This window comes from Tetranychus urticae, chromosome 1 (genome assembly GCF_039701765.1).
Source record: "Tetranychus urticae isolate SD_2017Ah chromosome 1, NJAU_TeUrti_SD_1.0, whole genome shotgun sequence".
In the NCBI taxonomy this organism is placed as follows: Eukaryota; Metazoa; Arthropoda; class Arachnida; order Trombidiformes; family Tetranychidae; genus Tetranychus; species Tetranychus urticae.
The window spans coordinates 19,307,054-19,379,142 of record NC_142958.1 but is presented as its reverse complement, the minus strand read 5'-3'; the positions used below and the strand labels follow the sequence as shown (position 1 = coordinate 19,379,142).

Sequence of the window (72,089 nt, the reverse complement as noted above, 5' to 3'; positions counted from 1 at the left end):
AATTGCACTGCTGCAAATCCATGAGCTTAAAACAATGCAAAATGTAAATGTTAAAAGAGTGATGGTTCAAGGCAAAGCAGGTAGTGGCAAAAGTTATCTCATAAATGCTATTACTCAGAAATTTCGAGAAGAACTTGGTTTTGAAGCTGTTGAATTGCTTGCTCCGACAGGTGCAGCAGCTATAAATATATGCGGTCGGACTATTCATTCACTGTTGTGTTTATCACCAAAAGGATCTAAAAAGCTGCAGAATGAAACTTTGAGAAAGTTCCAACTCAAAATGAGCAAAGTAAAAGTTATCATAATCGACGAAATGTCAATGATCGGTTTAAGATTTCTTACTCAAATTTCCATGCGATTGCAAGAAGCTTCAGGGAATTCGGATGAACCATTTGGAAACTTTATCATTTATTTCTTTGGAGACATGCGGCAGTTACCCCCAGTTCGTAACAACGCTATGTATAGCAACGCACTTGATCCCCAATCCAACAAAGGCAAGCTCCTTCTTACTACTATCCAAGTATTCATTGCACTCACTACAAATCATCGACAATCGGGAGAACAGCAGCAGCAGTTTCGAGATATACTAGATGCAATAGCTTGTGGTAATTTGTCTGAATCGCAATTCCAGCTTCTCAACACTCGTAGAATGGGTATTCTTTCTTCTCATGAGAAGAAAAGCTTTGAGAATGCATTAAGATTGTTGCCTACTAATAAATTGACCAACGACTTTAATGATGAACACCTTCGACAATGTGGTTATCCTGTTGCAGATATCCCGTCCGAAAACAGCAGCAATGCAGCCAGAAGACAAGGTTCAGACAAAGCACAGTCATTAGAACCGATTCTCAAACTCGCAAGAGGTTGTCGAGTTATGCTACGTTACAATCTTTGGACTGAAGCTGGTCTCGTCAATGGTGCGTTGGGTACATTGACATCTATTTTATATGAATCTGGTCAACGGCCCCCAACAATGCCCGTTGCTCTTCTTATTCAATTTGACAACTACAGAGGACCGTGTTACTCGGAAAATTCAATCCCAATAGTTCCAATTATGCGGCATTGGAAGTCAGACGGAAACGATTGCTGGCGAAAACAGTTCCCAATAAATGTGGCGCATGCAGTTACTATCCATAAATCACAAGGATTAACATTGGATAAAGCTGTGATCAACATCGGTGAAACAGAAAAGGCACTGGGCGCGTCATACGTTGCTTTTAGTCGCGTTCGTACGCTAGATAGCTTGATCATTGATCAAGTGATTGAATTAGACAGATTAAATAAAATTTGTAATAGCCCTCAATTTCCTTTGAGAAATACGTTTTTAGAAAAATTTTCTTAATATTTTTTCATCTATGTATCTCTATCACTCTCTGAATCTCCTTTATTGCTTTAAACTGTTGTTTTGGTAATTGCTCACTTGTAATCGAACTTTATCAAATATAAAAATTAAAAACATTTTGATCATAATGTTTTCATTGTATTCATTCAAAAACTCATTCTCGTTAATCGAACTTCATCTTTCTATGAATTTCAAAACATTTTGTAATCATTATTTTTTGTTTTTTTTTGTTTTTCTAGGTGCTCTACGTGGTTGACACCTCCACGTGGTGTAGAGTGGGTATTTCATGCTGTGATAGCGTGAAATAGCTGAGATCAACCAAAATCTTACTTCTTTGATTCAAAATTAATCGTCTATTTATTTTTCATAACAAACGCTCCGATTACGCCGATCGATCGTCTGACCTAGTTTATTTTATATGTCAATGTTTTTGTTTTTTTAATATAAGTTCGGTCTAATTATTAATTTCGTGAACTTACCGACTCAGTACTAAACTAAAGCGTAAATCATGCCAACTAAAGATTAGCAATAGTCTAATTGATCACATCATCTTATCTTTAGATAGAATGATTCATGCTTGCAAATTTGCTTTCAAGTTAAGAGTTGGAATTTTGTGATTTGTAGAGGCATAAAAATATGTTTATAAGTGCATAAGATCTGAAACTCCTTTGATGAAGATAAAAATATCAGGTTAACCTCAAAGAATGGACACTTCTTTCATTGTATTGCAAGCTTTTTTGATTTTTGCATTTTGTCTCAAAAATTTTAATCTCAATATCTCGAGAATGAATTATGAAAATGCGGGATACGGAAATAACTAATAACTTCCATGCAAAGGTTGAAATTGAACTTATTCGTTAAGAAAGTACGAGAAAACCTGAAAGCCTCACTGGCATCGACAACATACTTTATTGATTACCTCAGTGCTACAAGACCAAAATTTTGATTGTCTGAATCACCATCGATATTGTCCTCTTGGCTCAAAGTTAAACAATTTAAAAATCTAAGAATAAGGCTTAGTGAATTTATGCTGTTAGAGCTTAATTATCCCTCCGATATTACTATCTGAATTGTGCTGTTAAACTCTGAGTTTATTTTGGTTATAATTTGGATTTTATTACTAAGCTTTATTACTTGTGCCAAGGTAGCTGTTTTACGCTATTACCTGTCCAGCCAAGTTAGTCTAAGACAACTCTGTGTGCACAACATTTTGGCCAATTGTGGTTACTAATTCTGGTAATCTTGGTTGACCTAAAAGTTAATTCTGACAATAGTCTAAGACTAACCAGTTGAGTTTTCTGGTGATCCTCAAAGAACCTGAAGTATTCAGGATTTGGAAATCTGAATAAATCTTCTGAGTTGGTTAATTAAGGTTAATTGTGAAATTTAATAAAGTTTATTTAATTCAGTTTAAAACTATTAACTCTTTCTTTCAGTTGAATTTCTTGTTTTACCTGAAAATTTTACCTACGTAGTATCTTACTTTAAGTATGTATCATTCTTGCATTTCAGCTAGAAAATATTTACTTTAATGTTTAAACATTAAATGATAAGTTCCTATTTGAAGACTTCTCAATTGTCAACCACAAGATGAACGAAAAAACGTCCCAACAGAAAACGAGAGGCATTTCAATGAAATTGAAATAAAATTTGTATTGCACACGTTACTTTTGTGAAAAATAGAAATAGAAATGAATATAAACGATTGGTTATTTGATTTTGAATGCACTAGATGATAAAATTCTTATTGACTTTTGATCAGTGAAAATTATAAATACAAGTTTGACTTTAAGCAAAGTCATTTAATACTCTATTAATTTAGTTGAATCACCTTTAAATTCAGTAAACAATGAGTAAAATAGTAAATAAAAAATTAAACATTGTAATTTACTTTTTATTTGTTCATTTTTACAGAAATACTATAAATACTCAGAAATTTAGCTTTCACTCATCATATTCAAACTCAAGTCAACTGAATCAGTTATTTTCAAATTATTTTCTAACAGTTTCAACCAATCAAATAAAAATGAATTCCCCTATTGTTAAATTAATTTTCACAATTCTTATTCTCTCAATTTTAGCATCCACTTCATTTGCGGCATCGAATGACGGTCCAGTTGATACTGTTGAAAATTCCTTCGCAGGACTTACTAGCTAAAATAACCAATATTTAACATTGTAAAAGATTTCAGACCATGAATAAATAATATTTTATTTTATATGTCAATGTTTTTGTTTTTTTAATATAAGTTCGGTCTAATTATTAATTTCGTGAACTTACCGACTCAGTACTAAACTAAAGCGTAAATCATGCCAACTAAAGATTAGCAATAGTCTAATTGATCACATCATCTTATCTTTAGATAGAATGATTCATGCTTGCAAATTTGCTTTCAAGTTAAGAGTTGGAATTTTGTGATTTGTAGAGGCATAAAAATATGTTTATAAGTGCATAAGATCTGAAACTCCTTTGATGAAGATAAAAATATCAGGTTAACCTCAAAGAATGGACACTTCTTTCATTGTATTGCAAGCTTTTTTGATTTTTGCATTTTGTCTCAAAAATTTTAATCTCAATATCTCGAGAATGAATTATGAAAATGCGGGATACGGAAATAACTAATAACTTCCATGCAAAGGTTGAAATTGAACTTATTCGTTAAGAAAGTACGAGAAAACCTGAAAGCCTCACTGGCATCGACAACATACTTTATTGATTACCTCAGTGCTACAAGACCAAAATTTTGATTGTCTGAATCACCATCGATATTGTCCTCTTGGCTCAAAGTTAAACAATTTAAAAATCTAAGAATAAGGCTTAGTGAATTTATGCTGTTAGAGCTTAATTATCCCTCCGATATTACTATCTGAATTGTGCTGTTAAACTCTGAGTTTATTTTGGTTATAATTTGGATTTTATTACTAAGCTTTATTACTTGTGCCAAGGTAGCTGTTTTACGCTATTACCTGTCCAGCCAAGTTAGTCTAAGACAACTCTGTGTGCACAACATTTTGGCCAATTGTGGTTACTAATTCTGGTAATCTTGGTTGACCTAAAAGTTAATTCTGACAATAGTCTAAGACTAACCAGTTGAGTTTTCTGGTGATCCTCAAAGAACCTGAAGTATTCAGGATTTGGAAATCTGAATAAATCTTCTGAGTTGGTTAATTAAGGTTAATTGTGAAATTTAATAAAGTTTATTTAATTCAGTTTAAAACTATTAACTCTTTCTTTCAGTTGAATTTCTTGTTTTACCTGAAAATTTTACCTACGTAGTATCTTACTTTAAGTATGTATCATTCTTGCATTTCAGCTAGAAAATATTTACTTTAATGTTTAAACATTAAATGATAAGTTCCTATTTGAAGACTTCTCAATTGTCAACCACAAGATGAACGAAAAAACGTCCCAACAGAAAACGAGAGGCATTTCAATGAAATTGAAATAAAATTTGTATTGCACACGTTACTTTTGTGAAAAATAGAAATAGAAATGAATATAAACGATTGGTTATTTGATTTTGAATGCACTAGATGATAAAATTCTTATTGACTTTTGATCAGTGAAAATTATAAATACAAGTTTGACTTTAAGCAAAGTCATTTAATACTCTATTAATTTAGTTGAATCACCTTTAAATTCAGTAAACAATGAGTAAAATAGTAAATAAAAAATTAAACATTGTAATTTACTTTTTATTTGTTCATTTTTACAGAAATACTATAAATACTCAGAAATTTAGCTTTCACTCATCATATTCAAACTCAAGTCAACTGAATCAGTTATTTTCAAATTATTTTCTAACAGTTTCAACCAATCAAATAAAAATGAATTCCCCTATTGTTAAATTAATTTTCACAATTCTTATTCTCTCAATTTTAGCATCCACTTCATTTGCGGCATCGAATGACGGTCCAGTTGATACTGTTGAAAATTCCTTCGCAGGACTTACTAGCTAAAATAACCAATATTTAACATTGTAAAAGATTTCAGACCATGAATAAATAATATTTTATTTTATATGTCAATGTTTTTGTTTTTTTAATATAAGTTCGGTCTAATTATTAATTTCGTGAACTTACCGACTCAGTACTAAACTAAAGCGTAAATCATGCCAACTAAAGATTAGCAATAGTCTAATTGATCACATCATCTTATCTTTAGATAGAATGATTCATGCTTGCAAATTTGCTTTCAAGTTAAGAGTTGGAATTTTGTGATTTGTAGAGGCATAAAAATATGTTTATAAGTGCATAAGATCTGAAACTCCTTTGATGAAGATAAAAATATCAGGTTAACCTCAAAGAATGGACACTTCTTTCATTGTATTGCAAGCTTTTTTGATTTTTGCATTTTGTCTCAAAAATTTTAATCTCAATATCTCGAGAATGAATTATGAAAATGCGGGATACGGAAATAACTAATAACTTCCATGCAAAGGTTGAAATTGAACTTATTCGTTAAGAAAGTACGAGAAAACCTGAAAGCCTCACTGGCATCGACAACATACTTTATTGATTACCTCAGTGCTACAAGACCAAAATTTTGATTGTCTGAATCACCATCGATATTGTCCTCTTGGCTCAAAGTTAAACAATTTAAAAATCTAAGAATAAGGCTTAGTGAATTTATGCTGTTAGAGCTTAATTATCCCTCCGATATTACTATCTGAATTGTGCTGTTAAACTCTGAGTTTATTTTGGTTATAATTTGGATTTTATTACTAAGCTTTATTACTTGTGCCAAGGTAGCTGTTTTACGCTATTACCTGTCCAGCCAAGTTAGTCTAAGACAACTCTGTGTGCACAACATTTTGGCCAATTGTGGTTACTAATTCTGGTAATCTTGGTTGACCTAAAAGTTAATTCTGACAATAGTCTAAGACTAACCAGTTAAGTTTTCTGGTGATCCTCAAAGAACCTGAAGTATTCAGGATTTGGAAATCTGAATAAATCTTCTGAGTTGGTTAATTATCGGAGCGTAGCAAAGCGAAGCGAAGATTTTAACTCAGATATGCCTTTTTGAAAATCCACTTTTTGTTTTACTGTGTACAAGATATCTCATGAACGAAAATTCACCGAGACTTCATATTGCATTATAAGATCGAAAATATTGAGACGGTGAAACGATCAAATTTTCGAGGTCATCGAAGGTCATTTTTCGGGATTTTGACCTTTGACCTTTAGAGGTCATTTGAAGGTCATTTGATATTTTTCAATGCATATTCATAAATATAGTTCAACTTCATAATACTGTCTCATGCTGTTGCGAATTTATGCCTTAAAACGATGATAAATGCAATATACCAATTGAATAGTTATTTTCAAGATTTACCAACATTTGTATTACGCGCACAATAATTTCACATTTGCGCAGTTGCAAATGTCTAGGATCCAAAAAGTAAGCAAATTCTTCATTACTTACAATTTTTCATATGCTTACAATTTCCTCATAGGTTCCCATGTTAACCGAAAAATTGAACGTTTTCACTTATAACTTTTTTTCTATTTGTTGTTTAAAGATAGTGATAACACCATCAAATTTATCGTATTTAAGCGGTTCTGTTGGTATATAAAACATATCCAAAAGGTAAGTCTTAATGAAAATTTTCATGTGTTACCAATTTCCCCATAGGGTCCCATGTTAACCGAAAAATTGAACGTTTTCACTTATAACTTTTTTTCTATTTGTTGTTTAAAGATAGTGATAACACCATCAAATTTATCGTATTTAAGCGGTTCTGTTGGTATATAAAACATATCCAAAAGGTAAGTCTTAATGAAAATTTTCATGTGTTACCAATTTCCTCATAGGGTCCCATGTTAACAGAAAAATTGAACGTTTTCACTTATAACTTTTTTTCTATTTGTTGTTTAAAGATAGTGATAACACCATCAAATTTATCGTATTTAAGCGGTTCTGTTGGTATATAAAACATATCCAAAAGGTAAGTCTTAATGAAAATTTTCATGTGTTACCAATTTCCCCATAGGGTCCCATGTTAACCGAAAAATTGAACGTTTTCATTTAACTTTTTTATATTTAATATATATATCCTTGCAAGTTGTTTTGTAAAGTGTAAAATACCATGTTTTTGGTATGGCACGCATCAAAAGCAACTTACATTCAAAAAATACAGTTGTTCATTGAAGATCATGAAAGGCATCTCAATCAAATTGATCAAGATTATTATGAATCTGAGTTCGTCTTCTCTTACACTAATTATTTTGTGATACTCTTCATAATCTTTAATGAACAACTGTATTTTTGAATGTAAGTTGCTTTTGATGCGCAAAGATACCAAAAACATGGTACAACTTTATTTTCTATGGTGTGTAATTATATGTTATTACTATACAAATCAGTTGCAACATGCATTTGCTACTAATGCTATTTCCTTTACAGATGGGATGGCGGTTGTTGAACCAGGGACAAGGCGAGCCTATGTCGTTCCCTGGAGTATGAGTATGTATGAGCATTTCAGGTTACGGCCTGCCAGAATCCGGATTGAGCTAGCTCTCCGACATAAAGTAGAGAAAGGTGTATGGTGTAGGGGAACCTAACGTCAATTTTAGAAAAAGCAGAGGAATAGTTAGTTATTGACGTTAGCTTAAGCTTTATGAAAGTGTATGAGTTGTAGTGCGATTGCACTAGGGAGAATTGAACAAAATCCCTGGTCTTCCACAGTATGTTTTGGTTGCAGTTCTGTGTAAATTCTAAATTTTATATTATTTTGGTAAAACTAACATGCATTATTCATTTTTTAGGTTTATCTACTGTGATAAGTAGAATATTAGTTCTTTCTTTCGACTCTTCATGTGACTATTCTATTAACTTTCCATTCTTTCTTTTTGTCATTTCAGAAAAATCAAATTAGGAGACAATGCGTGTCAAAAGTCAGACTCAAAGACAACGTGCAACGAAAAATAAGTTAGCTATGAGAAAAGCTCGTGCGAACCCGATCTCAAGCAGCCAAACAGCTGGACCTTCTACTGCAGGGCCATTGATAATCGGTAATAGTGCTTCATCGAGAGATTCATCACCTGAGACTTTCAACATTCCAAGAGTTAGTTATGGGGACTATCATCAACCTCTTTTCCTCATTAATTATGATTCAACTGACTCGAACTCATCTACTGTGGTCCAAGATGAATTACCGCCAAATGCAGAGATTGAACATTCTTCTTCTGATGAAACAATTATTTATAAACCACCAACAATAATTAATTGGCGTTATTTGGTCAACTATACATCTGGACGTTTCGTTTATCCCGACATACCATATCATATATCTTCAGCTAATCAAAGTTATCCACCAACATGGCTGAAAAGAGCTTTGAAGTTTGATCGTATCATCGAGAAAATTGATTGGAATTTTTGTGAGCATTGTAAAAGAAGGTTTTTGAATTTAACAATCACTGGTGTTAATGTTCGTGGAGGTAATTCGCAAAATTGGTGCAACAAGTGTATCAAAAACCCTGGTCTTTATACGGATGATAATTACATGGACCCAAGAGAGCAGCCTGAGGTACTAAAAAATTTAACTATGGTTGAACAGATGTTGATTGCAAAAGTGCATCCTGTTGTGCGTCTCTATAAAATCAAAGGTCAACAATTTGGCTACAGTGGTCATGTTGTTAATTTTGAACAAGACATAACTAATCTTCATACGAAACTTCCAGTGAACCCAAGGGACCTTCGTGGCATCATTATTGTGAATCGAGATACACCTGATGGAATAGCTTCATTTCAAGTTCGTTCATCAAAAGTTAGAGAAGCTCTTTGTTGGCTAAAGAGAAATCATATGTATTATCATGACATTGAGATAGATGATGAGCAACTTTCTCAGCTTCCGGAAAATGGCAATATAGCCGCATTTTTACCGAATTTAAATCGAAATTCTCAGCAGGATGAGTCACAATCAGATGAAATTCAATTGCTACAAGAATCGAATTTCCCTCACATACCACAAATGGATCAAGAAAGTAAAGTTAAAGCTGCAACTGATAGTGTTGATTGGCCTCATATTCGTCCGGACCCAATAAGTGAGTTCAGAACAGAGGGATACATTACACAAGCTTTCCCGACTTTATTCCCATATGGCAGAGCAGATTTCAAGCAGTGCAGAAATGTCAAGTCGCTGAGTTTCGTTGACTATTTCAAGTTTCTAATGCAATACAAAGACGGCAGGTTCGCCAAAGATTCGAGGTTTAGGTTTTTCGCTTTCAACTCCATTATGAGATGGCAAGCTATAAATCAAGGTAATCTCTACGTTAAAAAAAATAAATTTGGTGACTTGGATGCTGGAGCTGTTTTAGACAAGGTTAAAGAAGATTCACACCTCGCAGATTCAATTATGTTCTATGCTGGCAAACTGCGATCTTCTAAAAGTTATTGGTTTCAAAGATCTGGTGAACTTCATGACATGGTAGAACAACTATCTACTCCACATATCTTTTTTACTCTATCTGCAGCAGATTATCATTGGCCTGATTTATACAAAATCCTAGATCCTACAAATAACATTGACACATCTATTGAAGCAAATCGTCGGAAACTAATGCATGATAACCCACTAATCACAGCTTGGTTTTTTCAGAAGAGAGCTGAAACTTTTATTCGTGAAGTATTGTTACCCTGTTACAACGTGGAGGATTATTGGTATAGATATGAGTGGCAATGGCGAGGGAGTCCTCACATTCATGGAGTTTTATGGCTTAAGGATGGTCCGAAGTTAGAAAAGCTGTATGATGTTACTGATGAACAACTTTCCTACTTGACAAATTTTTGCGCAAGGTTGTCAAGAGCATGGAATCCTGATATATCACATGCCCCGAGCGAAATACATCCATCTAGAAAACGATTTTCAGAAGTATTGGAAGATCCAGATGATCTTACTACAATTCTAAATCGCTTACAGCGACATACTCGTCACGGTACTCATTGTTTGCGCAAAAAAAGAGGAACCAACGTTGAAGCATGCCGATTCGGGTTTCCACATGAGTTATCTGATGTGGATGTGATCGCTAAAGATAAAAACTGGAAATTCGAGCCAAAAAGAAATGATGAAAACATGGCCAAGTACAATCCATTTATTACTCAAACGTGGCGCGGAAATACTGATTTTACTCCTATACTTTCCAAAGAAGCTGTTCTGTTGTATATTGTAAAGTATGCGGCGAAAGCCGAAACTGAATCAAGTGATTATAGAGAATTATTGAAACATATGGCTGAAAGTAGTGATCCTAACTCTCCAGCCGCAACACTTGTAAGAAAACTCTTGGTTAGTTCTACTGCTGAACGTGACTTTTCCGCACAAGAAATATCACATCTTATGATGGGTTGGCCGTTATTTCACTCTTCAAGATCTTTTGTTACGTTGGTTATAAAAGATGACAACTGGAGGAAGCTCGATCGCTCGACGGATTGTGAAGATTCTGCTATTATTGAACGTTATAAAAAGAGAAACAGTGAACTTGAAAATATAACTCTTTTCGAATATGCTAGAGATTACCGATATTCACAAAAAAGAATATTGCGACGCCGTGTGCCTGCTATAGTAAGATATTATCCTAAATTCAAGCTCACAGACAATCTTGTAGAAAATGAAAAATTCTTCAAATTGAAGGCTGTTCTTCATACACCTTGGCGACGAAGTATGGATGAAATAATCGCACCTTTTTTATCAACAAACTTCCCGTGGTCGAGAGCTTATAGCAATGTCCGCGATGCAATAGGGGAGCCGAGATTTGAATTAGACGTAGAAGACTCTTTCGAAGATGATCCTGAACTTGATGAGTTTCATTTACACCTTGAACCAGGAATGGCAATTTCAAGAGCTGTTCCGCAAAATAGTGAAACACAGAATCTCGGTAGAAGAGAAATAGATGTCGCACATGAATGGGAAGCTGATTCAGTATCTGAAGAAGAAAGGAAAGCTCTAACAGATTGGATGACACTACAAAAACAAAGCTTCAATGTTGCAACAAATTCAACTGGTCGTGTAAGATACTCCCTTTCTGATGATCAACAGAGAGTCATGGACATCGCCATGCTACAGATAATTCTTCTTATGCAATCAAAAGACCCAGATATAAAAAGAGTCATGGTACAAGGTAAAGCGGGAAGTAGTAAAAGTTATTTAATAAGCGCTATCACACAAGAATTCAGAGAAAATTTTGGTCCTGACTCTGTTATGCTTTTGGCCCCAACTGGTGCTGCTGCTATCAATATTTCTGGTAAAACAGTGCATTCTGGGCTTATGATGTCTCCACACGATTTCAAGCCTCTCACTGATGAAAAATTAAGAAATTTTCAGTTGAAAATGTCTATGGTAAAATTGATTATTGTAGATGAAATGTCTATGATAGGACTCCGTATGTTGTCCCAGATTTCAAGAAGACTTCAAGAAGCTGCAGGTAACGCTGATGAAACGTTTGGAGGTTATTTAATTTTTTTCTTCGGTGATATTCAACAACTGCCACCTGTCAAAAATAATGCTATTTATAGTAATTCGAATTCACCAAATGCAAATATGGGAAGAATTATCTTAGAAAGTTTCCAAAGATTTTTCATGTTAACATCAAACCATAGACAGGCTGGTCAAGAACAAGCGCAGTTCAGAAAAATATTAGATGGAATTGCTGATGGATATCTGACTGACCAACAGTTCGAAGTACTTAATTCGAGACGTAGCGGTATACTAGCGAGACGAGAACTTGAAAAGTTTCACAATGCGATACGATTATTACCTAAGAATAAAATGGCTGATGAATACAATGAAAATCTTCTACGAAGTAGTGGCCATCCAGTTGCACTCATCCCTGCAGTTAACAGTAGCAAGTTAGCATCGAAACAAAAATCAGACAAAGCACAAGCGTTAGAACAAAGCTTGAAATTGACTAAAGGCTGTCGTGTCATGTTACGAAGTAATCTATGGACGGAAGTTGGGCTTGTTAATGGCGCTCTTGGTACATTGCGGGCAATTGTTTACGAGCATAATAAACGACCTCCAAGTGTTCCAGTCGCATTGATGATTGAATTTGACAATTATAAGGGTCCAACATATGCTGACCATACTATTCCAATAACACCAATAACAAGACACTGGAAAACAGAAGGAAAACCGCAATGGCGCAGACAGTTTCCTATAAATGTCGCACACGCAATCACCATTCACAAATCACAAGGATTAACACTTCCTCAAGCAGTTGTTAATATTGGTGATTCAGAATCCGATTTAGGTTCATCATACGTTGCCTTCAGCAGAGTAAAAAATCTTCAAAGTTTAATAATTGATCAAGTTATTTCTAAAGATAGGATAAATAATCTGTCTGCAAACCCTCAACTTGCACAAAGAAAAATCTTTTTGCGTAGATTTTTGTAACTTATAACTACAATTCCATAATTATCTTATTTATAATTAAAATATTGAGCTTAAAAAGTATTTATTCTTTGTTTTCTATTCATTGTAATTTTTCATATAGGTGCTTTACTCGGTTTGAACCTTCTCTCGGTGTAAGGAAAATTTTTAGTGATTGAAATTTTCATCGGGGAAAATAGCAAAAATTGATAAAGATATATTAGATTGATATTATTTGCATAGATCAACAAACTCGCTAACGCTCCGATTTTGGCGAGCGATCGTCTGACCTAGTTAAGGTTAATTGTGAAATTTAATAAAGTTTATTTAATTCAGTTTAAAACTATTAACTCTTTCTTTCAGTTGAATTTCTTGTTTTACCTGAAAATTTTACCTACGTAGTATCTTACTTTAAGTATGTATCATTCTTGCATTTCAGCTAGAAAATATTTACTTTAATGTTTAAACATTAAATGATAAGTTCCTATTTGAAGACTTCTCAATTGTCAACCACAAGATGAACGAAAAAACGTCCCAACAGAAAACGAGAGGCATTTCAATGAAATTGAAATAAAATTTGTATTGCACACGTTACTTTTGTGAAAAATAGAAATAGAAATGAATATAAACGATTGGTTATTTGATTTTGAATGCACTAGATGATAAAATTCTTATTGACTTTTGATCAGTGAAAATTATAAATACAAGTTTGACTTTAAGCAAAGTCATTTAATACTCTATTAATTTAGTTGAATCACCTTTAAATTCAGTAAACAATGAGTAAAATAGTAAATAAAAAATTAAACATTGTAATTTACTTTTTATTTGTTCATTTTTACAGAAATACTATAAATACTCAGAAATTTAGCTTTCACTCATCATATTCAAACTCAAGTCAACTGAATCAGTTATTTTCAAATTATTTTCTAACAGTTTCAACCAATCAAATAAAAATGAATTCCCCTATTGTTAAATTAATTTTCACAATTCTTATTCTCTCAATTTTAGCATCCACTTCATTTGCGGCATCGAATGACGGTCCAGTTGATACTGTTGAAAATTCCTTCGCAGGACTTACTAGCTAAAATAACCAATATTTGACATTGTAAAAGATTTCAGACCATGAATAAATAATATTTTATTTTATATGTCAATGTTTTTGTTTTTTTAATATAAGTTCGGTCTAATTATTAATTTCGTGAACTTACCGACTCAGTACTAAACTAAAGCGTAAATCATGCCAACTAAAGATTAGCAATAGTCTAATTGATCACATCATCTTATCTTTAGATAGAATGATTCATGCTTGCAAATTTGCTTTCAAGTTAAGAGTTGGAATTTTGTGATTTGTAGAGGCATAAAAATATGTTTATAAGTGCATAAGATCTGAAACTCCTTTGATGAAGATAAAAATATCAGGTTAACCTCAAAGAATGGACACTTCTTTCATTGTATTGCAAGCTTTTTTGATTTTTGCATTTTGTCTCAAAAATTTTAATCTCAATATCTCGAGAATGAATTATGAAAATGCGGGATACGGAAATAACTAATAACTTCCATGCAAAGGTTGAAATTGAACTTATTCGTTAAGAAAGTACGAGAAAACCTGAAAGCCTCACTGGCATCGACAACATACTTTATTGATTACCTCAGTGCTACAAGACCAAAATTTTGATTGTCTGAATCACCATCGATATTGTCCTCTTGGCTCAAAGTTAAACAATTTAAAAATCTAAGAATAAGGCTTAGTGAATTTATGCTGTTAGAGCTTAATTATCCCTCCGATATTACTATCTGAATTGTGCTGTTAAACTCTGAGTTTATTTTGGTTATAATTTGGATTTTATTACTAAGCTTTATTACTTGTGCCAAGGTAGCTGTTTTACGCTATTACCTGTCCAGCCAAGTTAGTCTAAGACAACTCTGTGTGCACAACATTTTGGCCAATTGTGGTTACTAATTCTGGTAATCTTGGTTGACCTAAAAGTTAATTCTGACAATAGTCTAAGACTAACCAGTTGAGTTTTCTGGTGATCCTCAAAGAACCTGAAGTATTCAGGATTTGGAAATCTGAATAAATCTTCTGAGTTGGTTAATTAAGGTTAATTGTGAAATTTAATAAAGTTTATTTAATTCAGTTTAAAACTATTAACTCTTTCTTTCAGTTGAATTTCTTGTTTTACCTGAAAATTTTACCTACGTAGTATCTTACTTTAAGTATGTATCATTCTTGCATTTCAGCTAGAAAATATTTACTTTAATGTTTAAACATTAAATGATAAGTTCCTATTTGAAGACTTCTCAATTGTCAACCACAAGATGAACGAAAAAACGTCCCAACAGAAAACGAGAGGCATTTCAATGAAATTGAAATAAAATTTGTATTGCACACGTTACTTTTGTGAAAAATAGAAATAGAAATGAATATAAACGATTGGTTATTTGATTTTGAATGCACTAGATGATAAAATTCTTATTGACTTTTGATCAGTGAAAATTATAAATACAAGTTTGACTTTAAGCAAAGTCATTTAATACTCTATTAATTTAGTTGAATCACCTTTAAATTCAGTAAACAATGAGTAAAATAGTAAATAAAAAATTAAACATTGTAATTTACTTTTTATTTGTTCATTTTTACAGAAATACTATAAATACTCAGAAATTTAGCTTTCACTCATCATATTCAAACTCAAGTCAACTGAATCAGTTATTTTCAAATTATTTTCTAACAGTTTCAACCAATCAAATAAAAATGAATTCCCCTATTGTTAAATTAATTTTCACAATTCTTATTCTCTCAATTTTAGCATCCACTTCATTTGCGGCATCGAATGACGGTCCAGTTGATACTGTTGAAAATTCCTTCGCAGGACTTACTAGCTAAAATAACCAATATTTAACATTGTAAAAGATTTCAGACCATGAATAAATAATATTTTATTTTATATGTCAATGTTTTTGTTTTTTTAATATAAGTTCGGTCTAATTATTAATTTCGTGAACTTACCGACTCAGTACTAAACTAAAGCGTAAATCATGCCAACTAAAGATTAGCAATAGTCTAATTGATCACATCATCTTATCTTTAGATAGAATGATTCATGCTTGCAAATTTGCTTTCAAGTTAAGAGTTGGAATTTTGTGATTTGTAGAGGCATAAAAATATGTTTATAAGTGCATAAGATCTGAAACTCCTTTGATGAAGATAAAAATATCAGGTTAACCTCAAAGAATGGACACTTCTTTCATTGTATTGCAAGCTTTTTTGATTTTTGCATTTTGTCTCAAAAATTTTAATCTCAATATCTCGAGAATGAATTATGAAAATGCGGGATACGGAAATAACTAATAACTTCCATGCAAAGGTTGAAATTGAACTTATTCGCTATAAAGGGTGAAATTGGGTGTTTTAGTTAGTTAGAGTAGGTCAAAAGTAAATGATTAAAGAAAAAGTTAAGTTATTAGGTCTAGTGGTTGAGGTACAGTGGGCACTTTGCCAAGGACTTTTGAGGGTTCATAGTTCATGGAGAAACTGAGGTTTTTTTATTAACTCTGAGTCGCACCGGTAGAAAAAATAATATCACCAGATTTGTCTAAACGAGAGGAAGCTAATGATGTGTATAGATATCGAGACATATCAGAGGTTCTCCAGTCAGTAGCTATGATGACTTATCAAATGACTTATCAGGTCAAAACTAATTATAAATCATTAAGTTCATGATAATAAACTATTGTAGGTAAATGGATTTAACGTTTTATTTAGATGTTTAATATGGGTAAAACATTACAATTGGTTGAAACAAAGAATCGCACTCATAGGTTACATAAATCAATGCAGTTAAATGTTGGAATTAGAATCTCATATGTAAAGTCACAAATCCAAATATAAAGTTTAATTATAAAGTTACGGTTTAAGCAACACTATAATTTCAATTAGAGATGAGTGCCAGGTCGTCTAACACAGGTTATAACTGATTCACAACTTAGTGCAAAAAACGGTAAACGTTGGTTTTTGTCTATAATACCGTGATACATTTAGAGATGAAATTAAACTGGTATCTCAGGTTCACTTTTGATAGTTCATGGCTAAACATGAGATTCAAATCAGATCTTTAAGTTACACATCAGAATAGTGGCACATTTACTACTCAAAATCAGATCTTAAGTTCCTTTATCGGTTCCAAGTTACGGTTAGAGATGGGACGCTGAAATCACAGTTTTATAAGTACAGTTGAGTTTCACTTATAACATATCAGAGTTCAAATTTTAATAATCGTAAGTCACCATCTCCTTGTGTAATTACTCTTTTTCCTCTTAATATGTTAAGGACGGTTGAACGGACTTGATGAAAAGGTAGACCTGTTGCTAAATCGATAGGTTGCAGTCCTGTGATTTTGGTATTTGAATAAAACGAATTTTCGGACTTAACTTCGGCATAATAAATTGTTTGAATTCTAATTATATTTCCGAACCATCCAGATATGTGAATATTACCAACACCTCCACTTCCATTTCCTTCCATATCTAATGATAAAGTAGGCAAAGGTGGAGAACCAATTGGCTCTAATTTCTCCAGAATTCTCGGGTCATATTTTCCAGGGATTTTATACCAAATGTTTCCGGTAAACTCTTTTCTAATTTTCCGTCTTAATTGTCTTCTTTCCTCCCTACGTTTGTTGAAAGGTTTAACCACAGGCTGAATTTGAAGAGTGATTTGTCCTATTCTCTTAATTAACTCAGGGCAATTTTTTCTAAAGTGAGTGTTACTGGAACAAAATGAACAATTTTTACATTCAATTTTTATGTATAGATAAGATGTTCAAACGAAAGGAAGCTAATGATATGTATAGATATCGAGACATATCAGAGGTTCTTCAGTCAGTAGCTATGATGACTTATCAAATGACTTATCAGGTCAAAACTAATTATAAATCATTAAGTTCATGATAATAAACTATGACTGAATTAAGTGTTAAATATTAGGCAGAGTCATTATTGGTTTGAAGCTGGAAGGTGGCACAAGAAAAAGTCAAAATTGGAAATGAATTTAGATTAAAGGTGAATCATGACTAATAAGTCACATTGAACATTTAAATTGATGGAAAGGTTAGTTTAATTTATAATAAATCAAGTGATGTTTATATTTTCAACCAACAAGATCATTCAGACCTGCGATCATAAAAAAGTTCAGTCAATTTTACTCAATAGTTTAGTCCGTACACCAAAAGTAGACCGGTTCCAAACTTTTGAGCTGCAGTGCATGTCACCTTATTTAACACTTAAAAAATGACGGATTGTAGTGGAAATAATTTAAATCCTGAAACTCTTAACTCGAAAGTTGCATTTTCCGTCCATATTCCTTTCATAATCATCTATAATGCTGCTAGATGGAGCTATTATGATTTTCTCTGCTCGTCTTTGTAAAAAATGGAGGGTCTATGGTAATCAGAATTTATAACTTTTGCAGTTTGATGGAAAGGTAAAAATAAATCTCATATTTTAATATGCTTATTTAGCTTCAATATGTTGAAGGAATGCTCATGTTTGAAAGTAATTATTGTGTATTATTTTTCGAATTGATTTTTGATTTCACATGAAAAAATAATCTATCAATCGTCTGATTCAAGCATAGATCAGTCACTATTTGTACAATCAATTTGAATGTTTAGATAATTTTTTCTAACTTGCTGTAACCCTTAATATTTACAACTTGCTGCACATTGTACATTACATTGTATTATATCATCTTGATAAGAGCCTAATCTAAAATAGAAAAAAGTTTACACACCTAAATATCATGAGCATTAAATAACATTGAATAACCTTAATTTGTTGAGAAAAAAGAGAATACAAAATGGATTCAAGAATGATGATGATCCTGAAGATAATGATAATGATGATGATGCACGTTGCATTTTGTTTGACATAATATGCATACAAAAATTTAAGTCGAGGTAATATAATGAAGTAAGTTTGAGTGAATGAACAGTGTTTAATGGTTCAAAAAGAACAGGTTAACTAAAAGAAAATGGTTGTAAGGTGAAAAAATACTGAATAATGATGATGATGATGATGAAGAGAAGGAGGAAAAATAGAAATGAACAGTTGAATATTATATTATTGTTGCTATAATTTTACTTTTGCATATCTTTTGTGTGAACTTATTCTGAACCAATCTGTAAAAGCAGCGATATAAAGGTGAAATCCAGACAAGTAATTGAGAGCGAAAAGAGAGGAAAAAAGAAAGAGCAAATGATGAAGAGAGATAATGCAGAATGATGAACGAGGAAAGCAAAGCAAAATGAATAGTGAAAAATGAAGGTTATCAATAGGATTCTGATTTGTTGTTGAATAAAACATGGCATTGAGCTTGTTGAAAAGAGTCAGAGAGATGAGCATGATGATGATGATGATGTTTGATGATAATGATGATGATGGAGAAAAGTGATATTTTTTTTTCTCTCTTTTTTCTCACTCAAATGTTGCAGTTGTTTATACAAGAATAAACTGCAACTGTGAAACTAGTGAATAAATAAGTGTCCAAAGTGAGGAAAGGTTGCAAGTCTAACAGTAAACTGAGCAACAACAAGAAGAGTATTAATGATTACCTTCATCTTTACGTAATTCATTTACGAGTTTCGTTTTTTTCGCTCGTTTTTTTGAGTCCGACAGTCGATTTGAAGATGACCACAGTAAATAGCGAGAAGAGAGAAAAGGAAAGTTTTCATTCATCATCTGGCCACTCATCATGCATCATTCCCTTTCATTTAAACATTACATTTCACTGTAAACTAATTCAATAAAAACTCCATCTCTTGACTCCAAGTTTCCACTCCCACCTCACCCACCATTACCACTCAAAGTGTGCACAAGATGGGAATAAAGCAAGAGTCAAAGAGCAACAAAAAGAAGCACAAATGATGATCAAGATGATGGTATATAAAAAAACAAGTTATTATCATTGTCTTGTATTCAATGAAATGATGATAATAGGAGCGATGAAAAAAAGTAGCTTATGAAAAGTTATTCAGTCAAGTGTGGAGTGAATCGGAAGTTTGGTGATTTATAACAGGGGGTCGATATAAGGAGGATGATTAGAGTTGGATGAATTGGGAAAAATGAGAGCAATAAGAAGAAGCAACAAAAAATACAATTTAAAGTGAATCAGTGAATGATTTAAATCAATAAATGAATTACTTGCAAAATGATTCAGTAAAGGAACAAGAAAAATGTGCAAAAATATGTAAATGTTCAAGTTTCATTTTACAATGAACTTTCTTTTTCCTCTTTCATCTTTAAATCAAACTTGCAATGATAACATTTTCATCTTGATATTGTCTTACACAGTCACATTATTAACTTGCAAAATTGAGTTTAAATATTTTGATTTGTTTCTCATTCCCTGAGCTGCTTTTATTACCATTGAATGGAAACTAGAAAATGTTATAATGAATGAGTTTTGACAAACTATCATTTCATTATTGTTTCGCCTTCTTTCATGATCATCATTCAAATCGATAATTTCATTTCAATTTTGGTTCAACGAGTTTTCACTTTTCTTTTCGAGCAATTGGATTGATGTTTAATCGATTATTATTTAATTAGTTGCCGCTGTAATTGTTGATGTTGCCTAGCATTTTCCTTTATTCAATCAACAACTTGAACAACTGGATGAGAAAATTGTTGAAAGTCATCAATTTTTTTCCAGTTAACGGTTATCATTTACAATTAAATGAACATTTTTAGCTTATTTTTTCCCTTCTAATAATCATTGGGTTTTGCTCTTGATTAAATTGATTAAAGGTTTCCACTTAGTTTTATTTGACCATTTCAAATGAAACAATAAATATCAATTGACTCAATTCATGTTGCCTTTTGGTAAGTTTAAGAATGAAGATTTATTAAGAGTCTGTTTCGCCAGTAGTTTAATCAATTGACTAATTTAGACCAATGTTAACCTTCATTGAAATATTATTGTTATTGCCATTTTCAAGTAGCTACTTGATTCGCTGGATAATTAATAGTAAAGGAATCTTTAAATGCTGTCCATTTGTTTCCGACCCATTATTTGATGGGCAACAAAATGGTATAAATGATGAGCATGAATTTATTGATGTTAATGGCAATGATGATGGTGTGAGAAAAAATCAACTTTTGTATTTCACTTTTTATTTCATATTATTGCTTGTTTTTACACTGTTATTGGACAGTAACCAGGCTTGTCGGTGCTTTACAGTGATTACCCTTGGTCAAGATCAATTTGTCAAGCCGAGTGTTCACTCGTTTCCTGACGAGTTTAACCAACTTGAATAGCAATTGAAATGGTTGCTTTATGAGAAAAATTGTTATTCAAATTTATCTGTTCATCTTGAGTGTGTGTGTGTGTGTGTTGTGACTAGGTTTGGGTTGACTTGCACGAGTCTTGGTGTTGATTGAGATTGTACATGGAAATGCCTAGAGACCAAAAAGATTTAATTATTTCGATAAATTGTTTGCTAATTTTGTGTTAATCATTTTTCAAGGTTTACTCTTTTACTTGAGTTTTATTGAATTTAGCTTTAGACTATTATTATTGTAGCAATTTGCACCTGATTTTTTGGGTTGTTTTTCTTGTGCTTTTACTTTAATCATGCATGAGCAAAGGGAATAAAATCAAATCATCTTTCATTGTCATCATTGTTATTATTATATTGATATACATGATCAGCTTGAATATATTGTTATTGATGGATGATAATAGCTTGACTTGTGTGTCCATTTGATTAAATAACAATGAGAAATGTTTTCATGTTAACATTGAACAGGGAATTGTTAACTTGTATTAAACAAGATTAAGGTTTAATTTAGTTTAGGTGATGATCTCAATTGGCATCAAAATTTAAATTGATGATGCTTTTTCAAGATGAACAGGGAACCAAGATTAGGATAAATTGTCTTTCTTTTCTTTCTTTTATTTTCTCTTCTTCTTCTCTTCTCTTCTCTTCTCTCTCTTCCCACGGTTACTCTGTTTAATATGTAATCATTTATCCAGTAAGACCTGGACTAACAATTTATCTTAATTGATGTGATTTAATTGTGATACTAAATTTAATGATCCATGGTATATATGGTTAAATACATTTCATCTTTGTCATCCATTTCAATCTAATCAACTCACTAATCAAATTAGTTGGTAACATTCAAAATGTTGAGCCATTTTTCCCTTTAATAACGTCATCATCATCATCATCATCATGAAAATTGCAATTGATATTCATTTTTATTCATTTTGTACTTAAACTCAACGATCGATACTTGGACAGTAGAGATGAACATGAAAATGTCCTGAACCAAGATGAAGGTATAAACAAGCTCTTAACAAGAGGAGTAACCGGGTGGGACAATCCAGGGAAGAGAGGAAGATGAAGATGGGAGGAAAAGAAGGAGGAGAAAAGATGAAAGTAAAAGTAATCTTGAGATTGTTCAGCCTAGTTGGAACGGAGTGAGAGATGAACATGAAAAGGAGATAGATGAACCGAGGAAAAGAAGAAGATGAACAAGAAGAAAGGAGAGAAAGTATAATGTAAAATAAATTATCATGAGAGAGATGAAGATGATGATGTAAATGAAGAGAAACGGTGAACATTAAACATGTCGACAGAAGAAAACGAAAGTAAAAAATTAGATGATGAAGATGAAAGATGGTTAAAGGTCGAAGACATTTTTGTAAGATGTAAAAGTGGTAATAGTTTTGTCATGAATTTTTGTGTAAAAGAAAATGAAAAGATGGCGAAAAAAGGGATGAAGATGAGCTAGATAGTGAGATTGTTGCTATTGATTTGATGTTAAAAGAGGATGATGATGTTGTTTTTATTGTTACTTGAGTTCCATAGATTCTTTATCCTCATCTTTTTCATCAACCTCATTTTTTTTCATCTCATCTTTTTAACTCGCTTTTAGATGATAATCTTCTTCTTCTTCTTCTTACATCTCAAGTCACTGAATGATGGATGATAATATTGACAATGAACGATGTATCCAGAATAAAGGAATAACCCAATTAGTTTTCACAATCAAATAACAAACGTCATTAAAATTCCTTGGCAACCAAACAATCAATTTGATTAAGCTAAACAATGAATCAACAGCAAGCCTGACAATCAACCAGTTAACTTATTTAAATTAGATTCAATATTTTACTTGAAAATTGATCATTCCAACAATTTACTCTTACACAATTAACATGTTCATCAATCCATTGACGATCAAATACAAGAAGAAGAAGAAAGTCGAGAAAAAACAAAATTCGTTCAAATTGAATCAGCAACAGGCTTGAAATGATTAATATTCATCATTATTATCCAGCGACCATCAACATTACCAATCATCTTTTAGCTTCAATAAATCTCATCTGATTGATGATCAAGTCCATTTGTGTTTCCTTTTCTCAGCATTTACATTTTCACCCAAAACACATTACAGCAAGAAAAAAAGAAGTACAGCAAAATATCTCAAAGTTCAGAGCATTTCAACTCCATGGAAACTTCATCACTTGAAGACTCATTAATTAAAATGAAATTAGACTTGAGTCAAGCATTCCAGGCAACAGCGCAAAAAAACTGGTTAAACTTGAAATGATGTTTGAAATATTTTCCCAACACAATTAGCAATTGTTATTTATGTAAATATTTATAAACATTTTTGTTATTATCATTATGATAACAATGTTAACACAATTAGGAAGAAACAATTTGATTCATTAACTTTGAAACATTGCTCGACAATCAGCTAACAAGATGATTAGACTTTAATGATATGAAAGATCACGTTTAAACCGGTAAACCAATCCATCATTGACTTATCAAATTAATAGTTTTCAATCATTTAATTCAATAATTTATCAATTAACTGATCAAACGTACTTGCGTTCAAATCATGTTCATCCGCCTTATCATGATGGTGATCATCAATAACAATAATAGGCAACAATTTTTGTTCAACACTGGATAATGTTTTTGTGATAAATGTTTCTCTTATCATTATTAAGGTACAAAACTAAATCCAGGTCACACTTTTATCCTTCCCAGTTATCAGTCCAGGTTTACTGTTGTCCATTATTGTTATCATTCCCTGCAAATAATGTTTAACCATTCAATGGTTTTAACAATGATATCAGGTAACGACAGGGAAAAGGTCAGTTTACAGTGTCTCTGCAACTACTGTTTATAATAGTTTTTATTTATTTTACTTTTTCTTGCCATTCTTCCTTCCTTATTGTATTATCAATTTTTTTTATTGTACCTAGCAGCTGGATTCACGTTTTTCATTTGATATACAATAACCGTTGGACCGTTAACAATGGACTTGATCAGGTAAAGGTAAATCTCTTTTGGTTGACATTCAATTTTCCCTTTCACTTTTGCCCCTTTAACCGTTAACTTTTTACCAACAATAGGAGGTAATCGAGATTGAATCAATGGACAAAAGTGTAATACCACTTTTCAATCATTTAATTGGTTCAGTGTTTAATGGTCAAAAACCTTTTTTCAGTTATTGTTCAGTTTGTTCAAAAGGTAAACCTCTGATTCAAGTTCATCCAAAGTTCAATGATATTATCGAGTTACTTTCCATTGTTATTGTGACAAGTTGAAAATTTAAAGACAACGGTTTTCGGTGATTCCTTTCATTTAGTTGATCCTATTTGGATTAACCTTTAACGATAAATTGAGTAACAATTTTGCAATTTAAATTGCTAGACTCAACAACTGTAAATGCTTAGGTAAAAGTTTAACTGGAATCATCATTTGATATTTTGTTTACAATTGAAGCAAATTACATTTACCAACAAGTAAGATAAACTGATTCCAAACAATGATTTCAAAGCACAGATTTTGATTGCCTCAATAGCTGCAAAGGTTTACAAGATGGCAAAACAGTTTAGTTTATTACATCAAAATCATTCTTTGCTCGACTTCGTTCCGTTCAAAGTCTTGCGATTCAAATTGTTGGACAAATGCATTTCAAGCACAAACAATGTCTGATTATTTTTTCCAGTTTTGTTAATTGCAGTTGATTCAATCGCTAATTCAATTTACAAAATTCACTTTTGCATTCATTTTCATTTCGATTTTTAGTTGACTTTTCTCCCACCAGATGCTGCTATGTGCAGTTTTTTTCTTGTCTCAACGAAAAAATTGATCAAATTTGGGTCAATTTTTGGCCTACATTGGGTCGATGAAAAAGGTTTATGTTATCTTTGTTGATTGGCTGAAAGATGAAATTGTTTCATTGATCGAGAACGAAAAAAGAAGTAAAATGGATTCAATTTAAACTAATGATTATCAATTGAAGGAGAAATAAAAAAATCAAACGAAACTGCAATAAAAACAATTTATTGATTGTCATTTTGTGAGGCAATAATTTTGATATTGATGATTTGTGAGAATGAGAAAAGTCATGAGAAAAAAAAAGAAATCAAATGAAATGAAAAGAAGTGAGTAACAATGAAAATTGTCTATATTGAGGGGATTCAGCAAGTTTCCTACTTGAAACAAGGTACAGAAGCAGAAAGGTTAACCTGTAAAGGTAAGAACAGCCTTCTACCTTTCCATTGGATCTTTGCTTGTTTACCTTTACTTTAAGCTCCACCTGCAAGTTGCCTTTTTTGTAACCTTTAAGATGAAGTTAATTAAGGTTGGCGAATCACAAGAAAAAAGAAGCAAAAAAAGGTTTTTCCTGTTAACTCTTGAAGTTTCAACTTTTAACCGTTGAAGGTGTGTTTTGATGAATTGCTTGTAAATAAATAATGATGATGATGTTTTGAAGGTTGACTGGTCAAAGGTAAATGAGGTGAAAATTGGTGCATCATGAATGTATCATGACGAGTGTAAACTGTTGTGATGAATAATGAATTGAAATGGTAAACTGAATACTTACTTGCAAGTGTTTTACATTTCAAGTGCATGTATTAATATCTCAACCTGTCTTTATCACCTTGCTAACTAGTCAAGTAAATGTTTCTCATCTTCATCATATTCTTGTTATATTGACATGAAAGATTTGCTACTTGATATATGAATGAAGATAGAGAGAGAGAGGATAAAGGAAGAGAGGAAAGGTTAACCTGGAAAAGTATTCATCTTCACTTTACGATATGTACATTAAAGTATAACAGTGTTTATTATTTTTTTTGTTGTTGTTTGTTTGTTGCTTCATGTTGATTCATAAGTAGTAAAGTGAAAACAATGAACAAGAAAAGTACAAAAAAACAAGTAAAAAGCATTTTAACATAATTCACTTTTACCTGTTTGCTTATGATAAATTAGGTTTCACCGTTAGTCTTTACAATGCAAATATACAGCCCACAACTAACATTTAATCAATCAAGCTGGTTTACATTTTGTCAATCAACTCACAAGGCAAGAGGAAGGTAAAGAGATGAAGATGGAAAGATGTTGCCAGTAGTTGCAAGGAAGATGAATGAAAGATGAGAAAAAGGTAAATCTTATTGCAATTTCAATTTCTTATATACTACTTTTGGCTTTTGTTTACTTTTCCCGTTCACCCAAACCTGAAACATTAACTCAACACTTTACTTTGATTTTTAATTACACCTCACAGTAAATGGTGAAAACTGAGTTTTGTTTAATGAAACATCAAGTTAAAGATGAAGATGAAGATAGTAAAGAAAGGAAGGAGAAAAGATAAGAATGAAGATGAAGGAAGATGGATGAAGGTGAGAGAAGAGAGGAAAGTTTATTGAGTAAAGAGGAGATTGAATAATGAGGTTGAATTAAAGTTTTCATTTTCAACTAATAAAAAGGATAAAAATAAATTGCCTTTGACCAGGTTTGCGATAATCAAATAATGAAAGACCTGGGAAGTGAGGGGAGGATGATGATCAAGAGGAGGATAAAGATGATGATTGAGATGAGGATCGAGATGAGGATCGAGATGAAGAGGGAGGTAAAGTGAGGTAGCAAGGGAAGAGTGAGGTGAGTAGGAAGATGAATAAAGTCCTTTTCTTGTTGAGCTTCACTTTTTTGTTAACAATCATAAAGGTTACTTTTTATTGTAAATACAATAGCACGTGCCAGGTGCTGCCCCCTTTTCACGACCTCAACGTGCTGTACGCGTGTGAGGGACTCGAAGATGGGAAAGGGAAGAAGAGAGAGAAGAGAGAAGAAGACAAAAGAGAGAAAAGAAAGTGAATAATAGAATCAGTTTCACTGATTTGCACACTTTTATTCAACCTTGCCAACAACAAAAAAGATCCCAGGTTTGACTTTATCCGTATAAAAAGTAAAGGTTACTGGAATAAATTAACGGATCTTTCTTGCTCTTCATCTTTATCATCTTTACCCTCTACATTCATCATCATCAGTAACATTATCCAGCTCTTCATCCTCATTGATTATAATGTCACCTTTCATCATACTTTTGTTAAATATTTAAACTTCCCTCACTCAACTGATCAACTCAAATCAAGATTAATATCATCAACATGTTTTGCTTTTTTTGTTTTCAAATTAAATTTTATAAACTCAGGTAAATTTTCAAATGTTCATCTGAAACAACACATTTACTCGTTTCTAATCATCCTTTTCCTCATCATCTTCCTGCATCATTATCTTTCTCTTTTATCGACCAATTTCATCCCTTCTCAGCCTTCATCATTTTTCACCTTTAAGTGTAACTTTATACCTTTAAATAGCAACAAAAAAGTTTCAAAAAAAACTCGATCATATTTTGTTGCACTTTATTTCCATAACTGTATCATCATCTTCATCATTCTCATCCTTTTTACCTAAACACAATCAACTTGAAGCATTAATAACAAGGCAAATAACAAGGAATGCAAAAAGACACAAAAAACGTAAATTTTGTTTCACCATTGAGTGGAAACAAAATAATGTTTACTTTTCAAGTAAATTTAAATTGAAACAAATTACATTTACCTTTGCCTAATCATTTAATAAAAGAAGCAAGTTAATTGTTAACAATCAATTTAACTTTAGCAAACAGGGAAAGTTGAAGGCGAAAAAAAATACTTATGAATATAACAATGAAACATCATTGATCTTCATTTACCAATAAAAAGCAATCATCTACCTTGGAATCAATCTTAATTAAGGTTAATTAACCATCACAGGAACATCAGGATGAGCAAATGTTGCTTGTAAAAACAAGACTTTCAAATGAAAAAAGGAAACAAATTTTTTTGTCCAAAAAGTGGAGCAAAAAAAATTGACGAAAAAAAGAAAACATTTGATGAAAATTTTCATCAAAAAAGTGGAATGGAAAAGGTAAACTGTTGAGAAAATTTGAACAATCAAATGATAATATTGGGAAGGTTATCATGGAAAAAGGTTGAAAAGGCAAAAAATCAAAATATTGAAATGAAAAGGGAAAAAAAGAGTAAAATTGTTTGAAATATTATAACTTATTTCAAGTGTCAAAATTCATGAGTCAATTTTTTGTCATCATTTTACTGTTTAACTGTTTGAGGTTACAGATGATGAGAGGAAAGATAAAGATGAGGCCAATAAACACCAATGATGAGAGAAGCGTTTCTTTTTCCATTTTTTACACTTTTCTTGTTCGATTCTTTGTATGGTTCTTTTTTTAATATAAATGCCATCAAGTTTCAACTTGGTTCCACTTTGCTGTCAAAAAGATGCAACAAGATGATGAAAAGATGATTTGATAAGTTGATGAAAAATGTGAGAGAGTAAACTTGATCTTCATCTTTTCCTGTTCAATTGTCCGCCAGTGATGAAGTGAAACAATATTTTTGTTCAATAGTCGACTGATGATCGAGTAATTGGTTCAATAGCAAATTGCTCATCTCATTGCTGAAACTTTTACAACTTTTTTCTTGTCCTTTTTTGTTTCAACCTTTACATTCAATCCCTTCAATGTTGATCAAAATTGATTTTCCCTGTTTTTTGTTGTTGTTGCCATCATCAAATTGACTGTCATTTCAAGAGAAACGTTTTGTTTTACATTTAAAGGTAATTTGTTTCAATCACAATTCAATTAGATTGGTTTAAACAGATAAAAAGGTAAATTATTTACAGTTGAAAGTTGAAAGGTAATCAAGGATAAAAAATGCTTTTATACATTTATTATACTTTGTATGAAAAAAAGGAAGAAGTAAGAAGACGAAAAGGTTAACATGATAAGTTAGATTCAATTTTATCTGTGAACTTGCTTCTCTTTTTCACTCCAATTTTCACATCAACAACTCTCTTCATGATCATCTTCATCATTGCAAATCTTTTTCTCATCATTATTCACATTGTCAGTTGAACAAAAGTAGGGGATTCATGATTGGTGAAAAAAAATGAGAAGCAAAAAAGTATTTTACTCTTAAGACAACTGCGACTTGTCAGAACAAGTTTCATATGATTAAAGTATCAACATGATTGTTTAAACAATATTAAAATATTCAATGAGAATAAGGTAAATTTGGAAAATTAAATTGTTTCCATTTCAAATGATTTTCAATTCAAATTACGATAAACTTTACTCTTTCATCATGTTAATCATTTCTGTTTACCTTGTTGACAGGTTATGAGTTTACTCTTATTTGGGTTACTTTGCTGCTTCTGTTTGGCCGTGATCGAGACTTGGCTTTAGCCTTTAACTTTATCATCAAGCCAATATTAATCTGGAAATGTTGTTAAAGTAAATTTTATTGAATCTCTGAAATCTGAAAGTAAACTGAAACTTTTTTTTTTGCTATCCAATGGTTGCAATGGTTGAAGGGAGTGAAATAGACAGTATAAACGTCTTTAACGTTTAAATTATTATTACTATTATTATTACAGTTATAAGTAAAAGTAACCGTAAACCAGGTCAGTAAACATTATTAAATACAGTACATTTGAGTGAGGGAATAAAAAGGCACAAGATGAAGATGAAAGTAAATATAAAAGTAGTAGATGAAGAAATGGAAAGAAACTCTGGAAAGATGAGGATGAAGAGAAAGACAAATTAACCATCTGTCTATTTTTGTCTCTCAAAATGGTTTCCATTTTGGTTTACTATTTAACTTTCCTCACCTTTTTACCATCCTCTCATCCTCATCTTCATCCCTCTTTCATCTTTATCTTCCTTCTTCTTCTTCTTCTTCTTCTACTTTTCCCTCTTTACTGTACATAAATGATTCTGTAATAAGACTTAACTGACTCTATTAGTTTACCTTGTTATTCAATTGAGCTTTTGTTTGCTTCAACTAAACAAATATTCAATGTTTGATTGATTAAATGACAGTTTCTTTTCGCTTCTCATTCCATAATTAATATGCTCATCGTTTGGTGTAATATTGATTACATTTTGTTTTTCAGTAAATTGTTGTTTAATTGGAAACAGTTTATTGTTTAGTTTGTAACATTTGTTTTCATCTTTCCTTCAACTTTGTTCATTTTTGTGTTGCTTGTTTACCGGTTTCAAATTCAATAATAGCTATTAGTTTTGGATCGAGAATTGATTGAAACATTATAAGGTTAACATGGTCAATCAATAGGCAAGAAAATTAATAATGTCTATCGATTAGAGTAATTTAGATTATCATTTTATTTCCAGTTTCTTTGGCCTATTGTTTTTACTGTGCTTTTACTGTTCAATTTGGTTTTTACTATTTCTTATTGGTCTTTTTATATGGCAACTAAACTTGAAATCTTGTGATTTGAATTCAAAATGAGAGAGTAAATCAAAAAAATAAATGTTTTCAAAGTAAACTTGTCAGCTGAGTGTTTAAACATTTCTCAAGTTAATCAGGTTATATGGTTTATCATCTAGTTGAGTTTAATCAGATGATGATAAAGTTTAATATTATATAAAGTTGAAGGAAAAATCAATCTTTTTCAATGAAAAGGGAAATGCTTTTTGTAGAGTTGTAATTGGAAAACGATCCCCTTAAAAGGCTTAATATATGGCTGACCCCTTTATTTTACCTCGCATTTTTCACATTAGTCTGTGTTTTTTTTGCTACAATCTGATTTGATAAACAGTTTCAAGTGTTAATTATCCCTTGCCATGGGCTTTATTTAATTATGTGTCTCGTCAAATTTTATCTTTTCTGTCAATTTATTCATGGGATCGAAATATTTTTTCTGTGAAAGATCAAGAAAAGGCTGACTTTGATGTTACCAGTACAGCATGTTTTAGCCACATGTTTTATTGTTGCCTTGTATCTCTCAAAGTTAACAGTCTCTTGCTGTTTAATTATGATTTACCTTCTCCAAGTGGTCAAAATTTACTCAGGCTTTTGAACCTGTTTACGATGAATGTAACAATTTGGTTGAAGAAGACCAATTAAGGTAAAGTGGTGATCAACTCATTTAGGTTACTTTGTCAAACTCAAGCTGAATCTGGTCACATGTAAAGACAACAGCACAGCCTTTCGGAACTCATATTGACATCAGCCTGTTCAGTCAATCCTGTTAAGGAAAGTTAAACTGAAAAGCTATTGAAGAAGAAACGTTTGTTTTTACTTGAAAGTCATAAAAATTTCAACCGAGTTAATCTTCAGACACAAAGAGTAAGTGAGGGAAGAATTTTTTGTAAATAACATAATTTTGATCGGCAGCTTAATTCAATGATCTTTCATTTCTTTTCAATCTTTTTCAGTGTAGCTACCGAAAGCTTAAGATGCTCATTTCATGCTGATATGGTGAGGATTTGCACTCAAATTTTCAATAACTTCGTTCTTATCGAGTCATTCCTAGATATTGAGCTGCCGAGCAAATACTGATAATCATGTTTACAAATTGGCTTCTGCATTCACTCACTTTTCTGAAGATTCACTCATTAAAATTTTTATGGCTGCCAAACAAATAAAAACACAGTCCCTTCTTCAGTGGTTTTTGAGCTAATTTACTCTAATTGTTTACAGAATCGGCTATTATATCAACAACAGCTACTGGACAGATCCTTGTATTGGATAAATTGGACAACACTAACTCCAGAAATTCACAAAGTATCAATCATGGAATCTGATTTCTCGACTTGTTCTCAATTTGTTTAACCCAGACGATAGTGAAAAGTTTGCTCACAATTAGCATAAAAGGCAATATTTTTAATGCAAATTTGGATGCGAAAAGTGATAAAATTGATAACTTTGTGTGTTGGCCCTGTTACTGCGTATGAATTTACTATCCAATGAGACTGGAAGCAAGGCATCAATTGCATCTCTTTTATATCATCTTATATTTATTTGTCAAAGTGCATTATAATATACTTGTGATAATAATACAGAAACACATTAAATCGTGTTTTTGGTTCATATTTATTAGAGAGTTGACCCTTTTCCATTTTTATCTCATTCACATTCATATCATCGTTAACATAAAATGTTGCCCATAAATAATGTCCATTTTCAATGTGCATTCACCTTTTTTATCCTCTTTCATCCCTTTTCTTAACTATTAAATGGATGTTAACCAGGAGAAAGTAAAAAAGATTGATTGACCAAGTTGTTAATTTAATTGAAGATTTGATTTTTATTTTACTTACAACTAGTAATTGTATTAAAAGACAAAAATAAGTGCCAGTTACCATTAACATTCTGATCAATTATTCAGTGAAAAGAAGAAGAAGAAAAATGTAGATATTCATCTTGTAGAGGCCATTGTTGGTATTGTTGTTGTTGATTATGTTGTCCTCATCTTTTCATCTCATTTCTCTTTCATGTTTATCCGCCATCCTTCTTACTTATTCATCATTTCAGATAAATAACCAAATTCACTGTTACCATTACATGACATTACCTTACATGAACATTTTTATTATCAACCACAATCAACCACAATTATCCATTTGCATCCAAATGTCCGCCTTTTCACACCAGAAAAACAGAAAACTTTCATCAACACCTTTCACTTGATCTTCTTGTTTACTCATGTTTATTCTTGATATGGTCATCATCATCATCACCATCACCACCAAAATCACCATAATCATCGTGATGACCAACAAAAAGTTGACCATCATCACCCTGACTATCATCATAACCAAAGCATTTCCTTTACCTCAATCTTTTCAAGTCTTTCTTTTCACACTTCACCTCGTTAGAGTATTACTGATCTCATCATCAACTTTATCATCATCTTTATTATCATCGTCATCCTCTCAATCACCATGCAATGTTTACTCATTCATAAGCTCTTCTTTCATGTCTCTGAATGTATAAAGAGATGATGAGAAGTAGCAAAAGGTAAAAAAAGAAGAAGAAGAGAGGAAAGGTTGTTGATCAAGTAAAAGAAGCAGCTTAGAATGCTCATTGAGTAAGCTGAAAGTGGCTCTAGAGGGATGAAGAAGAAGGAATGAATGAAGATGAGAAGAAGATGCAAAAGGAAAGAGTAAGAATAAACACCGTTGATGCTCAGGTTAATGTGATTTGAAGGCTTTTCACGTATTTTGGTCTAAACAATCCATCGATAAAAAAAAGTAAAGTAACCCTAAAATTCCTTGAAAGACTCCTTGAAAAGGCATCATCATCAACCACCTTTACCACCACCATCATCATCAGACAACTCATCCTTTCCATCTTCATCATCCATCTCTTTACCTTTATCCTCTCCTCTTACACACACACACAGAGGGAAAAAAACACCTTAACCAGTGTTTATATAATAATTTTATAAAAAGGCAAGAGAAGAAAAAAGAAAGAGAATTGAGAGGATTTATTTTTCTTAACATTTCTTGCATCTTCTTTCATCCCAGGCGACATCATGTTTGTCATAATAATGATGATGATGCTGATCATCTTTCTCATAATCAGGTATCTTCCACTTTCCCCATCTCTTTCTTTTCGCCTCTTATCACCTTTCTCTTTCCCTTGCAACCTTTACTCAGTTTTTATCCAACCATTATTATATTCAACTATTGATTGAGCAATTAAGACTAAACCCACTCTCTCTCATCCTCATCTCATTCCATCTTCTCTCTCTCTCTTTTCACTAAAATTACATTCTCATCTTTCCAAAAGCAGGAACCATTTGAGGCAACCCAAAGAGCGTTGTCAAGGTGCAACAAAACGTGAGCTGAATAACGAGACTCTACACTATTAACCTATCCTTTTCTCTCTCACTCATTTTCACCATCATCTTCATCTTCCTTTACCTCTCACCCATTTTTATATCTAGATCCCTTTCATCCATGCCAATCCAAGCCTCCTCCTCATCACTTTTATCCTCTTTTTCTGTCTCTTTTTCATTTCTGTAAACTAAACTTTATTTACTTTCATCATCATCATCTTCTTTCTTCTTCTATTAATAGCTTATTCTCTTTCTTCATCATCACCTAACTTTTCCTTTTCACTTTCATCCTGATCCATAGTGAGGGTCATCCAGCAATTGCACCTAAAATCCCACTCTCTACACCCATTCATCTCTTTATCCCATAAGGAAACCTGACTTGAGAAGAGAAAAGTAAAAATTAAAACATTTCGCTCATTTTTTTCTCTTCTTCTTCTCCTCTCTCTTTTACAAACAAAAGGGAAACCTTGATGATGAAGAAGATGATAAATTCTCAGATGATAAGTTCCCTAATTTAAACTACACCGTAGTTCATCATCATCCTCTTTATCATTCTCATCCTTATTCACCTTTTACTTTCCTCATTCAACTTCCTTTTTTTTCTTAAAGAGTATTGACTCAATTGTTTTTGTTTTTACCTCTTTTGTACACTTTAAGTTTCTCCCATCTTCATCATTCTTCCTCATCTTTTAATCCTCATTTATGTGATGATGATAATGATGATGAGAGGTTGACTTTGATTATCTTTGTCAAGAGTAAATATCAATAAAGAGTATAATTTTAATCAGAGTTACAATGCGAAGAGGAAAAGGTGACAAAAAAAAGAGTGAATCTTCATAATCATCTTCAACAAAATAAGGTCAAGATGTTGAAAGATGAGAAATAATGAAAAGTGGAAAGGAACAAAAAATGATCAAGAAAGGAAAGGGTTACAAATAAAGTAAACTAATTTTGATTATTAAACAACTTTATGTTCGCTTATTTAACCTTCAATTGAAAAGCTAATTGAAAGCGCAACTTGAAGCAGCAAAAAGGTAACAACAAAAAAGGCAGAAAATTACGCCAATTTAATCAAGAGTCAGGCTAAATGAACAATTATCGTTCATTATATCCATGAATGATTAACAATTGAGTTACTTTTAATAATGATAATATCAAAATGTTGATAAGTTGAAAATTGTTTAGATTTTGTTCAAGGATCAAATAACAGTTTCATTGTTGATGCTTGCCTTTAAAATGTTCAAATCAACTGACAAACAGTTAATTAAAATTGAGGAAAAGTAGTCAAGCTTAAATGTTTGGTTTACCTTTGATTGTAAGGACTCAAAGAATGGGAAAAACTCCTGGAAATAGATTTCTTTCAAACTAAACGTTCCGATGTAAAATAATATGAAAAACGCGATGGAATCAACCATTTTTTTATATTCGAACCCGTTTTCGTACAAATGACCTTAAATTTTTTCCATAAACAAACAAATTAATCTCATCATGCTGAGCATGAATATGAAACGGTTTTTTAATGCAACGTTTAGTCGCTGTAATAGCTTGAAAAGAGTGATGAAAATAGAGGAAACAGATTTTACTCGATTATCCATTTTACTTGGATAATCGTGAACACAACCAAAAATTATTTTATCATATACTGTTTCAAATTCTGTATCTCATGATATTTTCACTAGAGACCGAGGTTAGTCGATGTGGTCAGTCAGTCGATGAAATTTTGACTAAGTCGACCCAATAACATGTGACCAAAAAAACAATTCATTTTGTCTTTGAGAGGCTGAGCGAAATCAAAATTTGTTGAATTTGAAAAAAATTTTCAAAGAAAGACTGAAAACAGTGAAATTGGTCGAGTTAGCCGTTCAATAATCAAAGTCGACTCATAGTCAGTCAGTCGCTATAAATTGATTAGTAAGTCGATGCAAGTATCGACTTTACTTCATTATATCCAAAGGTGATCAACTCATTGCTTAACTATTAACACCTTTAATCTTGCACTTCACTATTAATCTGCAACATTTATCTTCTACTTTTTGTTGCACTGATTCCCTTTGGAAATGTCAATGATTTTCATTATGCAATTAATCATCAATCAAGTTTACCTGAACCTGAGTAAAGTGTGTTTTTTTTTGCTCGGTGATCCAAATTGCTTCACTTATTTGAATATGCTTACATATAAATCAATAAGTTGATTCATTTTACAGACATTTGTTGTCTGTTACTGTCATTAACTCAATCAATTAGATGCATGTTCATTTAATCTGTGACTTTCTTCAACCTTAAAGATGAATTAAGGTGAGTAACATTGTAAATATTATAATTTTCATGATGAAGTCACAAGTTCAAACACATATGCATATATGGTTATGATGATGATAATAATAATAGTGTAAAAGCAGTGAAACATTAAGTAAATGATTAAAATAATCTGAGCAGAAGGTAAAGACCATTAGGTTGGCACAAGTTGAATATAATTTCCAGTTACAAGTTATCAAGTTCAACTACAATTCATCTATCTAATTGCCTGAAAATTCATCTAAATTTTTGCTCTTAAACATGAGTGAAGTTGCAGTAGAGGAATGAGAAAAAAAAGATGTCTGAATAAGGTTTAAAACAGGCGACAAAATTAGTTTAATACCAAGATTGTTTTTAGGCTTTAATGTATCGCATTTAGTGGTGTCTTGTATATTTTTGGTTTTATGGCGATGTTGGTGATAATGACGGTAATCTGCAAGTTTATCAAAATGGAAAGTGGCTTTTCCCATGAAAAAGTCAATTTTTTGTCCATCCAAAAATGAGCAGACAAACTGTCTAAATTTTCAGCACCTAAGCAAAACTGTTCATCTTCTTGATTAGCGTGGTAAACTTTTACCGTTTTGGTGGAGAAGACTTTTGCTTTTTTTGGTTCCTTTTTGGGTCAAAGTCGGACAAAATATCTGGTCTAGTCATCAATTTTTTGTAACAGTATAAAAATAGATCAACAGTTGTTCTTGATTTGCAAGACCTTTTATTTGACCAAAATTAGACCCACACCAACGAACTGAGCCACATCCTTCTTTCCCTTTACTTTTATACACAATTTATGTAAATTAAAAGACCATTTTAGTATGTTGACCTTTAAAGCATAAAGAGATTGGACCAGAGAAGGAAAGAGCCCCCTAACCAGGGTCAACACCAGGATCACTCCAGGGACACAAACAAAAACCAAGCTTCACCTCTAGATCTTAATCTGCATCACTTATCTTTTCTGTTCCTCCTTTCAAGTCTTTTGGTCTTTTCCATATTCCCTTTTCCTTATCAGTTTAATACAAATTGACAATGAAACAAGAAATTGTCTCCAAGTTAACGATAAGTAATTTTTCCAACTTCCTGAGATCATCATCAAAGATAGTTCAGTCGAGGAAAGGAGCAAATTTTTATTGCCATGTTATTATTCTTTAAAATTAACCAGCGACTCAATGATAATCTGAAATGAAGAAAACAAAAGATATTAGAAAAAAAAGAGTTCAATTGTAATGGCACGAGCTCACTTTATTAATAATACAATGAAGCAAAAAAAAGTCAAATCAAATAATATAACAGTTACCTCAACTACTTCTAACAATAACAGTGAGAATAATAAAGGAAAATAAAAGGTGGAAACAGAAAGAGCTGAACAATTTCCGATATTATCAATATCGATCTTCATCTAAACTGTAAAGAGCGGTAGGAATGATCATCGTGGGAGATGATGAGGAGGAGGAAAAAAAAAGTTTTTCTCTTCAAAAGTTTTCTCCTCTATTGTGGTAACATGATTTGTGCTTTAGGCTAGAAGGAAGCGAGAAGAGGGAGGTAACGAGGAGGATGAAGATGATGGTAAAAGGTAGAACGAGGATGAGGATGAGAAGATTAAAAAGAGAGAATAAGTTGAGGGAAAAAAAATCGTTGCAAAATGGCACTCAAATGTTTATGTGGCTTAAAAAATGTCAAGAGATACCCAAGAGAACACTTTTCTTCTCTCATCTTCTTTTCATCTTTATCCTCATCATAATCATCAACATTATTCTCAAGTTTGTACCAGACAATTACACCGTAAACAACATTTTTTTGGTTACACAAGAAAATACTAAATACAGAATAGCAATAACAATAATAATAGTAATAATAGTTTCTTCGCTTTTTTTTCTTGCCTCTTACTTCTTGTACTCACCTTGTACCCTTTAATTGGTAAGTATTGAGCTGATTTAATATCCATTGACAATCAAATTTGGTGTCATTTATTTGATTTCATCTTCTTCTTCTTTGAACACTAATCTTGTTGTACTTTTTGTTACTCTTTTATCCATTGATTCAATTTAACCCAATCATTGGTTTTTAGTTCAATCTGGTTCATATTAATTTTGTTTGTTTGACTCCTGGTTATCACTGGATAGAGAAATGAAGAGAAAAAAGTTAATTTTATTAATAATTTAACAATTGAATCAATTATCTTTGATTACTACTTACCTTGATCATTTGTAGCAAACAAGGTTTTCCAATTAAAAATTGATATAATCTGGTTTTGGATAGAGAGATGAAGAAATCAAAATTAATTATGGTTGACATTGGAATGATGAAGAAAGTTAATTGAAGTTATTGATAAGCAAATAAATAGTCAATTATTGTTTGCTGTTGAAGCACACTTTTAAATTGTAATGATAAATATCAAGTAAGATTGCATGATTATTATGCAAACAACATTAATTTGATGAATGTTAAGGTTATCAGTTTAAATTGAGTTAAATTTGTGGCCGTTTTAAAAAGAAACTGTTAACGCAAAATGACAGTCAGAGAAGTTACTTTTTGAGTAAAGTAAATTCGCGTCAATTATACTTGTCCTGTTGATCAAAATTGGAGTAAATAGATGTTTCAATGAAACTCACAAACTGGATCCAAGGGAAAGCAAAAGATCAAGATTGAAATCCTTTTAGCCAATTATGCGGTTAAAATGATCCAATTGAAGATAAAGGGATGTCAGGGGAGATCCTGGGAGAGGTAAAGAGAGACATATATTGTGATGAAAATGAGTTGAAAAACGGAGAAGATGTGAGTTTTTAGAAGGGGGAATAAATGAGCAAGAACAATAAACAATTTCATGATGATTTGTGGGTAAGTGTTTTGGTTCCTTTTCATTTCATACTTTTTCCTGTCTTCCTAAATTTGTGCGGTAAAATAGAAAAACAGAAAAGAAAAATTCTCATCTTTTCCTTTGTCTCTGCATCTTCTAAATTTTTCCCTCAAATCTCTCTCCCACATACACTAACATTTACAGTTGTCCACCATTCAATGAATGAAAATTGATTATTGACCATTCAAATATAACGATTGCACTTTTTTTCTTAAAATCATCATTGACTTACTTTTCACTAATTAGTTGCAAGAAACTGCATTAGGTGATAAAGACACTGCCATCTAAATTTTAAAGGTTTTTTTGAAATTTGACGTCTTTGGAGCCATTGAAAAATGTGCGACAGCCACATGTGTAGTCTTTTTTTGTGTTATTGAAGTTTGAATGCAAAGATAATAGTTATTCACGGTAAAACAAAGAGACCTAAGTTGATAAAGGTCAACGGGATACTTTTACGCCTACAAAACCCAAGAAATCACTTAACTGCAAAAATTTTTCCAGGTTTTTTGCCCCTTTCATCTGGTAAAATCTATGTACACATATATACAATATAAGTAAATGTATCAAATTTTTGTGCGTCAAGATTGTGGCCAAACTGAGCGGGCTCTAAGAAAATAAAGACACAATATGATAGCCCTGATTCAACTACAACGACGAAAAATAGGAAACCTAACCTCAGAATTCAGATCTCTGAGAAATTCATGAAAATAGAGGTTGGGGAAAATGTGAAATCCGTATTCAATAACATTGAGAGAGAGGGGGGAAAACTGTTTTGTTATTCAGGTTTATGGTTCATTGTTAGACCAGGATTTCATGTAAAACTTTTGTTTTTTGAGTAATGAGTTAGGTGTAGAGAGGTGAACTGCTTTTTTCCACCACTTTTTTTGCCCGTCTTTTCACGTATTTTTACCTTATTGTCCACCACCCAATCTGACACATCCGCCGCATTCACCAAATCAATCAAATCATCTGCATCTTCCACATCTTTCCCTCAAATCTCTCCCCCACCCCACACACACACACACAAACAAATATGCGGAGGAGGGTGAGTTAAAGATTGACTCTCTCTAAACCAAATTAATGTAAATACTTTTTGACAAAAAAAAACAGTTTCACTCGGATCAAAGTCTCCGCTAACCTTGAAGTTCAAGCTTCACCTTTTTAGGAAAGCCTTCAGGTTCAGCTTATCTTTACCTGGTCAACTCTGTCAGCCCTCACTTGTAACACTGTTTATTTGATCAAATTTGATTCAATATCCTCATCATCTTCATCCTTCATCCTCCAATTCTCTTGTGTGTCTTTGTGGCTTTGTCTTCCAGTGTTCACTTCATATCTTTTTTTGGCTCTTCTTGTTGCTCTTCTTCACAAACTTTTTTTTTCTCTCCATTCTATTTGCTCTTCCATTTCCTACAATCTACCGTGTCTAACAACAATCAAATCAAATCAAATCAAAGGTGACACCTTCTTTCTCTTCCTTTTCTCCTTCTTTTTGGCATTTTTTTTCCTCCTCTCCTTTTGCTGCCTTGAAAACAAAAACCCGGAGGAGATGCTACTTCTATTTAGAAACAATGTCAAAACACTGAACATTAGTATTTCTTTAACATTGTTCATTTCATTTTGCTTTTACCATACATTTAGATACTGTATATGAGTGTGTCTGTACAACAATTCAACTTGACCTTAACTAATATATATATATACATTTATTTATTTATAACTGATCACAGAGTCCAACTCAATTGACATAACACAATTGAATAAAAGTGTAGAGACTGAAACCAACTCCGTATTTCTTCTTATTGTGTAGCCTTTTTATTGCTATTTCTGTTTCTTATTTTGTGTCTTAAACCCCCTGAAGGGATAAAACAACTTTTCCTTGTCTTATATTTATATATAAATATAAATGTCATAAGTCTTTAGATATATCGAACCTCATCATATGAAAGTAAATAATATTACGATGATAACTAATAATGAAATGCTTGCTTCTAAATTGATGAGAGAACCACACATATACTCATTATATACAGTATATAAATATATAGCAAAAGCAAATGTTAACATTAGCTGATGTAACATCTTTCAAGATTGTTCAATAATTGATGTTTCAACTTGAAAAGTGAATCTGGCCAGAAAATCTCAATCATGGTAGTTCAGGTTTCATTTTATCAAAAAGACATTGATACAACTGCTGAGGTTCATCTGTATCCAAACTGAAATGACAAACTGATAAGAAAAAAAAGACGTAAAGAAAACAAGAAAAAAATGATTAAAGTAAAAGTTGCAATACATTAAAAAGTAAGTGGAAAAGTCGTTCAACATTTTCATACCTCATGACATTTGACTTTTGCCATTTTGTCGATTAAATTCCTTGTTTTGTTCCTGGTTTCAGAATTTTTCTAAGAGAGAAAACAAAATTAATTGATGGTTATAGTTGCTGTGAGTCATTGAATCTGTCTTTTAACTTCTTAATCATGCTCATTTGATAAACCAGGTTGCAGACAAATGAGCAAGATAAGAGACTTCAGAAGGGATAACTTTAAAGAGTATGAAGAGAGAGAGAGAACGATGATTGAACACAGAAATGGAGAATCAACTTTTATATCTACTCTGAATCTAACAGTAATAATAAAATAACATATTAGTAACAGTAGCTGTGTTAATGGGTGATCGTAACAATAAAAACAATAATACGTATAATAGTAGAAATAATTATTATAACCAAACTCGATTTAACAGCAATATCGCACAATTTAAATTAGTAAAGTTGTTAATCAAAAAGAGTGATTAAAGGGATTCATAAATGCATTTCGTGAATTATTTTTCCCTCTCTTACATTACACATACAAATATACACTCTTAAAATTAGACTTGATTGTGTATATGAAATTAAAACTCACTCTAATCTTGGATTAATTTTGTAATTTGTGCGATTACGGTGCAAAGTGAGTTTGTTAATTGCCCAGTGAAACTTCAACAACCAAAAACCAATTTCCAAAGAATGTTTGTCTACAAGGCGAAAAAATAGCAAAACAAAACAATAATTAATTAATCAGACATTTAGTATAATCAAGTATGGCTGCAATGAGTTTCATAGTTGAAAACAGGGTAAGGTTAATATCTTACCGGTTGAGAGTTGTTTATTTCCGTCAAACTTGATGTCTGGCAGGCTACAGGAGCAAAAAAGAGATGACGATGAAAAGTAAAGAGGCGAAAGATGAAAGGGAGGGAAATAGGTGAAATGTGTCTGGTTCACATCAGGAAACTGAAACCAAAAAATCGTACCAGTTTTTATGATTAACATCATCATCAGTGAAGACCAATTACAGGAAACCAACAATTTTCATTGGACCTTTCTACCTTACCTTGTACCGGTGAATGTCTATCTTCACTTATTCACCTCCGTCAAAACCACGCTAAACTTGTTTCTCTATCCACTCCTACTGTGTCGATCCATCAGCCTGCAATCAATGATCCATGACTCTTTCTCTTCCTCTTTCTTTCTCCTCACATTTCACATCTATCCATCAACATAATAGCATACCACCGGCACACATGAAAACCTGTAAACACTACCAAAGTGGAAACAAGCGTTTCTTTCAACCATCTTTTCTGTTTCACTGTACACCGATTGGCTATTCACTTGACCACTGTAAAAAAGAGCCTTTTGTTTTTCATCATATCACCAACGATCCGTTTTCACATTTCATTCTCATCTTCTTTTTCTCCTTCTTTCTTTTTGTATTTTCCTTAGCCTTTTTTTCCTTTGGCTTTCAACATGAACGTCAATTGTGGATAAATTGAATCAATTTGTTTCCTTGTTTAAAGGCTATTTTATCTTTATCCATCTCATCCGTCAGTCTGTCGACAGGAATAGTTTCACTGTTAGAGAGTGAAGAAAGAAAGTGAAGGATAAACTGCTGGAAAAGATTGAGAAACAAAACATTAACATAACATTTACAAGTGTACACCAATGCATGTAAGTTATTTTTGAATAGCATTTCAATTTGGACATTCAATGAATGAAAATTGATTCTCTACTATTTAACCATTCAAATATAACGATTGCACTTTTTTTTCTTAAAATCATCATTGACTTACTTTTCACTAATTAGTTGCAAGAAACTGCATTAGGTGATAAAGACACTGCCATCTAAATTTTAGAGTTTTTTTGAAATTTGACATCTTTTGAAGCCATTGAAAAATGTGCGACAGCCACATGTGTAGTCTTTTTTTGTGTTATTGAAGTTTGAAAGCAGCGAGAATAGTTATTCACGGTAAAACAAAGAGACCTAAATTGATAAAGGTCAACGGGATACTTTTACGCCTCCAAAACCCAACAAAATCACTTAACTGAAAAAATTTTTCCAGGTTTTTTGCTCCTTTCGTCTGGTAAAAATATAAGATAATTAATTTAAAGGCATTTTAACCATGAATAGATTGTTTGAACTGGTTGAACTTACTTTACTTTGATATAAGCATCTTAGGAATTGGTTTTGATTGAATGTTGTACACCTTTTTCACATTGATTCATTTTGTGTTTCCTTAGCCAATGTTTTTGTCTACTCTCATCACCATCATTTTGATCATTATCTTAATCATCATGAGCCCCAGAATCAGCAAAATGATCATAGTTGCAGTTGTAGAAATAGCAATAGAATCAGCAACAACAGTCATGGTAGCATCAGTTAATTGCTTTTCACCTTTTCTGTTTTTCCTGTTTTGCCATTTATCCTCTCTATCTAAATCATTTCCATCTTTCCACCTCTTTCTTTCTCTTCTTACATCATCTTTCATCCCTTTCTTTGTCATCTTCTGTTTACTGTATTACCTTGCCTTGGAAACATTCCAAAAGAACTCTTGGCCACTTATTCATCCAGGAAAGCTTATTACACAGTAAGCTAGGTAATTTTGGCATCCATCTTCTTCTTCTTCTTCTTTTAACTATCACCATCATCATCATTATCATCATCCTTATCATCGTTTTCTTCTTTGACTGGTTCTTTTCTTTTTCCTCCTGTTTTCTTGATTTTCCTTTTTCCTCCTCATGTCTTTTTTCTTTTTTTGATCTCGGATGTTGTTTCACCTTTACTTTTTTCCTTATCTCACTTGTCACCTTTTTTTCATCTGTTATTGTCAGCAGCGTTATTAGAAAAACTTTGTTCTTGTTCTTGATTCCTTTTATAATCAATGACATAATATCAATTTTAGTAATACTGTTCACTCAGTTTGCAATGATGAGATGGGCTTGTAGTAATTTCATCATCTTGACATTCAAAATATTCACATAATAATGCCCATGGTAACTCAAATAAACCTGGATATAACATTGGCATCCTTTTATATACTGTACGTGAAGTGGGTTTTCATCCAATTATAATGTCTACTCCTTCATGGCTGAAGACTGAAAAAAAAGAAAGAAAGAAAAAAAGTTGTAGACGTAGAAAAGGTAACACAAATAATAATGAGGACACTTTCATTGCTCCAGTATTAAATGCTTATTTAAGCCTTATTTAAGTTAAATACAGTTAGCAGAAAGAGAGAGAGAGAGAGGAAAAAGATTCATCTTTTTTTGCCTTTTCATTGGTCACAAGAGATGCTTCAATCCACCCAAGTCACTTAATTTCAGCAAACATATTTTTAACACTGCGGTCCTCCTCTTAATTGTCTCTTAACTTGCTCTTTTGTTATGATGCTTTCTTTGGTGGTGATGATGATGATGATAGTATTCACGTGATTACATGTTATTTTTATATATATATATTATATATAAATATAATTCTTGAAAAAGATCTTAAGTGTCCAATGGTTGGATTAACATTACGCTTAGTTTCATTCAAGCCATGGATGATGATCCGTGCTAGATGATCATATAACAGTCCAAGCGTATAAGCAAGAGGAAAGAATGAGTAAAAGAAAAGGAAAAAGAAAAATTAGAAACAATCTTTTTTTCTGAGTGTTTGATAATACTTTCTGCACGGGTCCGAGTAAGGATCTTGTGGTTAGTTTCAAGTTAACACGGAAAAGTAGTTGCCTTGAAAAGTAAGAGTTATTCTCGAGAATAAATTTGTAATAAAAAAATATAAGTACGTTTTGTTTCAGTATCGTGTAGATGAAGATGACTTCTTTTGAAATAAAGAAGGAAAAAGTCCCAAATAAGGATGACAAGTTATTTATGTGAGCAAGTTAACTGTGCATAAAGGGAAGAAAAGAAAAGAAAAAGAAGATACATTTTAAAGTTAAAAATTTTTTTTGCTCTCTTCTACCAAAATCAAATGAAAGAAGTAAGGAGGTTGGGATGAAAATGATGAAAAGGGATGAGTTAAATGGCAATTAAATATAGGTAGTAGGGGTGTAAGAGAAAAGGAAAAGAGAGATAAAATGAGCAAGAAAAAGAATACAAACAAGAAATGAAAATAAACCACGGCATTAATAGAGAGTGAGAGAGAGAAGGAAAGAGGAAAATGAAAGAGAGAGGTAAAAGTGAGGAAAAGAGAGTGAAAATTGTGAGTAAAAAAAGGAGAGAAAAAGAGGGAGAAAAAGGAAAAGAGAGAGAATGAAGTGAGTTAGAAGAAAAGGTGAATACAATGAGAAAAGTAAACCAAAATCAGAGTATTATCCAAAATGATTACATGATTTACGGAAGAGAAGAGAGGAAGAATGAAACAAGAATCACCTCCTACTATTTTATAGGGTTTTCTTTCAAAATGATACCTGTAAGTCTGTACAACTGATGATGATACTGTCAATGATGAAGATGATAACGGGTAAGGAGAGAGAGAGGTAGAGAGAGAGAGAGAAAGGGAGTAGAAAGAAATAGAAACACAGAGAGGTAACGAGATGTGTAGTAACTTTGATGATGATGATGATGATGACGATTATTATTATTTACCCCCTGCTTTGATAACGTTAAAGAGAGCTCAAAGCTTAGAGGAGAAAATGAACAATGGTTGTCATTTTCAGGCAACTAACTGTGGGGTTTAATTCATTTGTTTTCCACCAAATTATAACTCATTTAGTCTTTTGTAGCTTTTGATTGTACGAGTTGATAGTCTTGATTTGTTGGCTTTCCTTTCCTCCCTCTTTAGCTCCTTTCGTTTACTTTCCTAAAAGAGAAAAAAAGAGAAAAAGAGAAAGTGAATGAGTGAATTAGTGAGTAAGTGAGAATCACAAGATTCTCTTTTTTACTTCTTCCTCTCAAATTGTCACAAATACATTTTCTGAACCAGATATAAAGAATGTGATAATAAGGGGAGGGCGGAAAAAGAGCTACTTTTGTCATTGAAAATGAACGTGTTATTTTCAGATGGTAAAGATTATTCATAGAATGAATGGAAGTAAAAAAGAGCAGTCAAATGGAATTACAAGGTAACAAAGTGTAGGAGAATAGAGGGAAGAAGAAGAAGAAAGGGAAAGATATGATGATAACTTTGATTACCTTTTTTTTCAAAAGAAGTAAATCCTCCTCACAAAATCAAACATTAGAACCATCTTTATAGTTGATAAAACCAGAATAAAAAGATTTGATTTGTATAACAAGATTTGATATTGATGATGATTCCGTCAATCTTTTTTTACCTGAACTTTCTCCTTGTTATTCTGAATACACGACGAATGAATAAGCAGGCAAATCCAATCAAATTACATGGATCAATAAAAAAACACGGAAAAAAGGTATTAATTTCAATATAATGTAAAAAATCACACAAACCTTGTTTAACATGTTAACGCGTTACTGAAAAGGGAAAAATATAAAAGAGGTAAACAAGAAAAGTAAAAACATACCAACAGAAAGATTATCTTTCAATAGGAAGCTTCTTTTAATCCAAAAAAAGACATAAACCAGTAAACAGGTCGGAAGGATTTAAGTGATTTACAACATCCGCTTTAATCAAAAACAATCATGGATTGGGCCAAGTTAATTGTTATCCATTAATTGAAAGAAAAGCAAAATAAAAATAACAACAGTCCGATAATCTTTAGATTTGAAATTCAACGGTTACAATGGTGCTTATAATAAAAGATGGCAGCACAAAGGAAAAAGATTAATGATTGATTAAATCAATTTGATTTAGTGATTCAGTAATTTAATGGAAAATAATTTATTCATAAGAAAGGAACTTTTAAAAACCTGTTAATCTGAATTTAACGAATTTAATCAGATTTTGGTTGAATTTAATAGTCTTACCTTTAATGTTATTTCACCGATAATACGATAATGCAGTTAGTGACTCCAATCTAAACCGGTAATCGTTTGATTTTTCAATCATTTTCCAATATTAAATCATTAATTTATTGGATGATTAAGATTTTAAAATTTCATCCTTTGATTTAATTAATAGATTATAATATTAATCATGTAAACACTCTCTTTTGTAAATCGCGGTTGACTGCGTTTTCAATGGGAAGCACCAGATGGGTCAGTTTCTTAGCCAATCCGATTGTGCAATTTTGTAATTGATAATTTTCATTTAATTTTACATTTGTTTCATTCACCTTTGATTTCATCGAGTTGTACAAATTGTTTGTATTGTGTTTCCGTGATTTGTTTAATTTCAATTAACTGTTTACATGATTCTCCTTTAATTTGCTTGATTAAGTGTTTGTTTAATGTTGCATGATGCAACCTTTAACACATTTCGTTTACCAAAAATATTAGTCACTTTGTCCCTTTCTGTCTATCTGTCTCTCTCTTTCCCTCTCTTTCAATTGTTAACTTGAACAACGTCTTTTTTCTATTCTTGTGTAATTTTTTTCCCTTCTAAACTCTTTTATAGCTTCCATAATCTTGTGTGTTGCCTGTTTAACCAAAAGGTGAAAAAAGTGAACGTTAATGTTCATAGTTAACATAATGGGTTTCACCTTTGGTCCAATAAAATAGTGATCTTGAGTTTTTCCTTTTATCGTTCAAATGATGTCTATGAGTAAGAGGAGGGAGCAGAAGAAAGTGAACGTTTTTCCTTGGTTCTCATTCTTTTGGTACAATATTATTAAAGAGTCTCATGAAAAATTGTTGACCTTTACAATAATACCTTTAATATTCTTTCCTCTCATTCTATTTTTTTTCAAATACCTGTAAGATACTAGGATGGAGGAGAAAATAAATGACCAAAAAAGTGGAATGAAAATGGTAGCTACCTTGTTTTGTTCATTGTGCTCATATCGTCATTTTTATCCTAACCTGATTTTTATCTCATTTTGACTGTTTTTTTCCTCGTTTTCTTTACAGATTGAACCACATCTCTGTTATGATTAAGGATGAAATGGCAAGGAAAAAGAAATGGAAAACGGTCAATCTGTAAAAGAAAAAAGGTTACAATAAACAAAGATAGTGGAGACAATTACAGGAGAACATGGATGAAATTATTGTTTGTTGGCCCAGTGTAAAGTGAAGTATTATTAGGAAAAAAAGTGATGATAAAAAACAGGAAGACAGAAGATGAAGAACAAGAAGTCATCAGTAACGTTATCAACCATTACCTGAAACATCATTTTTCTTTCTCCCTTCAACATTTTTGCGCTGCTAAACTACTTTTACTTCTTTTTCTCTCTTCCTTTCCCAGTTATTGCATTTTGACTCTACTCTTTCTCCTGTTTCTGTTTCATCCTGATGTTCACTTGAATCTTGATAGATAGAAAAGGTAATGATGTAGTTACCTGGGGATGATAACTATAATAATGTTAATAATAATATTAGCTATAATAATAGTGAACCTTAAAGGCTTATGTGACAAGTGACAGTGAAACTTGATACTATTATTAACCTGAGAAAGATTCTTGTAGTCAAATTATCCATTTGACCATTGATTTTGTTTCTTTCAAGATAACCTGCTATTTGTTTACTCCTGGATGAATGTTAACTTTTCATGGCGAAAGAAGAAAAAAAAGAACAAAACGGTAAATGCTGATCAAAAGAATTAATCTTCAAATTCCCCTGAGGGTGATGATAGGGGATAAAAGATAGAGAAAAAGAAGAGTAATACTCTCCTGATAAGATGAATGAAATTGATAGAAAAAAGTAAAACAGACAAGAAGAAAAGATGAGGAAATAGAAAAGTAGAATGAAAAGTGAAAAAGTCAAGTGTTCATCCAACAATGATCAATGACACCGACTTGCAATAAAACTTCATGTATCAATATCAATCTGATTTGATGCGTTAAATTGAGAGAGTGTGAGTTCATTCAGAAGTTAAAATAAAGTGAAAAAAAAGTACGGAGAAAGATTAACTTCAACTGTCAGGTTAATCAAAGTAAAAAAACTGTATTTTCTATTAAGCTTTAAACACTTGGTTAAGTATTTAATAAATTAATCTCATTTTTATCTTTACCTTTAGAATTGTCATTGTTATGATTCGTTTTGTCCACTCAAGTACGTTTCCAGTGAGTCAATTTTTAATTACATTGGTATGTACATTGAATTTTGTTTATTACTTATTCGTATCATCTTCAATGATGTTTTTAAGTGTTTATCTAATGCTAATTTTTTTTTATTTACAATTTATTTTCTACTGTCATAGCCAGATGAAAGTTACTTTTTGGAAAGGCAATGAAATGAATCATTCATTCACAAAGTTTCAAAATCATTAACTATACCTCATCATCATAATCATCATCATTATGGTAATGATTTATGATTAACGAGCTTTAACGATGTATCAAGAAATGGAGATCAACTTTTGAATTGAGTGTGTATAAAATTGACCCAAGGATGGAAAGGAGATTAAAAGCAACAACCAAAAAGAGGAAAGAGCAAGAGCAAGTGAAAAAAATGTCTACAGTTAAAGTAAAGTGTGAATAGTTTTTCTTGGTAATAACTACAGAAAAGGAAAGGTCTGCAAATTTGTAAAGCTTACGATTGACATGATATGAGAGAAGCAGCACAAAAAGTGAGCAAAGGAGCAAAGAAACCAATTGGAAAAGGAGTCGAATGGAAAAAAAAGCAATGAATGAAGAGAAAAGATTTCTACTTTTTCATGAGGATGATTCAAGGAAGAAGCAAAAAGAACAACTTGAAGAAAAAGAACTGATGACAGAGTAAAAAAGAGCAAGGAGCAGAAAAAGATGATAATGATGATGATGCTGATGATGATGATGAAGTCAAGAAAGAAATCAAAGGAAAGAAGGAAAAGAGAATGAAAGGAGAAAAGATAGAGAAGGAAGGAAAAGTAAAGGAGAAGAAAAGAGCAAAAGACTGAAAGTTATCAATAGGATTTTGATTTGTTATTGAATAAAACATCGTATTGAGCCTGTTGAAAAGAGAAGTAAAAGAAAGTGAATCGTTCTTTTGCTCATCTCTTTATAATGCTTATATAAAATTATAGTTTTATACACATAAACAGACAGTTACAAATACACTTACAAGTCAATATCTCTCTCCCTCTTTGACTGTGTGTGTGTGCCTGTGTCTTCACTGCATGTCCGTGTAAAAGTGTGTATAACATCAACAACTAGAAGAATGATTACCTCTTCTTCATCAGCATGAAAATTTCCATTGGATCATCTCCATACATCATTTGCCTCATTATATTCAATCTTCCTGTAACCAATTTATCCAACTTTGTAGTTTTACAAGTTTCATACATTCAATCCAACCAACAAAAACATCAACAAGAAGAGCAACATCAATATCAACCAAGACTAACACACGAAGGACAAAGAATAAGCTGAATAAAAATGGAAAAAGGATGGAAATGCGAAGAACAAGAACTAAAGAAATAATAATAATCATAGCAATAATGATAATGATAATCATAATAAAAAAACAAGTTACATCGAAAGAATGAAAAAAAAGCAAAAGGAAAAAGAGGAAAAGAATAAGAAGAGCAACTTATGAAAAGTTATTCAGTCAAGTGTGGAGTGAGTCGGAAGTTTGGTGATTTATAACAACAAGGGTCGATAGAAGGAGGATGATTAGAGTTGGATGAATCTAAATGAAGAAAATAAAAAGATGGCGTCGAAAATAATTCAAAGTGAATCAGTGGAAAGTGATTTAAATCAATAAATGAATTACTTTACAAAATGTTCATCCATAAACGTGATACGTTCAAAGCAAGAGACGAATAGTGAAAGTAAAGAATGAAAAGAGCAAAAAGGGAGAAAGAATCTGAATCATCATGAAATGAATGGAAAAAAATAAGATGCTCCTTAATTGTAAAAATGTCTCAGTTATAAATGAACTGAATAAAGTAAATTACATGAAATTGGAAAGGAGAGAAAATTTTGAACCTTTCTTTTAAACTGGCGTAATTTAATCAATCTGATTAATTGTGCACAACTTTGATGACTGGCGTAATTCATTTGTGGCTCACTTGTTTTCATCAACCAACCTTAATCAAAATTATGTTTATATACAAACGATGATACCGACAATAATAACAATAATAATAATTATGATAATCTAAATGATTAAATAGACAGCAAGAGACAAAAAATGGTAAACTTAACATTGACAAACTTGAATGATGAGCTACAGTTTGGATGTTAAACAATATGAATACGCATTAGTTGATTAATCAATTTATATTGAATGGATAACAATAATAAGTAATGATAAAAAGTAATCACAATCATTAAAAATGGTTTGATTTATGTTACAATTTGTGAATGTTTCAAACAAAATATGCATTTACCCAAAGATTATCAATAATATTACAAATTGAGGAAATACTTTCTTCTTACAATCAATATCGATCTCAATCAGCTTGCATTTAATTTTGATTTAATTTCACTTCTCTTATTAACTAATCAACTAAACCTGGATAACTGGAGCAATTGGAGGGAAAAGGTTCAACTTTAGGTGAAAAGAAAATTGAGAAAATTTTTGCCATGATTATTGTTATTCATATCATTATGATTATTGTTATTTTCAAGTTGATCATTTATTTGAATGAGGAAGCTGATGATGATTTTTCAGTTCTCCTTGGTTTCCGTTTTAACATCCCGTTGATCATTTGATGTTGCCTTAAAAAAGAGTCTTGATGATGATGATAACAACTTTTCTATTTATTTCCATTCAAGATTAATTCTATTAACTAATAACATTAAAGCTGTAATAGTTATTGGATGGACAATTTATATTGTCAATTGATTCATTGTGATAACCTTCACTGGAAACCATTTTTAGGATCATCTTTTTATTTATCAACTACAAAGTTTAACCAATTAACTTTGATTGATATCTTTTCATTAATGCTGTTGTTGAAGATGATAATGATAATGATGATGATGATGTTCATTGGGAAAAGATTCAATGAAAGAGCAACACAAAATGTTGATGATTGATTGAAGACTGAGAAGATTATAGTTTCTTTATCAGTGAAATGATGATGATTTAGACTTGATTCATTCACATCTTAAGTGAATCAAAGTTAAACACAAGGTAAGATGAAGAATCATTTCCCTGGTTAGTCTCTGGATTTCCGTTTCTGGTGAAACAAAAATTGGAAACAAACTCAGTGCAATTCAAGATGATGATGATGATGATGATTGTGATATAAATTATCTTTTACAAGATACATCAGATTAATAATAATAATAACTGGTTTTGGGTTGAAAAAGTAAAGATTGAGAATCAAGAATTATCTATTTGATCATCAGAGGTATAACATACTTTTTTTTTATTTAATCATCACCATAATCATTATTATTATTATTATCATCATCTAAATGATTGTATTTGTTATTAAAACAAATTATCTATCCTATTATTATATTGTCATTACCTTTTGTTACTTCAACATTTTTGATGTTACTTTCTTAGTTTTTGTTTCATCCTTCATCTTTCACCTGATTTTTTGGTTTACTTTATTTCATCTTTCATCAAAGAGATATAATTAAATCATCTTTCATTGTCATCTTTGTTATTATTATTGATATACACGATTATGTTGAATATATTGTTATTGGTAGATGATAATAGCTTGACTTGTGTGTCCATTTGATTAAATAACAATGAGAAATGTTTTCATGTTAACATTGAACAGGGAATTGTTAACTTGTATTAAACAAGATTAAGGTTTAATTTAGTTTAGGTGATGATCTCAATTGGCATCAAAATTTAAATTGATGATGCTTTTTCAAGATGAACAGGGAACCAAGATTAGGATAAATTGTCTTTCTTTTCTTTCTTTTATTTTCTCTTCTTCTTCTCTTCTCTTCTCTTCTCTCTCTTCCCACGGTTACTCTGTTTAATATGTAATCATTTATCCAGTAAGACCTGGACTAACAATTTATCTTAATTGATGTGATTTAATTGTGATACTAAATTTAATGATCCATGGTATATATGGTTAAATACATTTCATCTTTGTCATCCATTTCAATCTAATCAACTCACTAATCAAATTAGTTGGTAACATTCAAAATGTTGAGCCATTTTTCCCTTTAATAACGTCATCATCATCATCATCATGAAAATTGCAATTGATATTCATTTTTATTCATTTTGTAGTTTAACTCAACGATCGATACTTGGACAGTAGAGATGAACATGAAAATGTCCTGAACCAAGATGAAGGTATAAACAAGCTCTTAACAAGAGGAGTAACCGGGTGGGACAATCCAGGGAAGAGAGGAAGATGAAGATGGGAGGAAAAGAAGGAGGAGAAAAGATGAAAGTAAAAGTAATCTTGAGATTGTTCAGCCTAGTTGGAACGGAGCGAGAGATGAACATGAAAAGGAGATAGATGAACCGAGGAAAAGAAGAAGATGAACAAGAAGAAAGGAGGAGGTTGATGATGATGAGAGAGAGAGAGAGAAAGTATAATGTAAAATAAATTATCATGAGAGAGATGAAGATGATGATGTAAAGGAAGAGAAACGGTGAGCATTAAACATGTCGACAGAAGAAAACGAAAGTAAAAAGAAAAGTGAAAAGTCAAGAATCAGATTCCAATGGCCATTTGGTTTGCCCAGTTTTGTTCAATATTTTTGTTTGCCTTAACTCTATTAACTTGATTCATTAAACGTTAAACAAGTAATACTGAAATAAACAAAAATATTGTTATTAGATGATAAAAAAAACAAGAGTAAAACTAAACTATTAAATAAAGGCCAATCAATTTTGATGTTGCATTTGAAATAATGGTCAACGGATGATTCGTTTACATCAATCAAATCATCCATAAAAGGCTGGCTGAGGAAAGAGGAAAGATCCTGGGATGATGGCGAAAAGAGGTAACATGAAGAAGATGAAGTAAAGAGAAACTTTTTTTTCTTAGTTAACTGAAAAAAAAGAGCAAAGAATAAGAACAAATAAAAATGCAAAGGAAAACAATAAAGATGATGAATAAAAGATGGAAGATGAAAGATGAAAGGCGGGACATTTTTCGATATAAGATATTGTTAATATAGTGAAGATGAAGATGATGAAGATAAAGTTGTGTTATGGCAACATTTTTGCCTCTATTATATAAAGTAATCCTGGAGATGAGAAGAAGCAAAAAATTATTGTTGATGAAGATGAAAAATAATGGGATAAGAGGATGCGTATGAAAGAGAAAGTAAAAGTTAAAGATGAGTTAAAAAGAAGAGGAAATAAAAAGTGAATCAAGATGATTGAGGAAAAGATGAAGATGAAGAAAGGAGGAGGAAAAAGTAAAAGGCCAATGTAACATTCAGGTTACAGCTAGTTGAAACGGAGTAAACTCGAGCAGTGAAATGGACCGATGGTGATGGGTGGGTTGAATGGGAAGGAAGATGATGATTGCTTGAAGGAGGAGATGATCAAGATGGGACATTTAAGACAAGTGAGAGAGAGAGAGATAAAAAATGATATTGTTAAGATGATAAAGTATGTATCTTAGTCTGAATTACATAAAAGTAATCTGTAAGATGAAAATGGTGGTTCAGTGAGGATGGATGATGAGAATGCGTTCAGTTGAACGGGCTGAATCTGGTGGGAGGAGGAAAAGTAAAAGTGAATAGATGGATCGTGAAGGAAAGGAGTAAACAGATAAAATGGTGAACCGATTGAGGTAGAGGGAAGAGGATGAAGAGAGATGAAGATAAAGAGGAAACGGGCCAGGAGATGGATCAAGATTGGTGGATGATAAAGGAGGAGTGCAGCAACAAAAGAGTGAATAAAAGTGCAAGAAGATGAACATGAATAGCAGGACATCATTCAGATGATGGAAAGTGATGAGAAGGAGGAAAAAAAAGTATAAACAAGGGAAAGAATGGCGATGAAGAAAAGGTCAAGGACTTAAATAAGGACGGATAAATAGGTTTTGGCATGAATTTTATGGAAGAGAGAACATGGAATAGAATATAAAAAAAAAGAAAGTGATGATCATGGGAATGATGAGATGAGAAGAGGGAAGATTGTTGCTGGTTTCAAGTATAAATGTTGTTCTTGCTGTTTTGTGTTTGGTGTTTGTTGTTGTTCGTGAAAAAAAACAACCAAACCAAGATTCACCAGTTTTACCAATTTTCTTGCTTCTCTTGCTCTACATCTTCATCTTTTGATTTTTTTTCATCTTCTTCTTCTTGGTGCTTCTTCATTGATTAAAAGTCATTGAATGATGGATGAAGATTAGAGTTAAGATGAAAATCAAGATGTTATCTTATAGACTTTTCATGGTAAAGTTTACAGTTTAAGGTCAACCTTAATTGATCTTTTTTTTGGTGTCACTTTTTTTTCCTGGTTTTTGCTGCTTCAAATTTTCAACCCAATTTGTAAATGATTAAGTAAAGGAGTTTTCATTGTTTTCATTTAAAGCTCAATGAATGTTTCGTTTAATAATTTAGTTGAGGTAAACATTTAACTTAATTAGAGTCAATTCATTTCTTCCCTTTACTTTGCCGTGTCTATCATTTAATCGTTGATTGTTACAATGACCAATAATCAAAGTCAATTAACCAATTTATGATGCAGTAAAAATGTTAATCTTTGCAAGGTTTCAAAAGGAAGACAATGAAGGGCAAAAAATTTATTAAACTGCAAGCTTTCTGACGGTAGTAAAGCTAAATTTATTCAATTAGTTGATTGTAATACAAATTGAAGTGTAATTGTAATCATTTACATTTACTTGTTAATAAATAATGGTAAATTGGGTAAAGGTTAAACAGGCAAAGTTGAGTTGAAATATATTTTCTTTTCTCCTTTTTTTTGCCTTCTTTGTTTTTCCAGTGAAAGCAGGTATAGATGTTGGATGCCAATTTATTTTAATTTTACAATTTTAGGGTTTGCGTTCAATAAGGATTACTATTACAATTTACAGTATAAAAGTTGAATATGAGTGATGTATAAAGGTAATGTATTAGTCACTGGGATTACACAGATAAATCAGTCTTTAGACAAATAAGATGAGGTACTGATGAGTTGAGGAGGAATTGAATCTCATGGTAATGGTTAAGTTGCACAAATCAGTTGTTCAGGTAATCCAGATGAGTTGAGGATGGTTTTAGAATGAGTCTAATCTGTTGATGATTTGGTTGCACTGTAACTTAGTCTAGTCACTATTTAACTGTTCATACACTTAACATGTAAATATCAGATACTTAATAAGTTATACATAGATTATAAGACATATTCTGGATGATATATTTTGTGGTTGCACGTAAGTTAAAGTTGAACATTTCATAAACACTATTTTATTCAGTTGTACAGTAATTTGGCCAGGGCTTCCGCAGGGTCCGAAATCGGCAGGCAAACAAAGGATTTGTCGGCCATTTTATGCTGGATGAGGGAGAAAATCTTCTCCCTCATAAGATGGCCGACCCAAAAAAAACCAACCAATTGTGGCCTTTCCCTACCTACTTGAGGTAGGGAAAGGTAGCACCAAACCAACCTGGTTAAAACCAGTTTTTTTTTTACAGTTGACCGGGGCACCAAAAGAACGTCCTCGTTCTGAAAATATAAACTGAAAATATGGATTAATAATATGAAAATAATGTATATGAGGATGTGAGTTCGATAAAATTTCACCAATCATTAATAGATAAATTGGCGTTAACCATTTTTCTTATGGTCTCAGAAGAAGGGACGTAATTGATATAATCAGCTAATTTTAAATACTCCATGTATCCTCTAAGAGTGACTCGGGCATCTCTTTCTGGAGAATGTCCAGCGATTGTATTTGTTGGATCATCTCGTTTCAATTTAGGATTCTCGGGGAAGAAGAATTTGTCAACATAATTTAACCCTAACGGTTGCTGACCAGGCCATAATGATTGTAAATCAATCCAAGTAATATCGTTGTCCATCAGATGAGTTGGCGTAAATTTTAATAGTCTTAAATCACCATCTCCTTGCGTGATGACTCGTTTACCTCGTAATATATTTAGGACGGTTGAACGGACTTGATGAAAAGGTAGACCTGTTGCTAAATCGATAGGTTGTAGTCCTGTAATTTTGGTGTTTGAGTAAAACGAATTTTCTGACTTAACTTCGGCATAATAAATTGTTTGAATTCTAATTATATTTCCAAACCATCCAGATATATGGATATTACCGACACCTCCACTTCCATTTCCTTCCATGTCCAATGACAGTGTAGGTAAAGATGGGGAACCAATTGGTTCTAATTTTTCTAGAATTTTTGGATCATATTTTCCGGGTATCTTGTACCAAATGTTACCTGTAAACTCTCTTCTTAATTTTCGTCGAAATTGTCTTCTTTCTTCTCTTCTTGCGTTAACAGGTTTAATAACAGGCTGGATTTGTAATGTAATTTGCCCTATTCTTTTGACTAACTCAGGACAATTTTTTCTAAGGTGAGCGCTGCTTGAACAAAATGAACAATTTCTGCATTCAGTTTTGTGATGGTCTGGTTCAAAGCATAAACTGCAATGGAATAATGGAATAGGAGTCAATGAAATCCATCGAGATCTTCCTGTTTTTTGCTTAATTCTTTTAGCTATCTCTTTAATTTCTTTAATCAAATAATTGTGTGCTCGATGTATTGCTCCTTTTGTATGTGCCGTTACTGTTAATTTAGTATATTGGTGCATCTTGGGAGGTGTACCTGACAGTTTACATCCTTCTACCCTTTTCTTAAAAACTCCATAACTATTGACGAAATTCCAAGCGTAGCAGGACAGGAGTAAATAATGTTGATAAAGTAAAATAGGTTTTGTTTCTCTCTCTCCATCTGTGTACTTAGGATTTCTCCACCTAGGTTGATTTCTCTCCATCCTGTTAGATAAAATAGAAGAAAAGAATATAATTAATTAGTCCCAATCACCGGGACTTTATTTATGACCCATCTCTGGTCATTTTAAACTTAACCCATTCACCGGGCACTTAATTTTACTATTTCTTTTTTCAACCCAATCACCGGGTATTTGTGTTATTATATTTTTTTTTTTTCAGCCCACTCACCGGGCTTTCAATTTTATCTTTTTATCTTTGTCATTTATCGAATTTAGCTAGTGTTTTTTTTTTGTAGCCCAATCACCGGGCAGTTTTTGTCTTATTGTTTTTTTTTTTGTTTGTTTTTTGAATTTTGTGTTTTTTTTTTATTCAATTTTATCATTTCCCATCACCATTATTTCCCAAAATTTATTTTAATAACATTTATGTAAAGGGATTGCTTCTGGTTGTCTTTTATCTTTTGTTTTATCTGTTCTGTTTGTTCTGTTATCCCTCTCATCGTAAACTATTGAGTATACTGTTCGCTTTGGGGTGAACATAAAACGTACACTAAGAGAACATAACAAGAAGCAAATGGTTACTAATAGTGAAATTGAAATCCATTTAACATAATCAAATTTCCAAGTAAGAGTGATTTTCTCGAAACTAGAAAGTACTTTCTCGTGAGCTGCATCTAGGAGTTCAAATTCTAATGTTGGTATATTGATTTCTTGATAAGCTGGTTGAAACAGTTTTAAATTAATTGCTTGAGTATGTTCCGTTACTCTAGGACCTCTAACGTAAATGAAAAAATTGTTGGAAGTATACTTCATGTCATCAATGCTGAAATTGGTATATTTTGATAGTTTGATAACCTGATTCGGACATGAATAGGTACCTGAGTATATTTCAATTTTATGTCCTGCACAATGAATCAAATAATGATCACCCATATTTTTAACTTGGATTTTTTCAGCCACAATGGTTTCATTTACGTTTCTAGATACACAATGCTCATCTCTCCAGAGCTGTGTTTTATTGAACTTATTTGGGCAAGTTGACACTTTGGTGAAAATAGGGTTTGGTGACTTCAACTCACTTTCCTCAATGTCACAGAACTGGTATGTGGTGGTATTTACTAATAAGTATTCTGGTCCTTTGTATTTAATTTTACATGTATGTGTCGCATTGGTTTTATATAACAAAAATGGGTCCGCTTGAAAGATTTTTGTAACCTGGTCTTGCCTAAAGGTTGTGAAATTCAAACTTAATATTGGATATTTATTATCATTGTGAACTTTTACTGAAATTTTTTCAATCACTGATAGGTCACAATCGTCACACTGCAGATTTATTTTTAGAGACTTGAAGAAGTTACGATCTATTGTTGGTCTTGATTGTTTAATACTGTCATTGAATTTTTGCATCGTCATTAACTGAGTATTTGAACCAGTTATGACATCAGCTGCTTGAAATGAAACAACCGGTATCAATTTTTTTATCATATCAATTTGTTGCTGTTGTTCATTCAGGAGTTTTGTAACGTTGACTAAATGGTCAAACTGTGTTTTCATCGCTTTCTTGTATTCTTCATCTTGTTTTGTAATGGCTTCCAACACGGGTTTAAAATCGATGTCAGGTGTCATGACACTTTTATACATGTATGCTACTCCTGTAAGTACCACACCGCCCACCACAATAGCTGTTGACCCAACAGCTATCGCAGTAAGAAGTTCTCTTTTTATTAACTGTGGAGATCTATCTTCCTTAGCTGTAATTTGCGGGATGAATCTAATCGGTTGAATATATTTCGTGTCAATGAATTCGGAGCAATACCCTTCTAGAGCATGTAAAGAAGTTCTCACGTATGGACATACGCGGTTATTTAAAGGACATCCGTATTTGGGGTTTGATTTATTTGTTATTTTGCCCCATTCGTCGCTGTCATAAGTTAGCATTTCTTTGCAAGGATTTGAGAAAGCTAAAATTATTCTTATTTCTTGTGTTGCTTTTCTAGGTTTGTGTTCTGTTTCCTTCCATAAAATTGTATCTCCAGTTATGAATGGGTTATTTTGTCCAGCTACTAAGCAAATTAGTCCCATTAAAAGTATTAACGATGTTGATAAGGAAGAGCGGTAAGGTTTTATTTTTTTTACTCTATTAATACTAGTTTCCTTTTGTGAATTTTGTATTGGTCTATGGAAAGGTTTAAGTTGGCTTCCATGAGCCCTTTTTATTTTTCCTTTTTGACCTAACGGTAGAATTCTGTAGGTTGTTTTTCCTAACTTTTCTATTATTTTGTATGGACCTGAGAATTTTGGAGTTAACTTCTTTGATCCCTGATAAATCCTATACATTACTTCTTCTCCAACATTGAAGTCTCTGAGTTTTTTCATATCGTGTTGAATCTTCTGGTTTTCTTTTGATTCTATTGAGTAAAGTCTGGCTTGATCTCGTAATTGAGGCCATTGTGAAATGGATTCTCTAACTGTTTTCGGTAAACTTTTGAATGTCTTTGTATTTAAAATAATATCTATTGGTAGTACAGGTTGTCTTCCATACAACAAGTAGAAAGGGGAACTTTTAGTAGATTTATTCACGCTGGTGTTGTAAGCAAATCCCATCACCGGAATTAATCTTGCCCACTTTTTACGGTTTTCATTCTGACAATAGTGTGTTAACATTGTACAAACGGTTTGATTAGCCTTCTCAGTCAAACCATTTGTTGCTGGATGATAAGATGTTGAGAAGGACCATTTACTTCCCATAAAATTTTTAACTTCTCCAACAATTGAAGAGATGAAGTTTCTACCCTGATCACTCAGGATTGTCTTTGGACAACCATGACGAAGGAAGATTTTATTAACTAAAAATTCCGCAATGGTTTCAGCCTTCAAATCACCGATAGCGTCTACTTCAATCCATCTAGTAAAGTAGTCTGTACAGACAACAATGTATTGTTGGCCATAAGACTTTGGTAATGGACCAACTAAGTCAATGCCAATTTTTTCAAATGCATTATTAACAACGATAGATTGTAAAGGAGCTTCTAAAGTTCCACTCCCTCGTTTGTCTAATTGACAAGTAAAGCAATTTTTAACATGGTTTGTAATGTCTTTAGTCATCTGTGGCCACCAATAAAATTGTTTAATTTTATTGTAAGTTGAAAACAACCCAGGATGACCAGAAATCATTGCATCGTGGTATTCTTCTAGAACTTTTGGAATTAGTTCTCTAGGGAGAACGACGTTCCAAGTTTCTCCATAATGATTTGTTGTTAGTCTATATAAGGTTCCATTTTCTATTTTAAAACGATTCATTCGTTTTCTTTCTTTAGGGGCTAAATTAGCTAAATTTTCCATTTGATTTAGTATTTTACTACATCTAGGGTCTTGTCGTTGTTTTGTAATCAAGTCAAAATTTTCTGCAGTAGTTTCCTCAACTAACATAGTAAATAGTTCCTCGCATTCATCCTTAAGATTGTCTACGGGAATGTCTGCAATAGGGTAACGTGACAGGCAATCTACATCTGCGTGTTTTTTCCCTGATTTATAAGTAACAGTGAAGTCAAATGACTGTAAAGCCATCGCATAACGTTGTAATCTTGCGGGTAAATTCTTTTTTGAGTGAATGTGGCAAAGTGCACAATGGTCCGTTACTACCTCGAATTTAATTCCTTCTAAATAGACTCTAAATTTTTGAACTGCCCATACAATAGCTAAACACTCTTTATCCGAGATCGGATAATTGAGTTCAGCTCCTCTAAGGATTCTGCTCGCAAAGGCGATTGGATGCCACCCATTGTCACTTTTCTGTAAGAGGATCGCTCCTAAACCATAACCTGAAGCATCGACTCTTAATTGAGTTTGCTTATTTGGGTCATAATGGGCAAGAACAGGAGGTGTTGTTAACTTCGTTTTCAACTCATTGAAAGCGTTTTCCTGTGCAGGACCCCATTCAAAAGGTAAATCCTTTCGAGTTAAATTAGTAAGTGGTCTTGCAATCAATGCAAAGTCTTTTATGAATCTTCGATAATAGGAACATAAAGCTACAAATGATTTAATGTCCCTAACAGTTCTCGGAGTTGGAAACTGTTGGACCTTTTGGATTTTCTCAGGATCTACTTCTTGTCCCTGTTCACTAACAATGTGTCCTAAGTAAAGTATTTTCTGTTTGAAAAAGGAGCATTTATTTGGTTTAAGAGTTAATCCTGCCCTTATTAGTCGCCTAAAAATAGTTTCAAGTCGTTCTAAATGATCTTCTTCATTTTTCGAAAAAATGAGTAGATCATCAATGAAAATCAAACAAGTGTTGTAAATTAAACCTCCCAAGACAATGCTCATCATTCTCATGAATGACGAGGGTCCATTTGCTAAACCAAAGGGAAGTCTAGTATATTCATAAAGACCACTAGGTGTAACAAAAGCTGTTTTAGGTTGGTCTGCTGGATCTAATGCCATTTGATGGTAACCTGATCTTAAATCCAGTAGGGTAAAATATTTCATTCCCTGAAGACTATCTAAGTAATCTTGAATGTTTGGTAAAGGGAATTTATCTTTAACTGTAATTTCATTCAATTTGCGGTAATCTACACAAAGTCGAACTTCTTCGGTTCCTTTCTTAGCAACCAAAACAATTGGTGAAGCCCAAGGGGAACAAGAAGGGACAACGATGCCTTCATCGATTAATTCGTTTATTGATTTTTCTGCTATTTTCCGTTTTTCTTCTGACATTCTGTAAGGCTTTTGTGAAATAGGAGGGTGGTTACCTGTGTTTATTTGATGCACGAAGACATTGGAAAACCCTAATTCTTTTGCAGTTGCTGCAAAAGCAGGTCTATATTTTTGAATTAGTTTTTCCAAATTTCTTCTAGTTTCTCGTTTTATTTCATTGTTAACTTCAAGCTTCAATTCCTTTATCATATTACTAACTACTAACTCTTTCACTGCTGGTTTTGATTCACTAATGAGTGAAAAATTGTCCCCAAAATCACCGGGGTATGTGATGCTTGATCTCTCACTCATTCTAGTTGAAACTGTAGAATCATCTCTTTCAGCTAATAATTTGGCTAAAGCCTTTTCTAGTAATTTAATTTTTCTTGCCGGAGCTTGATTAATTACCAACTTAGCGTTTTCACAATCAATCCAGAATTTGCCTGTTTGTAAAACATCAAATCCAATTATTCCTTTGATGTTGCAAGGAAGTTGATTCAAGATTATTATCGGAGTTTTTATTTCCACTTCATTCAATGCATCATAAATGATGATGTTCTGGTAAGTTTCACCTAGAACATTCAGAGGAGCATTTCCTGCTGTTAAATTTGTTGGACCTTTATATTTTGAATAGTCTAGTTCTAATTTATTAATTATTTCTTTAGTAAGGATGGTGATTTGTGATCCTGTGTCAACGAGGCACTCAACAGTTTTTCCTTTGATTTTCATGTTTGCAAAGGTTAGATCCCTTTTGCGTTTATGGATTTTACTAATGATGGACAAAACTTGTCTTCTGACATCACCGTCATCATCATCTTCTTCATCTGAATATCCTCTGTAAACCGCTTTTACTACCTTTGTTTTCCTTTCATTTGTAGGAGATTTAGATCTTGATTTAGATCTACGTCTAGCTCTAGGACTAGGCGATCGGTATCGTCTACGTGCTGTAGAGGTTGAAGGCGATTCCTCTCTTGGAGGTCGCATCGATCTTGGAGGAGATTTACTCAAATTTTTATCAGGAGTGTAACCCCTTCTTCGATAGCTAGAAGAAGTCTGAGGTTGTTCTTCATAAGCTTGTCTTCGAGAATAATGTGGAGAACGCCAAGATTCTCCAACATTGGTTTCCCTTGACCAACCAGCACTTCTAGGTGCTATTGGTCTACTTGGGCAATCAGTTTTTTTATGGCCTACACCATTACACTGGTAACAATGTAAACTTTGATTAAGGTTCATTGAGTTTTCGTCTGGAGTAAAATTTACTCTTTTGGGTTCAGTTTGTGTGTATGGAGGTTGGTATCGAGGTTGATACCTGTTCTGATAAGATTGGTTTGAATAAGATGGGTTTGGATACGATTGGTTTTGATAACGTGGTTGATAGGTTGGTCGAGGCTGAGGGGCCTGATATTGATAGGTTGTTTGTCGAAATCGATTATCGTTTCGACTGTAATCTCTTTCTCTTCTTCTAGACTCTAAATTCATTTGAATGCATTCAAATTGTTCAGTTAGATTGGTTAGTTGTTCAGTTAATGAACTGATTTGTTTATGTAGAGGGTGATCTTCACCACTATCCTCTAAGAATTTTATTTCTCCCACCGATCTCTCGGCATGGGACAATCTAGTGTCAAAATCTAAATCATTATTAGTTGATAATAAGTCCATTCGAGTCTTGACTGCTGGATTTAATCCTCTATGGATAAAACTATGAACTAAATTTTCATCCATTTTTGGATTTATTTTTCGACATAAGTCTCTAATATCGTAAGCATAAGCAAAAGCTGACTGACCAGGCTGTTGCCTTTTCTCATTTAGTTCCCTCATCAAACTATTTCTGTAATTGGAAGGGGCTAACCCTTTAACCATTTTTGCTTGCAATTTAGCAAACGTGTCAGGTTTCTCTTTTTCCTCAAGAGTTTTAATGCAGCATCTATACCACTTTGCGGCGGTTCCAGTTAAGTAAGCTGGAAGAGCTTTTAATTTTGTTTCATCATCCCATTCTAAGGCAGCAGCAGAAGCTTCGAATGACTCTAACCATTCAAGTAGATCTTCTCCTTCATCATCTCCAGAGAAGTTACTTATGTGAATAAATTGATTAACTGGTTGACGTTCTTTTGACTTTTTAGTCATAGTGCTTACTTTCGTTTCTTCGTTTGCTGACATCTTAATTTAATTTTTACTTAAGCTGGCTGATGATAAACTGTGTACATATAGTAAATGTCAGCAAAAATTTTGTAAATGAGTATTAAAATTGGTGATGTTATAAGAATTAAAACTATTACGTTAATGCTTGATTCATTAATAGTAAAAGTTAAATGATTTTCTTCAGATTCTGAATCCTCTAATGAATTATAAGAGTTTAACTGAATTTCATATATTTTGTCCTCCATACTAAAATTCCTACAAGAATCCAAAATACTAAAATGATAAAACAACAAAAGGTTTTACACATTTTTCTTTTGCTCACTCATCACCGAGTGATACACAATGCACCCAATCACCGGGTTTTAGTTTGATTCTAATGCAATAATGTTCATAAGGTAGTACAAAACTAGTAATAATATACTCAAAGGTAGAAATACTTGGATAACTATCTCACTATCAATGAAAAATATTATTGTAGTTGGGCTTATCATCAGTTTTAACCAGTTAATTTAATTCAGATTAATTAATTACTTCAGTTTACTTTTAATCAGTTAATTCAGTTCAATTAATCAGTTAATTCAGTTCAATTAATCAGTTAATTCAGTTTACTTTAATCAGTTAATTCAGTTTACTTTAATCAGTTAATTCAATTTACTTTAATCAATTAATTCAATTTACTTTAATCAGTTAATTCAGTTCAATTAATCAGTTAATTCAGTTCAATTAATCAGTTAATTCAGTTTACTTTAATCAGTTAATTCAATTTACTTTAATCAATTAATTCAATTTACTTTAATCAGTTAATTCAGTTCAATTAATCAGTTAATTCAGTTCAATTAATCAGTTAATTCAGTTTACTTTAATCAGTTAATTCAATTTACTTTAATCAATTAATTCAGTTCAATTAATCAGTTAATTCAGTTCAATTAATCAGTTGATTCAGTTTACTTTAATCAGTTAATTCAGTTTACTTTAATCAGTTAATTCAATTTACTTTAATCAGTTAATTCAGTTCAATTAATCAGTTAATTCAGTTCAATTAATCAGTTGATTCAGTTCAATTAATCAGTTAATTCACTCATTTAATCAGTTCATTATTAATTCAATTCAGTTGTAATCAGTTTAATTAGATGAGTTAATCAACTTGATTCAGTTCAATCAAGCTTCAATCCGGATTAGTTTTTCATTGATTCTACTACAATTATTCAATCTAGTTATTCAGTTCAGCTCAAAACAATTAGTAAACTCAATTCGATATTAATAATTTTGTCTTAGTCCTGTTTAGTTAATCTTACTTCAATTCAGTTATTAATTATCCTGTTAATCATATTAATTCAGGTAAATACGATCAGTTTGATGTAGTCTATCAATGTTAATTTACTTTAGTTACTCTAGTCGATTCGTTTCAGTTCAGTTTAATTTAGGCCAGTGCATTAACGCTTGTTGGTGTATTTGATTCAATTGACCTATTTAACTCAGTTGAATTCAGCATAGTATTCTTATCCTGTTAATTTCAGGTCAATACAGTTACTTGAACGGCTTATGTTCAATTGGATTTGCTAAATGAGGTTATAAATCTAGTTCAACTAGTTATGAATAAATGTCTTTATTTGACCTCACTTCAATCCAGTCACCGGATTTGCTCTATTTACTTCTATATTCTCTATTAAAGGTAACTATCCAATCATCTACTTAATAAGGTTATTAAGCTGCTGTATGACTTAGTTTGAAACTAATTAAATTTTTACTGATTCAAGCTAATTCATGTATCTAATATGAATAAGTTATGTTCACTTTTGATCTCTTTCAATAAAATTCAAAAGAGATGTAATTGAAGTTAACGTATTATGTGTTAAGAATAATCATTCAGTTGGTAAGCATTTCAATTGTATTTCATATTAGGTTTTACCTTCTAGGTCATTTAATATTTGGTATTACCAAAGAACAATCCATAAAGAAAATATATCTTAAATTACTTAACTTTTTACCAAATAACGACCAATCAAAATCGATCCCCGCACGGGTGCCAATACTGAAAGCAGGTATAGATGTTGGATGCCAATTTATTTTAATTTTACAATTTTAGGGTTTGCGTTCAATAAGGATTACTATTACAATTTACAGTATAAAAGTTGAATATGAGTGATGTATAAAGGTAATGTATTAGTCACTGGGATTACACAGATAAATCAGTCTTTAGACAAATAAGATGAGGTACTGATGAGTTGAGGAGGAATTGAATCTCATGGTAATGGTTAAGTTGCACAAATCAGTTGTTCAGGTAATCCAGATGAGTTGAGGATGGTTTTAGAATGAGTCTAATCTGTTGATGATTTGGTTGCACTGTAACTTAGTCTAGTCACTATTTAACTGTTCATACACTTAACATGTAAATATCAGATACTTAATAAGTTATACATAGATTATAAGACATATTCTGGATGATATATTTTGTGGTTGCACGTAAGTTAAAGTTGAACATTTCATAAACACTATTTTATTCAGTTGTACAGTAATTTGGCCAGGGCTTCCGCAGGGTCCGAAATCGGCAGGCAAACAAAGGATTTGTCGGCCATTTCATGCTGGATGAGGGAGAAAATCTTCTCCCTCATAAGATGGCCGACCCAAAAAAAACCAACCAATTGTGGCCTTTCCCTACCTACTTGAGGTAGGGAAAGGTAGCACCAAACCAACCTGGTTAAAACCAGTTTTTTTTTTACACCAGGTTTAAACATGATGTTGATGTGAGTGATGATAAAGATGAATCTGATTTAGCAGAAACAATGTTTAGTTAGTTAATCAAGTATCTTATATTGTTTAATATCATCACAAGTCTCATGAGATGTGTGTGTGTGTGTGTTTGTGTGTGTTTCAAGTGTATTTATAAGGAAAGGGATAGCAAAGGAAAGCAAAATTTGATAATAAAACAATAAAAAATAGCAATACCAATGAGAAGGAAAAGGTAAAATAAAATATATTTTAGGCTTTTCAAGTAAATTGGATTGAAATACAAGGCAAAGGATGGATATCATGATGAGATAATGTTGGAATGGTTGTCAGTGTAAACATGAAAATCAACATAAAAATAACATGTTTGGTTGAAAGTAAAAATAGGAGTAAAGCATTTTAAACAACCGATAAGTTATTGCCTTCAATTGTTCCAACATATGTAAAAAGGTAAACCTATTTTACCTATTAGTTTCCAAGAGACTGCCTTTTAAACAGGTTTTAGTCACGCAAATGGTAAAAAAACAGGTTTTCCCTTCTTTCCATTCGGGCAACCTTTTAACAGGTTTTACCTTTACTCACCTAGCAGCATTTAAAAACCAATCGGATTGCGTTCAAACTATAATAACTGGTTCTGGTTAGCTGGTTTAGATCAAGGTGGAGAGGGGAGTTGACTCACGGGTGACCATTCAAAATTGTAAAATAACCAGCGTAATCAAGTTGATGGTAATGTTGATAATTTTCAATTTTCATCTATAACTGCGAGAAATTACATTTAATAAAAAAAATCAAATTGACTCCAAAGACATAATTAGGAACATTCCGACAAGTACTTTGATTAACACCTAACGAGACTATACTTGAAGCTCTTGAAGTTATCGATAATTTACTAATTATTCTTTATCTTTTTCTACTTCAGGATTGCGTTCACACAAATTTGATGTTTGTAGCAAAGCCGTTAAACATAAGCACCATTTAACGGGACACAAAAGACTTAACACTCGAGAAAATGAAATTTCAAAAGATGTTAACGAGATTCTCTTGAAGGATCGTAAGCACAATTCATCTACCATCGATACATCGATATGCACCAACCTAAAAGATTCAGATATTAAGAGATATTAAAAAACCTAAAAGATATTAGATTCAGATATTGTTGATCATTTTTCTGTTTCTTTTCATTATTTGCTTTTCTCTTTCTTTCCTCTCTTTCTTTAACTCTTTCATCATGTCAACTTGGTTTTTCCCTTCACATTTGTGCCATTTTTTCAACCTTTAAAGCCGACTTTTCTCACCAACCTTTGGGATAATTTACATGTTTTTTGTTCATTTTTACTTCAACCTATTTTGTCACCTTTTTTGTATCTCTTGAGAAACTTTAAATTTACTTTGTTAGTCAAATTTATACCTTTCAAGAGGCCAAGTGTGTATATTTATCAACAAGGACTTTAGAGTGGACAGATACAAGTTTAGGTTTGTAACAAGATGACCATGAAACCTAAGGTTGAGATAAATAATTATCTGGACCAAAATTGAAGTTTAAAAATTAAAATGGAGTTTGTTTTGGCTCTTTTCTGGTTCAAACTTTGTTTATCTCAATATTTACGTGGTTAGCCTGGTTATTTACATTTAGTCTGTTTATGACTTTATCAATATCATTTTAAAGTGAATGTTCAAAGTAACAACAAACAGCAAGTAAAAAGTAAACATTCATTGGAAAGGTCAAGTTTTGAAGATAAATTTCAAAAGTTTATTAAAATTGCAAATAATCTTTAGTAGAAAACCTTGATCATTAAAGGTACAATGGCTCGGTAAATTGTTGACAAGTCAATTGGTCTAATTGAGTAAACTGGATCAATTGGATTAACTTTTAACCAGTTTACCGACAATTGCACAAAAGCTTCCTGAGAAAGCATTGGTTCATTAAGACATCTTGATCCACTAACTTAGCTGCTTCGCGTGAATCAGTCTGTTTTAAAACCCAAACCGCCTCAAACAAGGAAAGTGCCCTTGCTGGTACGATCGTCTACAATAAGAAAAAAAATGCCGAAAAAATTGAAATGTGAAAATGATTTCCTTTGAAAGTCTTTTGTTTTAACTGGGAAATGGGACTAAATTTTGAAGACACCTTGAGAAAGCCGATATGTATTAGGACAAAATTAAGTGTTGGAAATGAGAAAGAGAAATTGTTGAAATTATTATCCTCTTTCTTTCTCTTGTCTATTTCCCTGTCTTCGCAAATATGTTTCTTAACAATGATCAGATGGGCAAACTCTTTGCTTTAACAAAACAATTAGTGAGGCAAGTTTAAATTTTTACTCCAAGCTGGTAACTTGAAAATGAATGTAACTGGTGCTTCATCCATTGGACTTTGTGCTTATTGATTTAATTAAATTATAGTTGATCCATTGGATAATTGTGTCCACCAAATTATTATTATTTAAATAAAATGTGTTTCATTGTTTTAAATATTATAAATATTATCATCAAATCTTGGTCCAACTATTTGCAAACCTAAAGGTTACAAGGGAACAAGGTAAACTTGAAGCCAAAAGTCCTGCCATATTTGTCTTGCAATAATCTTAACCAGATGATGTATCTGTAGTCTGTTATATTTTTAACCCAATCTGAGTACCGACTGACTGAGGTGAGAGTGACTGGAGTTAGCAGAAGATTTTCAACCCGTAAATAATAATTTTTACTAATATCCGACTATCGATATTGTCTCCAAAAGGTTCACTTCGAAAGCAGGTGACGCATTCTTGAAATATCTTCAAGCTGAAGCTACATGGACAAAAACAAATGTATCCAACTCTTGCTGACCACTTATCAATATGAACTTGCCGATTAGCAAATGCCCAGCTCTCTGAGTGATGCACGATTGGGTTGATGTTAAAAGGTCGACAATCGATTAATTGGACATAAAATCTGGTAAATAATCTTTGGGGTTAACCAATGGTGAGTTGCTCATCTAAGGGTTTAAATTACTCTTTGAACTGGTTGAATCTTTAACATCCCAACCATGGATGGATTGAAAAACAAGTTCAACATCTTCAACTGTTCGACCCATGATTGATGGTTTTAGATGGGTCAGAGGTGCCAAACCATACTCCCATAGCTTGGTTCATAACAATGACCACTTTCAATGATCATGATAGCCATCTGAAATGTTGGTCCAACTATTTGTAAACCTAAAGGTAAATTTGTCGATGGTGAAGGGTGAAAAAAGGTAAACTTGTCTTGCCATGTTTACCGGTACAATAGTCTTAACCAGATAAATTTATCTGTAACATGTTTCCTGTTTTTCGTGTAAGAAACTTGCTGAGTTGAGAAAAGCTAAACCCTGAAAATGCAAACAACCTTTAAGTCGCACAAATTTACTGAAAAAAATTGAGCTTTTATTATAATTCAATATTTATCTTAACGGAGCAAAAATGAGGAGAAAAATATTTTCCTGTTCCAAAGGTGAAGAAAGTAGGAGAAGAAGAAGAAGAAAAAAAGCTAAAGAAAAGGATTATAAAGTGTTTCAATTTAAATGGTTTATTAGACTGAGTATCGAGTAGTTGATGTACATGAACCACCAATAAATAGGCAACATTAACATGAATGTTTCCAATGAATAAATATTAATCATGAGATTAATCAAATTTTGTTGCATTATAACATTCACAGGAAAGTGGTAAAAGGTAAATTGGTTTTTGCATGTTATCTTTTGCTCTGTAAACTTGCAATCAACAAGGAATAATAAGGTTAACATGATTATTCTGTGGTTTAAGCTGATTGCTTTGGATTTTCCTTCTTTCCTCTTTTCTCTTTCTTGTTCGTTTTTTTTTCTTCTTCTTCTTCTTACATGTAATTCTCATGATGATGCTGATGATTATGAAAAGGTCTTCTTCTGAGGTCATAAAAGGACTTGAAAGGAGTCAATGAAAAGTGTATCAAAAATGGCTCATCTTAAGACCCTTAGGCTGTCAAGGTGCTCCAACCTATTGTACTGGATAATAACGATAATAAGGTGATAATAATATTATTAATAATGTGTCATGAATGCTTGAGTAAAGCTCAGTTTCAGCTCTATCATGTAAACCCAAAGCATCTCAAGATAGACCTCACTTTTTACCTTAAGATTTACTTTGAGTGTTATTTTAGTTTCTATCGTAATTTTTTCAGGGTTTTGTCTTATTCTTCTTCTTCTTCTTCTGCTTTTTTCACGTTCAATGTGCGCTTTCATCTTGTCTTCATGTACTAGATATATTGACATGAAAGATTTACTGAGTTGTTGAAACAAAAAGCAGAGTAAAAAGGTAACTGAATATTCATTGAAGAGTCTCTCACAGGATAAGAAAGTGTCTATTGATCCATGAAAAAAGCAGAAAGATGGATAGAAGAAGAAGAAGAAGAAGAAGAAGACAAAACCAAAGTAAAAATCATTTTAACATAATTCAAAGTTTACCTGATTCTCATGATAAATTAGGTTTACCGTTAGTTTACAATGCAAATAGTAACCGCACAAATAGCATTTAATCAATCAAACCAGTTTACATTTTGTCAAAGTGGGCTCA

At 32.1% G+C, this 72,089-nt stretch overlaps 3 protein-coding genes and 3 long non-coding RNA genes across 34 annotated transcripts in view; 4 read left to right on the top strand and 2 right to left on the bottom strand.

Annotated features, from left to right (window-relative positions):
* LOC149094728 (uncharacterized) overlaps positions 1-1,598 on the top strand; it is a 4,813-nt gene extending 3,215 nt beyond the window's left edge. The window contains exons 1-2 of the mRNA XM_089265820.1: positions 1-1,229; positions 1,582-1,598. The exon at positions 1-1,229 is cut by the window's left edge and continues 3,215 nt beyond it. Of these exons, the coding sequence (XP_089121946.1) occupies positions 1-1,229; positions 1,582-1,598 (1,246 nt within the window). The remainder of the gene's footprint in view (positions 1,230-1,581) is intronic.
* A 6,628-nt stretch (positions 1,599-8,226) lies between these two features.
* LOC149094727 (uncharacterized) lies at positions 8,227-13,790 on the top strand. The gene is made up of 4 exons (XM_089265817.1): positions 8,227-11,581; positions 11,696-12,715; positions 12,830-12,841; positions 13,714-13,790. Exons 1-4 carry the CDS (start codon positions 8,227-8,229, stop codon positions 13,788-13,790), a joined length of 4,464 nt encoding a protein of 1,487 aa, XP_089121943.1.
* A 16,862-nt stretch (positions 13,791-30,652) lies between these two features.
* On the top strand, positions 30,653-32,249 carry LOC107371989 (uncharacterized). Its single transcript, XR_016199711.1, has 3 exons — positions 30,653-31,234; positions 31,324-31,366; positions 31,589-32,249. It is a non-coding gene; the product is annotated as an uncharacterized LOC107371989 (long non-coding RNA).
* Positions 32,250-36,180: 3,931 nt separating this feature from the next.
* On the bottom strand, positions 36,181-46,892 carry LOC107359276 (uncharacterized). 26 transcript variants are annotated; one of them, XR_016197820.1, is made up of 18 exons: positions 46,663-46,890; positions 46,316-46,476; positions 45,554-45,983; positions 44,968-45,067; positions 44,454-44,737; positions 44,165-44,281; positions 43,341-44,055; positions 42,979-43,266; positions 42,243-42,797; positions 42,004-42,047; positions 41,778-41,886; positions 41,208-41,276; positions 40,072-41,090; positions 39,110-39,406; positions 38,633-38,735; positions 38,217-38,265; positions 37,921-38,135; positions 36,181-37,197 (listed from the first exon to the last, which is right to left on the bottom strand). It is a non-coding gene; the product is annotated as an uncharacterized LOC107359276 (long non-coding RNA). The 26 variants fall into 26 exon arrangements; XR_016197809.1 differs by having other exon boundaries at positions 39,110-41,103; XR_016197819.1 differs by having other exon boundaries at positions 39,110-41,103; positions 43,341-44,737; positions 46,316-46,368; positions 46,456-46,476; positions 46,589-46,891.
* A 423-nt stretch (positions 46,893-47,315) lies between these two features.
* Positions 47,316-51,084, top strand: LOC107359300 (uncharacterized). 4 transcript variants are annotated; one of them, XR_001568062.3, is made up of 5 exons: positions 47,316-48,007; positions 48,107-48,337; positions 48,441-48,774; positions 49,212-49,281; positions 49,395-51,084. It is a non-coding gene; the product is annotated as an uncharacterized LOC107359300 (long non-coding RNA). The 4 variants fall into 4 exon arrangements; XR_001568058.3 differs by having other exon boundaries at positions 48,107-48,518; positions 48,701-48,774; XR_001568057.3 differs by having other exon boundaries at positions 47,322-47,856; positions 47,958-48,007; positions 48,107-48,774.
* A 4,933-nt stretch (positions 51,085-56,017) lies between these two features.
* On the bottom strand, positions 56,018-65,144 carry LOC149094726 (uncharacterized). Its single transcript, XM_089265995.1, has one exon. It carries the CDS (start codon positions 64,816-64,818, stop codon positions 58,384-58,386), a length of 6,435 nt encoding a protein of 2,144 aa, XP_089122121.1. The 5' UTR covers positions 64,819-65,144; the 3' UTR covers positions 56,018-58,383.
* Positions 65,145-72,089: the final 6,945 nt, after the last annotated feature.

Coding starts and splice junctions, on each gene's coding strand:
- LOC149094727 (XM_089265817.1), top strand. CDS start 8,227: ATGCGTGTCAAAAGTCAGACTCAAAGACAACGTGCAACGAAAAATAAG. Junction 11,582..11,695: donor TGCTGCTATCAATATTTCTG/GTAAAACAGTGC, acceptor TGATTATTGTAG/ATGAAATGTCTATGATAGGA.
- LOC149094726 (XM_089265995.1), bottom strand. CDS start 64,818: ATGTCAGCAAACGAAGAAACGAAAGTAAGCACTATGACTAAAAAGTCA.